At 34.4% G+C, this 71,482-nt stretch overlaps 1 protein-coding gene, 1 long non-coding RNA gene and 1 pseudogene across 2 annotated transcripts; 1 reads left to right on the top strand and 2 right to left on the bottom strand.

Annotated features, from left to right (window-relative positions):
- Nucleotides 1-355, bottom strand: part of LOC113735725 (uncharacterized) — a 9,629-nt pseudogene extending 9,274 nt beyond the window's left edge.
- Nucleotides 356-27,339: 26,984 nt separating this feature from the next.
- LOC140038080 (uncharacterized) lies at nucleotides 27,340-29,624 on the top strand. The gene is made up of 3 exons (XR_011841891.1): nucleotides 27,340-27,665; nucleotides 28,780-28,842; nucleotides 29,477-29,624. It is a non-coding gene; the product is annotated as an uncharacterized lncRNA (long non-coding RNA).
- Nucleotides 29,625-56,062: 26,438 nt separating this feature from the next.
- LOC140037868 (uncharacterized) lies at nucleotides 56,063-59,296 on the bottom strand. Its single transcript, XM_072083017.1, has one exon. It carries the CDS (start codon nucleotides 59,294-59,296, stop codon nucleotides 56,063-56,065), a length of 3,234 nt encoding a protein of 1,077 aa, XP_071939118.1.
- Between the last annotated feature and the right edge of the window lie 12,186 nt (nucleotides 59,297-71,482).

Raw genomic sequence — 71,482 nt, forward strand, 5'->3', positions numbered from 1 at the left:
TGCTGCAAATTCACTAACGAAGGACTTATCTGGCCTCCTAAACAAGTTTTACATAGATAGAGACATAATTTTGCATGTCCCCATACCAAAATCGATTGGAATCAAAAGTAGCATTATTACGCAGATCAAGTTTCACCACATGCCGAATGTTCCTGTTGCATCCAACTCCTTCCCATGAGCAACAATTTTCCCCTGTCCAGGATGCCAAATGATTTGATTTGTCAATTAGACCTTCCTTAAATTCGTGGAGAGTTTTTTGCTCGCTCTCAAAGCAGCTTACATTTGAATATGCTCTTACATGGAAATCGAAACCAATTGTGAACCATAGCACAATGAATGGAGTGAATTTGATCATGTTGTTACTAGCTAACAGACTCGATCGTCAGAGATGGTTTCTTCTTTTTTTTTGGGGGGTGTGGGGGGAGGGGGGATGCTTTCACTCAAGATTCATGAGAAGTTTTATGTGCATTGAGCAAAAATCAGAAAGACTCTTTACTTATAGGTTCAATGGTTCGTGGGAAACGTGGTTCAAAAGTTGCATGATTGCTGTCCTTTTATCACTGCAGCCGCCCTGAACTTTTTTTCCCACTTCCTGCAAACTGTATTCTCTCTTTTCTTGTTCTGTGCTGAAATTCCTCCAATTGCATGAAAATAAAGTATCTTTAAAATAGGAAAATTTTGCATCAGATTTTACTGTAACAATGATAACATAGTGCCTAAACTTTTTTCTAAACAAGTGATACAAACCTTAAGGTCATAGTTCCATTCAGTTAATATCCAAATTCCATTTTTCAATGTAATTAGACAAGCTCTACATACGACAATAAGGGAACAATCAGTTGAGAGTCAATTGTTGGAAAGGTTGATTGCCAGTTACCAATGACCTTCTCAATATATTTTCTAGTTCAACTTAGTAAAATATTATCAATTACCAATCAATCTAAAAATTTTAGAAATACATCTGAATAAACATCTCAAAATGTCTCTTAATTATTTTTTGGCTCAAAGAATATTTAACTTGCATTTTGCATAGATTGATGCTTGGGGTAATCAGAAAAGCTCAATCTTCATTTATGATATGATTGCATCAAATAAAGCATTGTAACTTATCTTTAGAAACTTAACGGAGTTTTTGACCTCGATTGAATCATTCTTTCAATCGTTTTTCCCGTTTCTTCTTCTGCTTCTTAATTTTGTCACTTTATGGCCAAACAAATATGCAAATCATCTAAGGCACTGACCAATGTAAATTACAAGTGAGTTCACTTTTGAAATAAAAGAAGCAAAAAATAATTATAATTGACATTAATAATTAAAATTAGGGATTAATCGGATGGTATGAGAGAAGGAAATATAAATGAGAGATCTTGAGTTCGAAACCTTTTACTTACATTAAAAAAAGTATAATCGAATCATTTTTTTTCTTGTTTTGTTGCAAAAAAATTCGTAAGCATGCATGTCCTGGTGCATAGTTGTCTCCTCAATTATTGTAGTAGGCATGGGAGAAAATGTGCTACACGATTGGCTGTTAAACGACAACATTTAATATTTCAAATAAAGGTGTGAACCCTGGAAGATAGACAATTTGGTCCGAACTCGTTGTTGGATGGTTCCTTTTAATTTTTCAAAAGAAAAATTTCATGACTCTTGAGTCAAGTCGTTGTCCTGTGATGCAACTGATGTTGGTTATTCTTTGAGATTGAGCCAATTTCACGAGGTGACAACTCATAGAAGCGATAACAACCAAGCAAGATTGGTAATTTGGTTCAAAATCCAAACCCATTGGGCAGTCCTTTTATTTTCCAGCAAGTGTTGAAGATTCTGAAAAGATTGGTGGATAGTGATTTATATTTCATTGCATCCATACGTTTGCAATTTTTAATTGATATTTGGCTACATTAACACTTTTCCTGCGAAGTGTGAATCGACTTGTAATAATTGATTTGCTTGAAAGGGATAGGAATAAATGCAGAAAACCTCCACGAATTATTACACTAATTACACTTTACAACCTAAAGTATTTTAATAAGCACTTTACACCCTTAGTGAACTTAAAAATAACATGAAAATTAATTTCATCTAAGTAATTGATGAATTGACCAATTTATCCTTCATCAAAAACTTAAGTGGCAATAACACTATTTTGGTGGGAAGGATTACTACTTTAAATAGACTAATTTTCACTTTATAACAAAAGTCTAATTGTTAACGTATAAAAAAAAAAATAGTACTGCTTCACATTGATTGAGTTAAAACTATCGGGGGCAAAATATGAAAATATTGAAGTGCATATATTGTGCATTAGATGTAAAGTTTGTGGATATTGGATTTAATATTACTAATTTGCTAGATATGAAATCTAGAATATAAATTAAAGCTACTTGACTGATTAAGTTCCATTACTAGTAGTGTCTATTATAGATATACAAATATTATTTACGTCAATATATCATAAAAGGTCTGGAGAAACAAATTGTAAAGTTCTATTTTTGTTAGTTTTTGTTGTCATGTATGTCAGGCACTAATGATCCGTAAATTGGGTTGGTATGTTTCCTATTCTAAGGCCTGTGATTTCGTCAGTGTAGAATGTAAATGGACCTATTAAGTGCAACCCTCAGATTTTAATATTTGTTTTGTCTGGGTTTGTAAATTACAATCATAAGGCTCAATTGACAAGTCTGCTAAAGTGGCCCTTGGATTTAGATTTCATGTTTGGGTCTATAATTGGCCTCAAAAAAATAAGTACTGTTTAATTATTATTGTTGACATGTATTCAGAAAAGTGATTAAATACATTTTTTTTGAACCCAAGGCTTCTAAATCTTGAGATCTCGACAGCTAAGACCAAGAACTCATTAGTAAAAGTGATTAGACACTCATATATTAATGTAGTCAATTATTTGGTGGTGTATCCCATTTTTTATCTTTTATATGATGGAACTCAAAATAAACAATGTAATTATAAAAAAAAACTATTCCATTGGTTCATCGTTCATAATATATATATATATATATAAGGATAACGTAAAGAAATGCTGGTATATCATTAATTATTATTAACAATATTGAAATGCCTATGCCATCTTGGAAACTATAGATTTGCGATATATAAACAATATGCAAATAAATACAAATACGTAGTCTAAATTCACAGTTCCTATGAAAATGCCAATGCACACTGCCTAAAAATGAACGAAATGTTTGCTTACTAAGAGACTAAATAGAAAAACACAAATCGAAGGAGAAAAAAATAAAAAAGGATGAACTATTATTTGATATTGATCTGACTGCTCCAAATCATCACTTTGTCTTAATTAAATGGTGATTATCCAAGTATCCATCCACTTTTTATTGATCCTGCTTTTTGTTGTTTTTATTTTTTGGACGTTTTGACTTGATGTCTTTTCCAGGCAACATGTCTTCTTTGGAATTTTTTTAAATCCTAATGTGCGGCCTGTTCATTTTTGTTTTTCATATCCAGGCTTTTTACTATACTAAATCTTGATATTAAATTTTTATTGTTTTAAACAGTATTTCTTTCCAATTGTTTGATCCTGTTAGACATTTCGTTGAAATCACCACCTCAAATTTTCATTTAGAACATCGCTGAATGTTACTTATCTGACTAGCCCTAGGACCCCCAAATGCCATTGAAGCTTGAAGAAATAGCATACTCATTGGAAAATTCAAACAGAGAGCAAGGGGAAAAAAAGTGGCCCTCCTGAATGCGAGTAGAAGAAAACCAGGAGAACAAAGAATAGCCATAGAGTTTCAAATCAATTTGCAACTTTATAAGTAAAAACCTTCCACTTTAGTGGTTGTGCATTTGGGACAAGTTTTTCTATTAGAATAAATTGCACTTAACCCTCTCAACTTCTATTTTGTCTTGTTTTGACCAATTTAAAACCCTATTAAACTCTTATATTTTGTGTTGTAGCATTTGGCGTATCCTTTTCAAGGCAAGAAATGAGGTTCCTGAAACCAATATAGTAAGTTTATCTACTAGAATTGAGACACCATTTTAACCCTCTAATAATGGGAAATGTTTTTAGAGGACGTTTATTTGCAATACTAGTTTTGTTGTATGGGATATATGTGGTTTTTTTTTGGGTAGATTAAACAAAGAACATTCTTATTTTGATATAAACAATATATTCATAGCTTATAATAATATAACAGAGTAAATTACCAAAGAAGCTTCTAAATTATTCCAATCGTTAATTTTTGACCACTCATCTATTATTTCAAGGTTAAATGAAATAATAAAATTATTTGCCCTTGAAGCACCCTTATTTTGTCTCCTATGTTGATCAATCCAAGGAGGGTGTGTTGGTCATATGCCCAATCTTCAATTAGATGTTAATGAGGTAAAACTATTTGCAAGAAAAAGGTCATAAAGGACACATTAATACCACTATTATGAAACAACTAAAAGTGTGGATGTCCATTTGTATTATCAAGAGAATCAATTCATAATTCATTGCTCCCAAGAAAATAAATTCATAATTCATTGCTACATTATGTAAAGGAATTACATTGGATGAACGGTTTCAATCCATAAGAGCTATTCATGTATTGGATGAACCGTTTCACATAACTATTTATATTCTTGTAGTAACGAGTGTTTAATAGAATTGATGTACCTTTAATTTTGTAGTACTTATATATAGAGGTACCTTGGCACCTTTTGAGTGTACCTTTCGATTAGTTGGAATAATAAGAAAATCATTCTCCATTTCTCTAATTTTTCTTTAATATTTCAATTGCTATTATAGTAGTTCATTTTATTAGTTTTATAACACGTTATCAGTACAAGTTTCTACTTTTGAGCAAAAAAGTGAAAACAGAGCCTCTATCTTGAGTAAAAGTGAAACACGAGATTCTGTCGGAATCCTGCCCGTGTTGTTTTTTGACAACTTCTGTCTACTTATTGTGGTAAAATTTAGAACCCACAAACTTATTTTAATTCCTTATGGCCAACCTTACAAAACAAGACTTCGTACCTCTTGATATTTTTGAAAAAAATTATTTATCATGGGTGTTGAATGTTGAAATTCATCTTGAAGCAATGGGTTTTGGTAATACTATTGTTGAAAAGAATGAATCTTCAAACCAAGATTGTGCCAAGACTATGATTTTCCTTCATCTTCATTTTCATAAAGGATTAAAAATAGAGTATCTTACTGTCAAAGATCCTCTTGTCCTTTGGAGAGATTTGAAAGAAAGATTCAACCACTTGAAGTTGGTCGTTCTTCCAAAAGCCCGATATGATTGGTTTCACTTACAGCTACAAGATTTTAAATTTGTCAACGAATATAATTCAGTCATGTTCAGAATTACTTCTTAATTATCATTATGTGGTGAAAAAGTCACCGATGAAGATATGTTAGAGAAAATATTTTCTACTTTTCATGTCTCTAACATACTCCTACAGCAGCAATATCGAGAGAAGGAATTTAAAAAATATTATGACCTTATTGCATATCTTCTTTTGGCTGAACAAAATAATGAATTATTGCTGAAAAATCATGAGTCCCGACCCACTGGTGCAAGTCCATTCCCTGAAGCGAATGCAATCCAATTTCAATATTCTGGTCGAGGTCGTGGATGTGATCGTAGAGGTGGTCGTCGACGTGACTGTGGCTGTGAACGCGATCGTAGTAGATTTGTGCATCGTGAAAATTATAACAATGGCAAACAACAAAATATTTCCCAAAAGAGGAATAATAACTACGATCAGAAAATTGGAGAAAAGAAAGTTTATGAAGAAAAATGCTACCGGTGTGGTATGGAAGGTCACTGGTCCCGTACCTGTCGATGGCTGATCATCTTGTTGACTTCTATCAAGAGTTATTGAAAAAGAAAGACAAAGGTGTTGAGATAAATTTCATTGATCAAAAGAATGATTATGATGATGGTGATGATACTGATACGACACTCCTCGATGTAGCTGATTTTTTTGAGCATCCTGAAGATGTCAACAAATACCCCATGATTATTTAGATATTTTATGATGTTTTATATCTTTCATGTAATTTTCTTTCTATTGAATATTTAATTTTATATATTTATTAATATTTATTTTTGTTTGAAATTTTCTTCTTGAAGAAGAAATGGATGTCAAATATTTGGGATTAAATAATTGTGATAATGATATTTGTCTCATTGATAGTGCTATTACGCATACTATATTGAAAACTAGAAAAAAAAATTTTATTTGAAAATGGGAGAGACAAATGTTAATACCATCAGTGATAGTGCAAAATTGATTGAAAGTTTCGAAAGAGCCACTCAATTTCTCTCTAAAAGAACTAAAATTATCGTAAATAATGCACTATTTTCTCCCAAGTTTCGAAGAAATTTATTGAGTTTTAAAGATATTCGCGAAAATGGATATCATATCGAAACAATGACTGAGATAAATGAAGAATTTTTATTAATTACAAGTATCATTTCTGCGCAGAAATGGGTAGTAGAAAAATTACCTTCTTTTTCTTCTGGCCAATATTATGCAAAAATTAGTGCAGTTGAAATTTATCACCTAGTAGACCAGAAGTCTACTCATCCTAATGATTTTATGGTATGGCATGATCGTCTCGGACATCTTGGATCTATAATGATGGGACGAATAATCGAGAATTCATATGGTCAATCATTGAAAAATCAAAAGATATTAAAAACAAATGAATTCTCTTGTGTTGTTTGTTTCCAAGAAAAATTAATTATTAAACCATCACCAACTAAAGTTGGGATTGAATTCCCTACATTTTCAGAACGAATTCATGTTGATATATGTGGACCTGTAGATCCACCATATGGACCATTTCGATATTTTATGGTGTTCATTGATGCATCAACTAGATGATTACATGTATGTTTATTATCTATTTGCAACCTGACGTTTGCAAGATTGCTTGCTCAAATAATTAAATTGCGAGCACAATTTCTAGATTATCCAATAAAGAAAATTCGTTTAGATAATATTGGTGAATATTCGTCACATGCTTTTGACGATTATTGTATATCAATTAGAATAACTGTTGAATATCTTATAACTTATATTCACACACAAAATGATCTAACCGAATCATTTATTAAATGGTTACAATTAATTGCTAGACCATTATTGATGAGGTCTAAACTTCCTTCATCTGCTTGGGGACATGTTGTATTATATGTAACAACACTTGTGAGAATTAGGCCGACAAGTTATCATACTTATTCTCCCCTACAATTAACTTTCGGTTATGAGTCCAATATTTCTCATTTACGAATATTTGGTTGTGCGATTTATGTTCCAATTATACCGCCCCAACGTCGTAAATTGGACCCCCAAAAAAGATTGGGGATATATGTAGGGTATGAATCACCTTCAATTATTAAGTAAATTGAACCATTGACAGGTGATTTATTTATTATGAGATTTGCATATTATCATTTTGATGAACCACATTTTTTGACATTAGGGGGAGATAAAAATCAACCGAAAAAGGAAATCACTTAAAAAAATCATTGAAATTTCTCGATTCTCGCACTAAAGAATGTAAACTAGAAGTTCAAAAGATTATACATGTACAAAAATTACAAATCAATTACCGGATGCATTTAATGACATCCAAAAGAGTTACTAAATCACATATTCCTGCTAAAAATACTCCGATTAAAATTAATGTCCCTGAAGGACAAATTACAAGTGCCAATGAATCTAAAGCGCGCCTGAAATGTGGGAGATCTCTTGGTCCCAAAAATAAAAATTCTCTAAAGAAAAGAGAAGTGGATAAATCAATAATTAGTGACAAAATTCAACCTCCTGAAGAGGTCGCTCCTAAAGAGCCAATTCTTGAAGAAAATAAAATTATAGAAAATTCAATAAATTTTGTTACTTCAGGAAAAAGTTGGAACAAAAAAAATTATTGATAATATTTTTACATATAATATAGCACTTGATATTATGATAGAGGACGAGAATCACGAGTCTAGATCGGTTAATGAATGTCGACGTAGAAATGATTGGCTAAAGTGGAAAGATACGATCCAATCTAAATTGGATTCACTGGCTAAAAGAAAAGTTTTTAGACCTGTAGTCCAAATACCTGAAGGTGTAAAATCAGTAGGATATAAATGGGTATTTGTGAGGAAAAAAAACGAGAAAAATAAAATTGTGAGGTATAAAACAAGACTTGTGGCCTAAGGATTTTTCACAAAGGCCTGGATTTGATTATGATGAAACGTATTTACTTGTAGTGGATGTTATCACATTTAGATGTCTTGTGATTTTTGCATTACATGAAAAATTAAATATGCGTCTAATGGACGTCGTTACTGCATATTTATTTGAAAATCTTGAAATGATATTTATATGAGAATTCCCGAAAAATTCAACATACCTGAAGATGCAAATCAAATGCTAAAGATATTTATTCTATTAAATTACAAAAGTCTTTGTATGAGTTCAAACAATTTGGACGTATTTGGTATAACCACTTCAATGAATATTTAACCAATGAAGTTTATACCAATAATCTAATATGTCCATGTGTCTTTATCAAGAAAAATGGGTGAAATTTTGTGACAATTGATGTATATATTGATGATCTAAATCTGATTGGAACTCTTGAAAAGATTCAAAATAGTGTTGAATATTTGAAGAAAGAATTTGAAATCAAAAATTTTGGAAAGACAAAATTTTGCCTTGGTTTACAAATTGAGCATTTGAAAGATGAAATTTTTGCCTCGAAATTGCTTACACTCGGAAGGTATTAAGCGATTTTATATGGATAAGACACATGCATTAAGTACTCCAATGGTCATCCTAATAAGGATCCTTTTAGACCACGAGAGGAACATGAAGAGACACTTGGTTCTGAAGTACAATATCTTAGTGCAATTGGTGCATTAATGTATATTGCTAATTATACAAGACCTGATCTATCATTTGCAGTGAATTTATTAGCAAGATTTAGTTCCTCGTCTACAAGACGACATTGGAATGGTATTAAACACATTTTCACTATCTCCAAAGAACAATTGATTTTGGTTTGTTTTATTCAAATAAATCCAAACCTGAATTGTTTGGTTATACTGATGTTGGATATTTATCTGATCCGCATAAAGTAAGATCTCAGACTGGTTATCTATTTACATATGGAGGTACAACCATTTCTTGGCGATCTACAAAGCAATCATTAGCCGCGACTTCATCGAATCATGCTGAAATAATAGCAATTCATGAGGCTAGTCGAAAATGTGTTTGGTTAAGATCAATGACCCACTATATTTGGAAGAGTTGTGGGTTATCTTCTGAAAAAGAAAATTCTCCAACTGTATTATATGAAAATAATGCAGCTTGTATAGTTCAATTAAAAGGAGGATATATGAAGGAGATAGGACGAAATATATTTCACCAAAATTCCTTTTTACTCATGATTTACAAAAGAATGGTGAAATTGATGTACAATAAATCCGATCAAATAAAAATTTAGCAGATTTATTTACCAAGGCATTGTTGACTGCAACATTTGAGAAATTGGTGAAGAATATTGGAATGCGAAAATTAAAAGATCTCAAATAATGTTTACATCAGAGAGAGAAATTAATACAGAGGAATAGTGTACTCTTTTTTCTTTACTAAGGTTTTTGTTCCGATGGATTTTTCCCTAGTAAAGTTTTAATGAGACATATTCTTTGTGTAATGGACATCCAAGAAGAGTGTTATGAAACAACTAAAAGTGTGGATGTCCATTTGTATTTTCAAGAGGATCAATTCATAATTCATTTCTCCCAAGAGAATTAATTCATAATTCATTGTTACATTATGTAAAGGAATTACATTGGATGAACGGTTTCAATCTATAAGAGCTATGCTTGTATTGGATAAACCGTTTCATATAGCTATTGATGTCTTTTTGTATGTTCTTGTATGTTCTTGTAGTAATGAATGTTTAATAGAATTGATGTCCTTTTAATTTTGTAGTACCTATAGATAGAGGTATCTTGACACCTCTTGGGTATACTTTTTGATTAGTTGGAATAATAAGAAAATCATTCTCCATTGCTTTACTTTTTTTTCTCTAATATTTCAATTGCTATTATAGTAGTTCATTTTATTAGTTTTATAACAACCACCTAATAAGTTTGAGTAGTTGACTGGGTATAATTTTCCCTCTAATGACAATAATAAAAGTAGTGCCAAATATACATAAGATCCAATGCTTGATACAGAGTATCAAATTCTCTATTTTGTTCCTTGCAAAATAAATTCTCTTTTTTGCCCCTTTACTTCCTAGCTGCAATCAAATTCTCTATTTTGGTCCTTACAAAATAACATTTTGGGGTAATTACATTTACCTCCATTCAGGTTTGACCAAACTATCAATCAATCCTTGAGATTTAGCCAAATTATATCTACATCTCTTGTCAGTAACCATATTGATATCCTACTGTTAAGGATTGCAAAAGAAAAATAATAAAAGATATAAATGAAAACAATATAAAAGATAAAGAAGGGAGAATATTCTTATCTATAAAAAAAGAATTATGACAAGGACAGGAAACTGGACGAAAAAATAGAAGAATGGAGCCAAAGAAGAAAATAATCGAAGTCTGCTTGACCAGGGATTGATTCCTGCAGTGGGTAGCCTATTTTTGAACCCCATTTGTTCATATTGAAAAGTTGGGTTTTATGTGGCTTTGAATTGTGATTTTATCTTGTAATGTTTCAGTTGTTTGGGCTGATTTCTTGCTATATCTATCTTCTTCTCATCCTAAGGATCAAATTCGGTATAAATTTCAAAAGATTGGTTGCTATTTGAGTGATACAAGGAGGAGCCACAACTGTTTTCAATTTGTATCAGTGTTCTCCAATAGTTTCTAGTTGCATCTGATGCCTAAACAGTGTTCTATGCAAGAAGATGAGTTTAGGAGTGTAATTTTGTAAATTTTCGCTACTTGATTGTAAAGGAGGTGGACATTGGTACCGTGGGTGACCGTCTTTAACCTACCGGCTGCCATGACTGGTGCCCTTAAAAGCTCGTGAAGAAGGCAGAAAATAAAAGGAAAATGGAATAGGAAATTAAATTTAAAAAAAAAAAGATGGGAAATGAAAGATGAAGTACTGGTTTTTAAGAGTGGGTATTTTGGGGCTTTCATGACATATTTTTGGTTGACAACATCAAGACTAGCAGTCAAAAGTTTGTTGACTAACGGTGAGGGGGTGTTATAATTTTTTGAGTTTGAATGTTCATTTTGTTATTTGGCAAAACCTCAGGGATTGATCAGTAGTTTGGCCAAACCTCAATGGAAGTAAATGTAATTAACCCTAACATTTTTTTTGTGATGTATTATAAAGCAAGTAAAATAATATTTATATCCAAACTATAATTTGGGAAGGCTCCTAAAGAGTTTGGATATGTTATTATTTGAAATATTATTTGAAATAATTACTGTAGTACTTTTTGTGATGCGATGTATGTGAGATAAAAAGATGGTTGGAAATATAAAAAGGTGGGTTGAAAAATGTGTTTATGATGCAAGCAAAATATAATTTGGGATAATTTCACTATCCAAACAAACTATTTAATATCCCTTTCTTAACTTATCCAAACAAACTATTTAATATCCCTTTCTTAACCACTTACTGCAGAGGTAACAGCTGACAGCTCCATTGGAGCATAATTTGGGAAGGCCCCTAATGAGTCGATGCTCTCTTGAAATATCAACTACTTGTTTACTTGGGCTGCAATAATATAATATGAGCAAATCTTAAAGTTGTTCATGGGTTTCATTTATCTATGGAAAATTGGTAAAATATCTCGAATACTTGATTGTCATATAGAAAATATGAGATAAGAGAAACAGATCGTAATATTGCAATATTTTGCACATACATATATCAATTTAGATGTTTGAGAACTTCTAGTCTATTAAATGGGATTCATATATTTTAATGGATGAATGTTTTTTTAACTAAATCTTATTTAGTTGATGAGTAGAGGTCAAAAGAAAAAAAAACCATAAAAGAGAAAAAGATATCAGAGTGAATTAGATCCTAAAATACATAAATCAAGTACCTGACAGTAATTACATAATTCCCGAATCTTTTGATGATTCTTCCAAGGAAAAAGAAAGTTTCTAATGATTTAATGTAAATTTTGTAGTCATAATTAGCAAGAAAATTGATTTCTATGAGCAAGCTATTCACTTAAATTCAAGGCCTATGGTTACTCAAAACTTTTAAATTTGTTTTGTTTCCAAGTGCAGGAAAATTATCTTGTGAAACCATGCTTAGTAGTTCAAAGAATGCATAAGAGTAATAATGCTATCACTGTTATATTCTATCATGAATGGGTACAGATTCGTAATAAAACAACGTTCAAGAATATTTTATTTTTTCAATAAACAATAAATCGATATATTTTAGTACGGACATCATTCACAAATCCAGCGTAGAACTTCATGAATTTCAGTTTTGAAGTACTTGCACATTTTGTGCACATAATGCGAACTGGAATATTGGTTCTTATGGAACATGAGGAATTAATCATAGGCTACACATACGTTTGACTGGTAGATTATTTTCTTCTAAAAGAATGATATAATTCAGATTATTGGGACAAGCAAAAGTATATGTGAAAGAAGTGGAAAAGATAGGAATTGATAACTAATCACCAATCTTATTATATTCTTTAAGTGACCAAATTGATCAAATCTAACATAGTTTGGACTTACAAGAATTTCTACATAGTTAGATATTGCCTAAAAATTTTTAAAAATACAAAACCTTTTGAAGTAATTTTTGATGAAAAGATACAGGAAGAGCGCACATTCATGGATGCAATTTTGCATTACGAATAGGTCTTATACTTCTAATATTTATTTGTTATAGCCAATGGAAAAAGTTAAAACTAAAATATCTCAAACATCCTTGTATAATTATAGCAAACGAAGAAGTGTCAATACTCAAAACTCAACAAGAGAATCCTATTACTAATAGAGGTGTGCAAAATCGAAAAATTTCGATTTACCGATCGAATTTGAATTGAATTCGGAATTTCGAATTCAGTAATTCGGAATGGAAATCAGAATATCTGATTTCGAATTGGTCGAATTCAGTAATGAGATTTTTCAAATCGGAAATTCCGATTTCGAATTCACAATTCGAAATCGAAATCGAAATTGGAATTCGAAATCGAAATCGAAATCGAAATTGGAATTCGAAATCGAAATCGAAATCGAAATTGGAATTCGAAATTCCTATTTCGATTTCAAATCTGTTTTTCATATATATATATATATAATATATAATAATAATTTTTATATTCATGAGTTCGATGAAATCGGAATTCCTATTTCGATTTCAATTTCGTTTTCACACATATATATAATATTTTTTTAATATATATGTAATATAATATTTATTTAATATAATAATCATTTTTATATTCATGAATTCGGCGAAATCGGAATTGGTGAATTCGAAATCGAAATCAAAATCAAAATTAAAATTGGTGAATTTGAATTTGGAATTGGTGAATTCGAAATCAAAATCGGTCGAAAATTCTGATACCAAAATTTTGAAAAATCCCGATTTCAAAGTTCCGAATTATCGATTTCGATTTCGATTCACACCCCTAATTACTGAAGCAATCTAATTCACCCAAACTTAGGTCCAACTGCTATTCTAATTGTTTGGACAATGGAGCTCATAAAAGCATGAATTGTGGCTACCTAATTGGCGAGAAGTCGATCAGAAAATGTGTTAGGGCGCACCATCAATTGGCAATGAATTATTCGATCCAATCATGCTAGAACTAGAAAAAGCTCTAGCTTTAGTTCCACCATCAACTCCATCACTTGAGATGATAAAACCCGATGGTAAAACATTTGTATCTGTGCTATCTTTACTACCTAATACAGAGGTAATAGCTGAAAGTGGCACTAGAGCATAAATTAGAGGGATAATTTCAGAAACCTCCCCTAAGATTTATAACAATTTCACTTAACTCCCCTCAAGTTTTGCAAATTACATTGACCTCCCTTGACATAATAATATGACTGTAATGACCTTCACCTAATAGATGATTCACAATATAATGCAATGACATATATACACATGAAAAAAAATTAGAAACCTTATCTTTTTGGCTCACAACCAAGGACCGTCCATTCTCTCTCCCTTAATCTCACTCTATTCTCATTTATCTACGAACTCATCTCTCTCTCCCTTTTCCCTCTTTCCTTCCATGATTTCCTCTCAATTCCCTCCAACAATGCCTACTACAACTGCCAACCATTCCACAATTGATCCCTCTAATTATATTGTGTGTGTGTATTTTTAATTCTTCTCGTCTTCCCTTTAAAATTAGTTTTGGTTTTCTCGTGGAAGTAGAGCTTCCCTATATTTAAGATCTTGTTTGGTAACCCAATTTGACATTTAAATTTAATAGGATTAGATCTTAACATGTTTAGATCCATTTGATAACAAAAAATAGGATATCTAAATTCATTAACTGGTGCTAAATTTTCTGGTAAAACATGCCCCAAAAAAATATGTGATAAGCTATTTATTTATCACTTAATATGAGATACACTCAAATGTATCTGATTTAGTACTTAACAATTTAGTAACATAATGGATTCAGATTTCAAATTTTTATACTTCAATTTTTAGATTTTAGTTTGATCAAACACACTTTAAGATATTAATATTTTTGGGGATTTGGCGGTAAACTAGATTATTTTGTTTAGATATGGTCTCCAGCATTGGATTTGAAGATTGAGGAATGATTGGTTGCAAATGGAATTTTAGTTTTTGGCAAAATGAATATATTGAAGATTTAAATAGTCATAACGATGCTTTATGATTTTAAACCTAATTAATTCCAACCAAACCCAAGAAACTCCCTTGAGGATTCCCTTGATGGCTACAATATGGCTCATGTACAAGAATTTGTGTGGAACCAAGCCTTGACATCCTAAGCTAACGATTATGAAAGCACGAGCAACTGATTGTAAGTTTAACTATTTCATGGGACCTATAGAATTTTACTGACAGAGTGAATGATTTCTTTAGTATCTGGTCTAGTTTAAATGTGGGTTGCAAGAAGCAATTTGTATGACGATGTTGATGGAATTACTTAGCTTGATAGTATTATTGGTTTGGTGCAAATGTCGACGAAGATGATTTATGAATATTTTTTGTTTTGTTATTGTACAAAAAGGGTAGTTTAGGATTTTTGAGAAAAATATATTATTTCATGAATAGTAAAAATAAGGAAGGCATGTCTAATATATAAAACTTGAGGGGAGCTCGCTGTCATTGTCAAAAACCTCAGAGGAGGTTTCTAAAATTACCCCTAAATTACATTTGCCCCTAACAAGTCGATGCTTCTTTCTTGAAATATTAGTATGTTGTTTTCTTTTGGATTAATGGGCAACAATCATAATATATGAGTCAATATTAAACGTTCATAGGTTTTAATATATGGAAAACTAATTAGATACTCAAAATACTTCTTGCCATATGATATAAGAAATCTGAAAAAAATGCTCATATTTTGCACATGCATATATCATTTTAGATATTAGTACACTTCCAATTTATTTTTAAGCCTATTATCATATTTACTACAAGTAGAAGTAAAAAGTCAAAATGTTTACCTTCATGCGGGAGATAGAGTTTTCAGGATGAGTGCCAACGAAGATAAGGCAATTTTATGAATAGGATTTCCTTTAGATAGAACGCCCCACTACAAATCATATTGAAAGAATACTATCAATAGTTTAATTTTTTTCACTAAAGACCAAAATTGCATAACTTGCATAACTTTTTATGTAGACAAAATGTTATGGTGCATTCATCGTGCAAGTTTATGTGGGAAATGCTTTTTTATTTAAACAGGGAACAATAAAAATCTTATAAGGTTACATTTGATCCAACCAAAGCAAAAAATTTCATCATTTCCAACTAAATTAAAAAAATATATATTGATAAATAAACGCTATAATTGATAAGAAAATTGATGAACAGAGAAAAAAACTTGAACTCTAGCTTTCTGATCTTTGAAGAAATCAAAGAGATTCTCAATGGAAGTTTGAAGCAGTAGGGATGTAGCAACACAAATAATCATAACCTTGGGCTGGCCAGAAATATCACCTCAATGAATCGAGACTTGAAACCCATTGCTATTTAATTCTCATAGCTATGGGAGGTCTAATTTCTCTAGCATGCTTAATATTTTATAGAACTTTTTGACCAATAAAGGTTCCTAATCATGTGCTCAATAATCATTGGGTCATTCTTTATAAGCAATATCTATTAGCAAAATTCAATTGTCATATTAAAGTAGAAATATGTTCTACAATCTAGGCAGTAAAATATATTTATAAGTGTGTATACAAAGGCCATGATAGAGAGCTTTATCATATTACTGACTCTGACTCAAATGAATCAATAGATGAAATCAAGAATTTCGTTCGTGCAAAATGGGTTTCTGCTCCAAATCCACATTACTGACTCTGCTCCAACTTGTAGAAGCAATGTGGCGGATGTTCGCTTTTGATCTCAACCAAATCCATCCTGCTGTAATGCTACTACAAGTTCACATGGAGAATAAACAACCTATGGCTTTTCCTGACAATAGGTCACTTCAAAGCGTAATTAACAGCCCAAGTGCGTCAAGAACCGTGTTAAAAGAATTCTTTGCTCGGAATGCATCTAATGAAATGCTAAGAGGCTTGATTGTTTATACACTGAATTTCGAATATTTGTCATGAAGGACTCAAACAAAAAGTTGTCATTATCGTCAAAATAAACATAAAATTGTAGAATATTAGTTGCCCATCCATCCGAAGGAGAATGGTATTATTTTCGATTACTTCTAATGCATGTTAAAAAGCCAACCTTGTTCAAGAGTTTAAGAACTATTAGTGGATATACTTGTTCAACTTTTAGAGAGGCTGCAAATATGCTAGGCTTACTACAATCAGACAATATAACAAATATAGCTCTCCAAGAGGCTATAGTTTATGAAATGCCATGTTCTTTGCAACATCTATTTTGCATCGATATTAGTACATAGAAGTTGCAATAGAAAGAGAAACTCTGCAACTTATTGATAACCATCGACATTGCATGGGGAAGAGTTTATTGTCTACTTAGATCAGGCAATGAATAGAAAGAATGTGACTTAATAGCAAAGGATATTCAAGCTGAAAAAAGCATTAGTATTACTCCCGATGATATTTCAAGCATTGAATCTCTGAATATTTACCAAAAGACTGCCTATGATGAAATATTATATGCTGTCAATAATAATCTTCCACAGGCGTTCTTCATTGATGGACCAGGAGGAACAAGAAAGATCTTTCTATACAGAGCTATACTTGCAAAAATTAGATCTCAAGGGAAAATTGCTCTTGCAGTGGCTTCCTGAAGTGTAACAATTTCGATCTTATCTAGTGGCCACACTGCTCACTCGCGATTTAAAATCCTACTGTGTGATGAAGAATCAACAACCTGTAGCATTGGAAAACAAAGTGCGACTACACAACTCATTTGTGAGGTCAAATTAATTATATGGGATGAGGCAACAATTGCAAAACGGAGATCAATAGAAGTTTTTAACGAAATGTTGAAAGATGGACTGAATTGTGACTCATTATTTGGTGGCAAGATTGTTGTCTTTGGAGGTGAGTTTAGTCAAACCCATTCTATTTTTATGAAAGGTGGAAAAGAAGACATACTTAATGCAAGCTTAGTGAATGCAGCTATCTGGCTTCACTTAAGAAAAGCTGAAATTATGTGAAAATATGAGAGCGTTTCATGATCCTAAGTTTCCAAAATTCTTGATCCGAGTGGGAGAAAGCACTAAGTAAACTAACAGGAATGAGGAGCATGTCTTGATCCGAGTGGGAGCATGTCTTGATCTTGAGTTTTCAAAGTTCTTGATCCGAGTAGGAGAAGGCAGTAAGTAAACTAACATGAACGAGGAAGTTCTTAAGATACTAGAGTTCATGAATTTATCTTTTCTAGATGATGATTCCTCCCTTGACACATTGGTCAATGCCATTTTTCCTAATATGCGAACTTTCTTAGAAGATGCAACTTTAGTGGTGAATCGGGCTATTCTTGTATCCATGACATTAATAACAAATTATTGGATAGATTTCCGGGACGTCAAAGAATATATCTCAATTACGATGAGGCTATTGATACACATCAATAGGCTTATAATGTTAACTTCCTGAATACACTCATTCGTAAAGGTCTGCCTCCGCACGAACTCAAGCTAAAATTGAATTGCCCAGTGATCCTCATCAGAAATATGAACCTGAATTGCTCGGTGGTGGACTTCTTTGTGTTGCTTAAAATAATTCACTATAGAATTTTTCATCCTCCTGACACTTCTTTTATGTATATTCTGATATGAACCTTGTAGTCAAGCAAACTCAACTATTACTTACTAGATTTTCTCCTTGATCATGCATATTTTCTTGCTACATCTTTGCTTTTTTTGTACTTCCTATGATTTCTTAAACATTAATTCATGTGACCTGCTCTCATACCTACATATTGTATAGATTTATGTTCATATGTAAAGCAACCACTACGAATTTAAAATTTCTAAATTTCCTTCTGGACCTTCATCAGTTTTAGCCATATAGTTGTAGGTCATGCAAAGATCTGTGCATTCCTCATAGACTAACATATTTATTGTTAATGAAATTGCCATTCCTCTGCTTTTGCCATATACGATTCTTTATATCCTATGCTTTCCAATAGTCATTTTTTATGTTGCTCAAACTTTACCTTATGAATATCTTTTCTCGTTTGGAATATCATCCATCTAATATTCTTTTGTGATCAATTATTTCAACTTTCCTAAGTACGTCTAAAACTAAACTTCTACTTTTATATATGTTTTAGAATTTAACAGCTCTCTTGTTCTAGGTAATACTCAAAACCAATAATTACTATAGTTCCTAATCTATTGCACCCCTAGCCGTAAATCGCATCATCTGAATTTTTCCATACAGTTCTTTACCCATTATTTACCTCATCTATCTGCTATAAATTATCTAATTTGATGCTAACCCTCTTACTTACCCCTAGTGAAAGACCTCAGTTTTATTCATTACTCTGCTCTCCTAAAACATTTATTTTATATACAAAACATAGTTATCTGGTTGCTACAATTAAATGATCTATTCATACCTAGTAAACATTACTCAGTCCAGTATTAACTATGAACAAGTTTTCTATCTGCTGCTTCCTTGCTCTACTTTCTGCAGTCGGAAATCTTTCTGATCCATTTATGACTCCTAATCCTCTATAATCTGCATAGCATACGCTGCTCCTGTGATATGATTAGTATAATGAATAGCTTCTGAAAGACAAAGCATCTCACCATCAGTTTGTGTAGACTACTATATATGATACATCCATCTATCCATATAACAACAGGTTTACACAAAGAAATTATCTCTCATACACTCTTATTGTTTGCTCTACTATTTATTTATATTTTTGAAATTTACTTCAGTTGGTCAATGGAACAAAGATGTGTCTTGATCCTTGACATCATAGACAGCAATCAAAACTAGTTTGCTAAGGTATTGGTTGTAGAAAAGACTCCAATGCGCTATGGATGACGAGATAGAACGCCCTATATTTGACTTATCCTTGCAGATACTATAGTAACGTATATTCCAAATAAAAAAGGGCAAATTACACTTTACCCCCCCTGTAATTTAGTATTTTTTAAATAACCCCTTATGGTTTCAAAAGCTATACATATTGCATTAAAATGTTAAAGTGTCGGAAATAATCATTCGTAATAGAGTCATCTAAAATGTCAAAAATAATTATGTAAAGTTGAAAATTATTTGTTAACCAAGAGGGGTTAAGTATATATTTTGAAAATCATAAGGAGATTATATGGTAAAGCATTAAACCATAAGAGGGTTATACGGTGAAACATAAAATCATACGGGGTTAATGTGTCATATATTTATAAGGGTAATTTGACATCTTTAAAGGTTCCGTTTCAAATGATTATTTTCTTCACTTTAACACTTTAATCCATAAAATGCACTTCCTTTTGATGACTTCTATCATTTCACTCCATTTCAAGAACTTGATACCTATATAAGAGACAGCTCTGCCAAAATAAGTAAGTTTAATTCTAAACTCATTCCACCTTCTACTATTCTTGAACTAACACATCATTAGTATTTCATCTAATTAATCAACTGAGCTTCATACCTTGCAGATCTACTCTGTATTCTCCTTCACGCATTCCCTCCACGCACCATCTCACGAGGCAACAAGTCATTAATGATCCAAGGGTTTTTTATGTTGAACGAAGAGTAAGAATTGTAGTCCTCACATTTGCCTAATTCTTATTTTTCACATAGGATAGATTCCTTATTGCAATCAATATGCAGAAAACATCCACTTAGATTCTCAATGTGGGACAAATTCATATTAGTCGAAGGAGCAATCTTAAAATCCATGATTACTCATCATCCAATCATCATCACCACAAGAGCAAAAGTAAATCATCACCATAGTAAGTAATCTTCGTCTACCTATAACTTTATGCTATACAAACTGCAGCGTACAACCTTTTTTTTACACTTATCCTGAAACACACAGTTTTCTATCTATGAAGCTATATCAATTGGTACTCAACCGACTTCTATCATCCTATTTAATCCTGAGTTACTGCATGCAAATGCACTTAGAGATTGGTAACTAAATGCTCTCTTCAAATCATTATGTGTATTAAACATCTTATGACTAACAAACTACTGCAGGCTAAAACAAAACACTGCATATGCTCAAGAAATCATCCAAGCAAAATTCTATGAAAAGCAGCACCAAATCATCAAGCCACTAGCCCCCTCACAGATTCAAGAAATCATTGCTATTTCCACTCCTAGCCAACAGGCATCTTCCAAAATTTCTTTTCTATAAACATTACAACAACACCTCTATTCATTTTTTTACTAACCGTATAAATTTTTCTTAGAATAAAACTTGTGGATCAAAGGACAAATAAGATAATAGAGACAAACTATCAATACTATTCTCTTTATTGCCCAAACCTAGCCTAATCAAGAATGATTGGAGCAGTACCAAACACTCGCTTCGACTATCATTACTTTTGCCTCACTCACCCAAAGCCACTACCTAGGCAAGCATAGAAAGAGTATTACCTTTTGCACATCGATATACAACTTCAATCACCTTTAGACTTGGATTGCTTACACCAACAATTGCAGCAGCAAAATGACAACAACCTTTTCCTATCTCATTGTTTTATTCTTTCTTACTCTTGTAGGTTACGATACCAGGTCCAACTATTTGATGCCACTAGAATTCTCTCAGCTTCAATAGAGTATAAATATGCTGAAGACCTCTTACAAATTGCCCTTAAGACCATTGTCTTAATGCATCTCCTAGTATGCACCAAATCCTCCCTACCTAAGAAAGTTCCTTTATATCAAAGTTTTGCAATGAACAGGCAATTAAACAAAATCCCTTATTACAAAATGAAGGACCTAATATTGAAGCAGTGAATAGAAAACTCTGAGCTCAGGAATTCTACATACACCTTCGCAACATAAGTAAGCCATTTGACGCTGCACAACAACCACAATATACTATTTTCGAATATCTGTCAGTCTCCACCGAGGCACTTACTCACCAGAGTTCATCTCAAACCTCAACTTCTTCTCAGCTCTCTTCAACGCATATCAGTCCAATCACAGGCAGTGGAACTAGGTCAAAACCTCCACTGTTCTCCCCATGCATACAGAAATAGCAAGAAGCTCAGGAAAGGCCAGACAAAGAAGATGCTCCAGCAAAAGATGAACCACAGGCCAAGCGAACCAAATTCTAAAAAAACCTACTAGCACACCTCTCCCATAAACATGTCCTTGCAATCCTTTTATAACTATAGATTGTAAATAATGAACGCTTTTGTGCAGAATGCGTTCCCAATTGCAGATAGCAGGTCAAAACAGATGCAAAACAAAAACAATCACTACCAAAATACTCACATGAGAGTAGATTTACTATAGTTTTGTATACAGTAATACTAAGTATTTAGATGCTTCCTACATAGTATCCTCCTAGTTATCTCCTATCCTATCACATAAAAACCACTTAGATTTCTCCCATAACAAAAACACATTACTATCATATTTTTTTCACTTATCTTACCTATAGCTTGCCTTTTTCTCGAAATCAAGAAATGTATGATATTTGGGTAATCCTAACCTATCACCATATACTACCAAATCAAGGTCTCTAATCTGGTCGATAGGATAGGATGATATCAAAAGTTTAAATATTTGATGACTCTGGTTCGGATGGCAAGAAATAAATGGAATTAATATTTAATGAATGATAAAAGTTAGGATTTAGACACTGGGTGATGGAGTTATTTGTAGACTATCATATGAAGTGATTTATAACTACATATCTTAGTTAGCTATATCAATCATCCCTCGCATACGCATCGATATAAACGACCACTCCATACTATTAAAAGAACAAAGAACCTAAAAGAAATAAAAATAAAATACAACTCAATAGCACCTTACATATTTACAACTTTCATCCTTCTATTAAAACAAGCAAGCCCATTACAAACAATAAAAACAAAAAGCTCACTCCAATAAAACAACGAAACAAAGACCACGTTACAATCTATTTCTCTAAATTATATCCAACTCTTCCTACACACATAAACTATATAAATCAAAGCTATCCATAAGAATAACTAAACAACCACAACTTCGTAGCCACCACCACAACGGCCAAGACTTTTTCCACCAACTAACCACCTCCACCTCTTGGCATTCCTTCACACCATCCCCATAATACATGAGTTCGTGGAAGATCAACATTATACACGATAATAGTCTGCTGCTACATGGCAAGTGATACTCCTAGGAAAAAAATTATTATATTTCTTAACAAATCATATTCTTATTTTTGAACATATATAATCATCAAACATATACCACTAAAGAAATGACTTACCATGAAAATGAGTAATTCGAGGCCTACAAACTAAAATAATGGGGTGCTGATGCGCAATTTGGATAAGATGCATACCATTTGGCTCAATAAAATCCTCCCACACTGCAAATCATCAGCATCATCCTAAAGCCAAGAAAAAATTATTTAATATATGAGAAATAAAATCCGCCAAAGAATAAAATAATCAATAAAAGAAATGCTATCACAAAACCTACTCTTCATTCAATATAAGAAATTCTTAAACACGTACATATCTTGTTTCAAGAATAAAAGGTTGCAACGGTAAAACCTCAATCACGGCAGCATGAAGCACTGCAAGGAATACATATATACACACACACATACATACATACATACATACACATACAAAATTGTCATAATCAAACAAAACATTGCTGCACCATCGCCCAAACGAATCAAACTAAATAACAAAATACCCAAGTTAGAATATGGACATTGTCATTGTCCGCTCAAATCTGCAAATGAAGTAAAATGATAGAGATGATGAACCGGCGGTACAAGAGGACCATTAACTAATTGAATAAAACTACGTTGTGTAATTACTAATTCAAAAAGAACCATTCCGATTCCTCCATCTACAAACGTCCCTGTTTTATATATAATAGGTAAAATATTTCATCCAAAGCATTCACATCATTTGATGAACAATAGCTTGAACTCAATTTTCCTACAAAATAATATCAAAAGAAAAATATAACAGACCTAGAAACGTAAAACACAAACACAAAATTATCCAAGGAAAAATATACAACTATCACTTACCAAATCATCAGCAAAAACAAACCGTTGATATCTTCGCCCCATATAATGACTATTTGAATCAACCTCTTCTCAACTACCACAACCCAAATAATGTACCCATGAGTTCTATCTCTAGCTGATTAATTGACATATAATTCAACTCCATATCTTCAAACAAAACATTATTCCACAAAATAATTAAACAAATATTCCTCAAAATGATCAAACAAATACAACCTAACAACTACATAGCAAGAAACCCCTAATACGAACACTAGTAAAGCACCATCCAATTCATACAAATGTCATAAATAGCCATAGAAATTCCCACCTACCATGCACTCTTCACCAGCCCAACCAAGGTTTTTATAAAATAAAAACTCCACCTCCATGCAGACTAATGAATCTAGCCTCATACCTATCACACAAATAGAAGCCAAATTGCCAAGTTTCAACTTAAATAAAAAATTTGGTAGTCATGCATATACAAAGCAAAAGATTCCTACTAGCATACATCTATGCAAATTCTCATCATTTTCTAGATAAATTCTACTACCCCACAAAGTATCTAATATCACTTGCTATTCGTACAACAGCATCAAAAATTTAAAAGCCCTGCATGCACAAATAAAACATTTAATACCCGCATAACTCTTAACAAAAACAATGTTTCTGCCCGAGCCACCTGATGCAAAGCATCAACTTAGTTGATACTTTAACTATATTTTGTAGTCATAATGTAATTCTTGGATGAATGCACCTAAGTAGCACGTAGCTAGTATGTAATAATTACTTTAAATATCTTTAGAAATTCTTTTAAGGGTGTTACTAGAAAATTACAAGTCTAAAACCTCATACTGATTTTATAACTATAATAGAATGACCAAACTACTCCTAGATATTATAGAACTTATTGTAATTAATTTGCAAAATAAGATAACTTTCAAAAGTAAAGAACATGCAAATAATTCAATATAGAGAAAAGAATAAGAAGTACCTTCTCCATCAGCCAAGGAATCAATAAGGTGCATTCTCTTTTGGATAATAAAACTTGCACGTTCATGACTGCATATTCAAATTATATATGTTTGTAACAAAAATTGTCGTAAAAGTGCACATGAGAAGGTCGCCGAACTTACAAGCTGGTCAAGAAATCCTCTATCTAATATCATCTTTAATTCGCAAGAACTACTCTAAATTAGGCTAGTTCTCAAGTTGTATTCAAAATCTAACTACTGTTAGCAATTTCTTGGTTTATACTATTTAATACTTGAAACGTATTGATTTGTTTCAGGATATCCATAAAATAGTATAATTTCATATTGTTAGGTGCTGATTTTATTATTTTTTATAACGACCCCACCTCCTCTTAGGGTGTACCTCAAGGTTTGGCGGACCGTCTGTCCAGCTCTTACCAGGTCTCACACATAAATCCCAATACAATACAAGAACATCGAGAACAAAAGCAATAGTAACTTTGAAACTTAGATATATACATTCGTAATCATCGAATTCCCATACGGATCCAAAATATAACAAGAGATTCAAGCTCAAGTTTACCCGCTAAAATTAGAAGAACACTAGAACAAAAGACAAGGGACCTAGACCAAAATGCTAGCCTTCTCTAACTCACACGCCCACGCTTTCGCCCCCTGTAAGGAAAACAAACTAATGGAGTGAGCTATCGCCCAATGAGGTTCCAAGACAACATGCAAACAAAGTAGCAAGTTGGTAGTTACATATATCTTAATCTCAAACTGAAAAAAGTAAATGTTCACAAGATAAGTCAGTAACATTTCAAGTAAACAAGTCAGATAAGGAATTAACACTTTCACGCATAAGGATACAGTTTGCTCTTGCGAGCTAGTTCGGCAACAACTTGACCAGGATCCGCGACACTTCGTCAACCATGGGAATATAGTAACAAGTCTAGTAGAATACCGCTTATCTCCAATCTCCGTCCACCGATCAATCCCTACTGGGCCCGAACTCTAAATATAACAGTAGAGGTAATACTCGAGTATACTAAAATCCAGTGGATTGAATCCAATGGAATAAATAATAAATAGTACCCATGGTTTGTCAATCTCCTCGACCATGCCCTTGTTGGCTCGATTCGACTAACTAGCCGATGAAGTTTGGGATCCCAAAGAGTTACTTTCAAATCATGCACATGAACATCAATTCATTTGCAAACAGTGCATAGTACTATAGTCCAGTTAGGGCAAGTGCGATAAGATACACACGCGACCAACCAAAACAAATCAAGAGCATAGCAATAACATTCATTCAATCACGATCTCGTGTCAAGTATTGCTTATTCACATCAAAAAAGCATTTCAATTAGGTAGCAATTTCTACCATGCAATTGGTATACTTACCAACTAATTAAGGTCTGTCAATGTCAAGCTCAGACTCTGCTTCTTAGCCACTTTCAAAATTTGCAATTAGACATCATATAACAAGAAGCCATTAAACTTCCAACATAGTGGTTCAAAATCACACCGTTTACTTGCGAAAATTAATGAAAAAACCATGTAGATGTATCTCAATACCATAGGCACAACATGGAGCAAAATTATGTTAAATGTAGGCATGAATTTTTTAAGAAAAGTGACAAAAATCTCGAGTTTAAAGCTGGACACTTCCAACTATAAAACATTTTGGAATAAACATCATTTGTCTCCTCTTAAATCGTTTTGTTTTGGCTCAAAACCAACAGACATGTGAAAATCAAGGTATTCCCAATTAACTCTAGTAAAGGAGGTCAAAATCATCCTAAACTTACACCTCAACTCTCACTCTCTCACTTGACCAACCAAGAAAGAATTTGCAGCAATATAACCCCAAATTCCTCAAGTTAACCTTTCAATTTTCAACCCTATTTTTATGGCAAAATCACTATCAATCAAGATAACATATCATAGGGTGTATGAAATATCTTTTTCGCAACCAAATCCACCAAAATTTCACATGTATAAAGTTCTAAACTAAGCTGTGAGGACCCGCAAAATTCTCCTTGTTTTATTTTATTTTATTCTATTTTATTTTTTCGCGTGTATTTTCCTTGCTTTCAATCAATTAATCATTTAATTTTCAAAGATTTTATAAGTGAGTATCGTTTTTAAATCATTTGTTTTAGTATAAGTACGTGCATGTTAAATTTGAGGTGCATTATGGATGTGAGATCCTGGATTCCAAATTGTCTCAAATAAATTAAATATGGATATTTATAGTATCTATTGTGTGAAAAATGTATTTTACCATGTGTTTTAATTTTCAAAGAGTATTTTACATACCAAAAGTGAAAAATTTAATTGAATCATTAAAATCCTACTTTCAAAACTAAACCATTAAGTTTAAATTAAATTCAACCAATTAATATTTTCGTGATTGTATGTGCATCCATGCATGTTTAGTACGGGGGTTTGAGTGATTAGTACCTTGGGTTGGTGGGCTTAAGTTAGTTTTAATTAAACTAAGTAAACTAATGGGTTAATTACATTGGATCAAGTAGAGTTTTAGTGTTGGGCCTTTAAGTTTTAATTTCATTAGAAGCCTAAGCCATAAACCCATTAATTACCCAAGCCCATGACCCATCTCTTGTTTTGCTTTACTATTAATAGACTTAGCTATTAAGTTAGGAGGACATAAGACAAAACAAACAAAGCCAACACCAAGAACAAGCTACCGTGAGCTTGGAGAAGAAGAAAGGCAGCATCGGGTGAGCTAGGAGAAGAGAGAAAAAAAAAAGAAAAAAAAAAGAAAGGGAACTTTGTTGGAGAGTTAGAGCTCAAGGATACATCTCCTCAAAGAATCGGCCAGCTAGGGGGTATGATTAAGGATTTGAGGTAAACCAATTTCCTAACTCTTGATTCTTGTGGTAAAACATATGATTGATGATTGGAAGTTGAATCTAACTAGCTAGGAACTGATTTGAACGGCTGGAAATTCGTTTGATTGGGTAGAATTGAAATGAACTTCAAGTGTTCCTTTTCTGTCAAGATTTCTGTCCGAAATTAGTCTGAAATTTCGAACATGTTGGGAGCTGATTTGGCCTTAGATCAAAGAAGGAAAGTTGTAGATAATGGTATTTTATAGGTGCCTACAAAATTTCAGCTCAATCGGAGCAACGTAGGATGTGAAAAGTCCAAAATACCCTTACTATTTTAAGTATTTCCCAAGCAGTCCGTGTGATCAGTTAAGTCCAGTTTATCACGTTTTTCGACTAGGATCCATTATGTTTTAGCTTTTTTCCAAAACATGAAAGTTGTAGTATTCTGAATTAGCTTTCAAATGCCTCTAAGAACACCTGATTCGGACTTGTGTACTCTGAGATATGTCCATTACAGTGTTCTGCGTTTAAACAGCCGACGAATTGGTTTCTGGTTTAGTAATTTGAGAATTTGACTAAGTTACATTAGGAACTGGACTAAGTGACCTTCATGAATGTTGTAGCTCTGTGTCTTAGCTTCGAAACGGCATAGGTTTTGTCTCAATCCGATAAGCGTAGCTTCGGATATGTTATTTCCGCATTCGTACGTCAAATATGTCTTGTGCTAAGTTGAATTTCTGCACTTGTGATTGTTGTAATTCTTATTCTTATGATATTGTGAGCCTATGGAACGGCTCTTGACTTGAATTTCTTATGTGTGATGTTGGGTTGTGGTTGAGGAAAAATAATGAAGCCAAAATGGCTGGAAAATTAGGTAAACACAAAGGGCGTGCTGCCCAAATTTTCGCTCGAGGGCTAGGTTTCTATTTGAACTTGTATACTTTTGTTTGGCCAATACCATGACCGGTTTTCCATTTTAAAACATGATTTTTCATCCTGGGGTTCAAACAACCCTCTTCTTACTTGAAAGCCATCTTTACACGTTTTACTCCTAATTAGTCGGGTTTCTTTGTTTCCATTGTAAATGTTTTGCTCGATAAACTGTAATATGTTCTCTTGTTCAACCTTAGGTTTCATTGGTGACTAAGGGTAATATCCGGAAGGATATTTTGCACGTTATTTTGCATATCTAGGTGAGTGTTCCTTATTTGACTTTATGGCTTGTTGTTATCATTTGCTAATGTGTTAATTGCTTTTAATGATTTCCAAAACGAGCTTTCTAGGCGAGTGTGTACTTTATCGCACTCGACCTAAATAACTATGCAATTTTCAAGGATTTAATGGTTGAAATGTTACTTGCGCATGAATGTAAGCCTTTTGGGCTGAACTGGCCATTGCCCTTGTTACCGGTCGTCTCGAGCCAGAAGCGGACTCGGTCGGACGATTAGGGACTTGGGTGAACGTTTGGTATACTCGAGTATTACCCTATAGGTTGGTGGAGACTGGCCAACGACCAGGACGTGGGTGAATGAATGAATGAACGAACGAACGAACGAACGAGGGTTTATTGATAAACGAAAAATGCATTTTCAAATGATTGGAGGAATAAGGGGAAATGTCAGGAGAACGAATGAACGAATGAACGAATTGCTCCTTGTGAGCCGTATCCTTTTAATGAATGTTACTATTGCTTTCCATTGTAAATGTTTCTTGAATTATTGATACTCCATGTTTAATGTATTGAATTGATTGTTTGATTGTTTGATTATCTGTTTGGAACCTCACTGAGCTTTTAGCTCACCCCTTTAGTTTTGTTTTCCTTAACAGGGGACGGCGAGCAGGATGAGAGCATAGACTAGCCTAGTCTAGGTCTTTTGTTTCTTTTGTAATGGTTCTCGCCCTAGTGCTTGGCACGGGCTAGTTGTATGGTGAAGTGAGAACCTTTGTACATTTGATGGTTGTACTTCCTTTTGAGATAGCAATGTATATAAGTTCCACTTTAAGTTTGGATTGCTGCCCTATTTATTCTTGTGATTTGTTCTGGATTTGATTAAAGAACGACTGAGTCCCGGCGAGAGCTGGGCAGGCGGCCCGCCGAACCCTCTGGTACGCCTTAGGGGGAGGTGGGGTCGTTACATAAGCTACATATCTCTTACACCAAAGCTGGAAATTTCAATAAAACTTGATAAAAACATAGCTTCTATCACTACATGTATCAGATAAATTTCAGGATAAGAGAAGAAAGAGAAGTTTTCTAACAATTTACCTCAAAACCCTAGGTTAGAAAGTAAATCAAGGTCTTTCCTCCTCCAAGAACTTCACCAAAAGCTCCCTTCCGCATTTGCTTCAAAGATCTACGAAGTAGATTAGGATTTTTTTTTTGTTTTTTCACGAATCAAGTAAGAGATTAAGGCTAGAACTTGAGGTTTTTTTCTCTCCCTTTTCTCTCTCTATTTTCGGCCACAAGAAGGAAAAATGAAGGAGTTTTGGTTGTGAAATGGAAGATAAATACAAGACTTATCTTGGTCAAAGAAGGCTTGGATCATCGACATTTGGCAAAGCTTGGTTCAAGCCTATCTCTTTGTCTCTCTTGATTTGTCTCTAATCTCCAAGATTTTTAATGCTTCTCCAGTTAAGTCCTAACACTTCTTGTTACATAATCTCCTTTGCACAAAACTCTTTCTTGTCCATCAAATTTATTGTACACACCTCACTAGTTAGTTACACTAGTATAATGCACTACGAAACTTAACATATACCAAATTATATAATGAAAAGGATAAAATCATGACTCAACCATTAAACTAAGTAAGAAATTAAGGCAAGTAAATTGAAATAAAGAAAATATAAATTAGCTTAATAAAAATACAAGAAAATATAAAATAACTTTTGAATCCTCATATTTTTAGCACATACAGAGCACATCAAGATATAGCACACAATATGCACAAATTAGATCTTATCCAAAAAATAATAATCAAATGGCTAAATTATCATGTAAAGTGACACTGTTTATACTTGTTGCAATCAATCTCAAGTCTCAATTGAAGCTATGAAATAATTGATGAAACCATGAAATGGGCATTGGAACTTACATTTTCTTTTCCATTGGGCATGTCTTGAATAAGGCAACCGAAAGGAAACATCCATGTTCGTGAAGAAGAAGCATCTTTAGCACCTTAAAGCAATCATGTGTAACTTTCCACGCATCTACAGTAACATATCCATTAAAATTAATCAATTTTGTAATCCAATAGCTACTAAGTAATCAAAATTCCATTAAATAGAATTGCAGAAGAATTGTACCACATATAAAGAACCATCCCCTTTCCAATTATCAAGCACTTCAATTGTCTTTGGTGACAATTGTGGAAAAATCCATTCATTGTTTTGGAAACATGAATAAGATATTAAAACACAAATAGGATAAATATTATTAAATCTAATGCAATTAAATCATGGATAGTATCTCATATGTGATGGATTGAGGGGAAAAAGAAAAAAAAATAAAAGGAGCAAGAGATATTAGAGTGATCTGGATCCTGAAATATATCAATCAAGTGCCTGCCAGTAGTTGGCACAAGTCCTGAATCTCTTGATGGTTTTTTATCCAAGAACTACAGCTATTGATATGGGACATTTTGAGATATAGCTTGTATTTCACAATGAATAAGATATCTCTCATTAGTTGGAGACTTGACCCATAAGGGCTCATTTTCTTGAAAAAGCTCTAATAATTCTTCCATGGCATTAATAACAGTTTCAACCATGATAGATTTTTCCATCGCTTGTATTCCAGGGAACTTGTGAGATAACAATGGGTTCATTGAAGACCCCGGAATATTTTCAGCTAAATATGATAGGGGCTTAAAATGTGGTAAAAAATAAGATTCAGGTATTCTGGATCTTCTAGAGAAAATGGATACTACACTGGATGCCCTCTCAAATTGCAAGTGTAGCAAAACAAATTAATCAGTAGTAGTTAGGAATTGTAAAAAGAAAATTAGATTTGTATGAGTTATAGAGATTAAAACATGAAAATAGATGAGTGTAACTCTTTTTTCAACTTGTAGTCTTTCTAGATTTCTTTGCTTTGCTTCTTCTCCAAATGATAATCCCTAACATTTTGGGCATGCAAGAATCCTTAATGCTTCTCTCATAGTAAGATTCTCACAAAGGAATATATCATTATCAACTCTAAAGGCATTTTTGTCAGCTCATTCATTATGACTCTAAAAATGTAAATCCCAAAAAAAGGAAAAAAGTTCATATTATCGTAGATGATTTTCGATGTCCCTAAATTTTTATTTGAAATCATATTTAGTTCCTATAGTGTGACTACATGTGCAACTCATGTGACAACCGTCAAAGGCATCGCTTTCAAAAATAACATTGTCCCGGAGAAATAAAATGTAAACCAGTTCCCACAATTTTTATTTCCCAACACATTCCAGCACTCTTTACTCTCTATGTCGAAAATTGTCAAGTCCAACTCACAAAAGTCAATATATATATATCATTAGTTTTCTAAATTTCTTTTGAATGTGAAATGGGAAAGGAACTTGAATAAAGAATCCAAATATTTGAGCATGAAATATTCATTAAAATGTCAAAAAGCTTTTTGGAAGCTATCGGATGTTTAACCAAAACATGGATATAGATTATCCATTAATTCACTTATGAAAGGAAAGTATAGAACTTGAAGCAACATATTTAAGCACAAGGACATTCCAATTTCCAATGAATCTCATGTATTCATCTCATTTTCTAGAAAGAAGCCATGGTATTTTCCCCCTAAGTTAGTTGCCTGTGAAATTGACAAATTAAAAGAGCAGTTGATGGACCTATCCTCCATACACTTTCAAAATTGGGTGAGAGCAAAGATTCAATAGCACAAAACAAAAAAAAAAGAGAAAATAATTCTTTTTTTCCATATGAAACTAGACTTTGGCTCTTCATAGGCTTGATCTTAGAGAATAAGATACTACTTATGAGTTGCATTATGCATTGACCCAGTGACGACCCCACCTCTCACTAAGGCGAACCAAAAAGGTTCGGCAGAACGTCTGCCTAACTCTCGTTAGGACTCATGCACTCATTCAACCTTAATAAAGGATCACAAATTAGCCATCGACTTAATTAAGAAGTATTTCAAATATAGAAACTCGAAACTCCCAAGTATACCATTTATGATTACAATCACAAAACCCAAGTATACAAAGTTTACGCTTTAATGGGCTCCAATAACATACAAAAGTATACTAGCTTCCACCAAAAGTCGCTAGTTTAAAACTTTCAACTTCCACCTCCAAAGCTCGTTAAGGAAAAACAAACTTAAAGGGATGAGCTAACGCTCAGTGAGGCCAAGAAAACAAGCAAGCACTAGGACCAATTAATCGAATGGCATGTTTGAAAGCATCTTTAACATGAACTTTCATTTAAATGTACAAGTAGGAAATAAACACACAAGGAAGGATACAGAAGCTCTCAGGAGCTATTTCCACGTTTTGACCACTTCAAGCCATTTGGGGTTGACTCTCCGTCAACTCAAGTAGTAACATGACCGTAGTGCTCCACTTACTTCCTCCATCCAACATAACACCCTCTCGAATCCGGAACCAAATATGCATGAGGTGGCAATACTAATCGAGTATGCCAAACAACATCTCAAAAGATCAAACTATAAAATTTTCCATGGTTCACCAAACTTCTCGACCAAGCCTTTGCTGGGTCAAGTTACGAGGTTAGCCAATGGGTTGGGGTGTCCCTAGAAGTATAAGTGGTCGATGAGACATCGCTCCAATCAACTTAGAATTGTGTATGACTGAGTCGGTATTAGAGGCACCTCCCACCAAATAGGGTGTGGTACATGCTTCCGCTCAAAGAACAGATTATAACACTGAATCGGTATGAGATGCACCTCCCACCCGAATAGGGTGTGGTACATGTTTCCGTTCAGTGCTCACGAGTTAAACATGTTCATGCACAAATTCAAGTCATATATATTCATTTAACAAGTATCATGTAATCAGGAGAGAGAGAGGACGAGGGCGGTAAAGTACACCCTCGCCTCGGCAAGTTCATTATCATATAACACTTGTACAAACAGCAATTTAATCATAGTAACATTGAACATGCACTTGACACTCACCAAAAGCCAAGGCAAAACAAGAGCAAAGCGAGAAGTCAGATGAGCTCTTCAGTGTCCTTGTGACCACCTGAGATATGCACAATCACGATTACCTAGGTACTTGACCAAGGTTATAAAAAAAATATTTTCTTGCTACCCATTCTCAAGGTCACAAGTTGAGTCAAGTTAAAGGAGCTTTTCTCGCTAAATAATTAAAATAATACTCAAAGAGAACTTAAAGGTTGTTTTTCGATTCAAATCATGATAAGAAATCTCAATTCCCAAAAGAAAGTACTATATTTACTTTCGGTACGAAAATCGAGAAAAAGGGGTAGACGGTTTCCATCTCTCAAAACTTTTAATCTCATGTACAAAAGTTAGAATATAAAGAACGTTCACATTTTCCAAACTAATAGAGTCAAAACTCATCCAAAACTCTACTCATTTTCATAGTAAATGTCAAAGATAAAGGTTCCAAGTTTCGAGTATAAAACTAGTGAAATTTTTCAAAAATTACTGTACTTAAAAAGTTCCCTTTTCAAAGTTGAAACTCATGGAAATCGAGGGTATAAGACTACGGATTGAGGTCCATTTCTCAAGTATGAAATGATGTGCAATTAACCAAGAAAGTTGAACAACCAAGAAAACGCATCAAGAGAGGTTTAATCTTTTGGAAACCGAGATTCAAAATGAAGGTTTAAACTTCAAAGAGACCCTGTATCCGATCATGAAACTAAACTTAAAACGGACCAACAATCTCAAAGAAAGGTTGAAAGTGCTTAAAAGAGTCCTTTGTTTAAAACCAGAAAATTTTCAGCTTGGTGTGACACTATTTGGAAAAATCATATCTTGAGTTTCGGAAGTCTAAAAATTAGAAACATCATACCGTTATAAACTAGACTTGGTGCACTAAAACTCTCTAGAAGACACTTTTCTCTAACTCCAATTCAAAATCATTCAAATTTTAGCTCAAAATTACTGTTCCAGACAGGGCAGAGCAAAACAGACTTGCGATTTCAGTAAATTTTGAAATTTTGAAAAAATTCGTAGAAATGGAATCACCCCTTGAAATTTATACCACACATAGGATTCCAAATCTAGTTTCAAATTCAACAAACAGAATTCAATTCGGATCCTTCAACACCAACATACAACAGTTTTAAGAAAACTGATTTTTGGAACCTGTTTACGAAATTTTCAGTTTTGAAGTACTTGATAGAGTTTCAAAATCTGGTCATAACTTGAGCTACACAACTCAAAATTTAGCGTGGTTTGTGGAGTTGAAAACTAGATTCAAAATTCTAAAATTCACTAGAAGAAACTGTCTTAAAATTCGCTTTGCAAGATAGGTGAAATTGAGCTACAGCTTGTTTCTCGGGTGAATGGAGTGAGGAAAATCAGCCATCTTTACCAGTTCACTACGACTCATAGGAAATGAATCAGGAACTATATTTTATACCGTTGGAAAGCCCTCGGAGTTTAGTTTCAGATGCCAGAAACGGCACTTGAGTTCAACTCCCAGACAAAAAGTTATGACTCAAAATGTGAACACTGGTCAGGGCTCCTAGTCAGAAAATTTCCTAGACTTGCAACATCCTTTCCCCTACTTTAACTCATCCAATCGAAAAGCTTTTTGGGTGATATTTAATACACATAAATACCATCATATAACAAACATTATAGCACCAACATAACATCAAAATTTGAAATTAACATGAGAGATTCAACCAGCCAAAAATTCGAACAGCAAGCATCCTCCATTCTTCAAATTTTCTTTTCAACTTCCTAACTAAAACTAAGCTATAACTTCTCAAAACAAGCAAGTAAACACACAATAATCCTCAAGACCCCTACCTATGAAGCCACCTCAAGTCCTCTATCTAGTGTCAAGCTTCTTATGAACCCATCAACAACCCAAAGACTAAATAGATTAACTAACTAATTACTCTAAGTTGAGAGGGAAAGGATGAGAACTTAGAGGGTTATCTTGCTTCCAAGAATGAAGACCAACCACTAGTGTAAAAGCTCTCTAATCACCAAAGTTCCTTCCTCGTTCAAGCCACCCTTCAAACTTGTATGGTGAACCAAGAAAAGAACCAAGTTTGGAGTGTTTTCTTGGAGCAAAATGGAAGACAAGGAGCTGAAATTTTTGGTAAGAAATAGGGGAGGGAAGTCGAATCAACACTTTTGATGTTATTTGACGTACAATAATTTCTATATGCTTATTATGAATCTGTACCCCCTGGGATCGATAAACCTTTTGGAGAGGAGGGGAGAAAGAAAGAGTTTTAGGTGGTAGTTGTGTGATTTGATGGAGTGAAAAGGAAAAATGACATAAACGTGTCTTGATACCCCAAAAGTCAACAATTGAATAGTGAGCAATTAGTGCTTCTAATTGAGTTTAATTTAACTTACTCACTTCTAATCTCTCAATTAACTTTTCTTAGTCTACTATCGATCATCCTTAATTCTCCAAGATTATTGCACTCTCGAATCGAAATTTATCTCGAAAAACGTGTAATCGCTATTTCTCACTAATTGAACCGCAAAAAAATTAAATTTGCTAACGAAATGTTTTAAAATATAAAATGAGACATTGTTCCAAGCTAATGAATTTAAAATGAATGAAATAAATTAATCGGAGTAAACAAATAAATAAATGATTGAATAAGCTAGTAAAATAAAATAAAAGTAAGTAAAATAAAAAAAATTCGGGTCCTCACATCCTTCCCCCCTTAAAAGAATTTCGTTCTCGAAATTTATACATCGATCTACGAATAACTGTGGATACTTTTTTTTTTTTGGATCTTCTCTTTTATTTCTCAAGTTGTTTTCTCGATTCCATGATTTCTCCATAAAACCTTCACTAAAAAAATTTGCTTGTGCCTTAACTCCTTCGTTTTTCGATCTAAGACCTTTACTGGCCTTTCCTCATATGACAAATTCTTATCAATGTCTACTTCTTTCAATAATAACTCACACTTATTGAATTTAGCAAAAGATTGGTGCTCTTTTCGGATTTTCAAAACTATCCTCAAGTGCCGGTCATAATCTTATCACAAGTCTAAAGGTGTGGGACAAAATTTAAATATACATATAAGGCATAAAATCAATTAAAAACAAAGTAAATTTTCTTATATTATAAAAGATCATAATAGTTACATCAAATTAGAATAGGTTTATCAAACCATTTCAAAAGAAAAGGGGAACAACAAGATCATAGCAAAACTTGCTAAGTCGCAAATGTACAAAACAACAAAAGAACTTTATCCCTTATACAAAAGATTACAACCTCTAAAAGTGTCAGTTTAGACTAGGGTATAACCATAACCTCTATCTCCTAAGTGGAGTCAGATCCATCCCCTCTCGTAGAACTCCCACTACTTGGATCGCTCTCACAGCTATTAACATTAATCACTCCCTCTAGCACTCGACTGCTTTGCAACGGATCTAGCAGGTTGCTGAGTATTTCCTCCTTTCTTAAAAGCACTAGGATAAGTTGAAACCTGATGTTTGGCACTACCGCAGATCAGACATTTTCCTTGCTTTCTCTAACATTTGGCCTCAGTGTGGTTAAACCTACCACAGTATTCACAAGTTACGTGAGAACTCACGGTCTAACCAATTTGAGAATTTCTTTTTTGCTGATCTCACCCACTCTGATTTTCTTTTGACGGGGCTTCCTTTGATGGAGTTTCTTTGAATTTTTCGGGCATTCTCACTCCTTCAGCCCCTCTTCCCACTTTAAGGAGTTGGGTTGACTTCTCGAACTGTCCAGAGGTATCGCTTGGGTTATCCCTCTTTCTAGTATGAAAAACTTTAGATTGAGATTTATCATTTTCTACCCTCTATGCCTTATCCAAGGCATCCGTAAAAGTGGTGATCTGGGCGGTTGCTAGAGATTCTTGAATTTCTACATTTAACCCTAAAATCTCTTTATCATTTTGTGCTTCGTGATCACTAACTCAGGGGCAAATTTGAAAAGTTTGATACACCGTTCCTCATATTCGGGCATATTTAGTAACCCTTGTTTCAATTTAATAAAGTCGTCCTTCCTTTTTTTTTTTTTGTATCATTGGCGGGAGAAATTTGACATTAAACTCCCTCTCAAAGTTGGCCCAAGTCCAGGGGGTTTGTTCTCTTTCCCACTTGGCCCTTGCAACATTCCATCACGAGCGCGCTGCTCTCTCAAACTGAAAAACAGCAAATTTCACTTGCCTTTCATCGACATAATCTAAAGCAGTAAAAATCTCTACCATCCTCTCAAACCAATTTTCCGCTATCTCGAGATCAGACCCTCCATGAAATTTAGGTGGAGCAAACTTCGAAAAGCGTTCTAAAGCTCTATCCTCACTCCTTTATTGGTTCTTAGGTTGGTTGATTGGTTCAGGATCTTGGCGCTCAACTAAACGCTCCAGGACATCTGTTATGCGGTTAAGGGCCGTAACCACTTTGTCATTCCCTTCATTCCTAGGGTTTCAATTCGGGCCAGTTGCAAATCCCTCACCTCTCTCGGGAGTACGGGGTTGCTGAAGCTCACGCCCATGCCTCATTCCACGTTCTTGCCGATCCATATAGTAAAATTCTAAACGCATAAATAAAGAGGAAAAAATAAGCATAGAAATTTTAAAACATAAACAAGTTGCAAGAATATGTTAAAATCAAAACATAGATTTTTATATAGGTTAGAAGTCATGTCACATGTCAAGAGTGCATACAACGAATCAATAATATCAAATACAAGACATAGGCGTCCAAGTGCCTCAAAATACAGGAATATATGCAATAAAATACAAAGGGCCTCACGACGAGATTCACCCCTTCTAAGTTCTAAACAAAAGTCAAAAGGTCGGAAGATCACTAATATCAGTGAACCGAGTTAGTCGATCCTACAACCTCAGAAGGGTCCTCCTCAGGATCCTCTTCCATCGGATCCATCTCCACCTCAACAACAGGAGCAACATCTCCAGGTCCACCTTCCCTCATGACCTCCTCTATGTGCTCGATCATGGTCACACACTCAGTCATAATGACATTCACTCGATCTCTCGCCTCCTCGACCATTCGGATAAGGTGCCCCTCGGCCTCCTGAAATCGAGCATGGGAGGCGTCAGCCCTCTGATGTTCCTCAAGTACCCTAGCATCTAACTCCTAGATCCAGGTAGTCTGGACCTCCATAGTGGCCTCCATCTCTTCTCTCTCAGCTAATGCTATCCTGAGGTCACGAATCAATTGCCTCTGCTCCTTGACTATCCCTAACGCTAAGGGGTTAGGTTAGGAGAATCTCCCTCGGCATGGGCACGTCCTACCCCGCTGAATAGGTAAGTACCGCAGGAGGGGCCCGCCTCTAACCCTCTGATACGGAATCACGGGGAGATATCCCTCAACCCTATAATCATCGCTGCTGCTGTCCATATTCTACAAATAACCAACAAAACCAAATGTCAAGCCCTTATAGTCATTAATACCAACTAAAAATTTAATTTAAAGTTTATTATAGATTTCTATGACCAAAAGTTCACGACTAAGAACTCTCTACCACTGTTTCATATATTTCGAACCTAGCGCTCTGATACCTACTATGACGACCCCACCTCTCCCTATGGCGAGTCAAAAGGGTTCAGCGGAACACCTGACCAACTCTCGTCAGGACTCACACACTCATTCAAACTTAATAAAGGATCACAAATTAACCATCAACTTAATTAAGAAGTACTTCAAATATATAAACTCGAAACTTCCAAGCATACCATTTATGATTACAACCATAAAATTCAAGTGTACAAAGTTTACACTTTAATGGGCTCCAATAACATACAAAAGTATACTAGCTTCCAACAAAAGTCACTTGTCTAGAACTTCCAACTTCCACCTCCAAAGCCTGTTAAGGAAGAACAAAGTTAAAGGGAAGAGCTAACGCTCAGTGAGACCAAGAAAACAAGCAAGCAAGCAAGTACGTAGGACCAATTAATCGAATAGCATGTTTGAAAGTATCTTTAACATGAACTTTCATTTAAATGCACAAGTAAGAAATAAACACACAAGGAATGATACAGGAGCTCTCAGGAGCTATTTCCACGTCTTGATCGCTTCAAGCCATCTGGGGTTTACTCTCCATCAACTCAAATAGTAACATGACCGTAGTACTCCACTTATTTCCTCCATCCAACATAACACCCTCTCGGATCAGGAACCAAACACGCATGAGGTGGCAATACTAATCGAGTATGCTAAGCAAGATTTCAAAAGATAAAGCTATAAAATTTTCCATGATTCACCAAGCTTCTCGACCAAGACCTTGCTGGCTCGAATTACAAGGTTAGCCAATGGGTTGGAATGTCCCCATAAGTATAAGTGGTCGATAAGACATCGCCCCAATCGATTTAGAATTGTGTATGGCTCTGAGTCGGTATCAGAGGCACTTCTCATCCGAATAGAGTGTGGTACATGCTTTCGCTCAGTGCTCACGAGTTAAACATATTCATGTACAAATGCAAGTCATATATATTAATTTAACAAGTATCATGTAATCAGGAGAGCGAGACGACGAGGGTAGCAAAGTACACTCTCGCCTTGACAAGTTCATGTATCATATAGCACTTGTACAAACAGCAATTTAATCATAGTAACATTGAACATGCACTTGACACTCACCAAAAATCAAGACAAAACAAGAGCAAAGCGAGAAGTCAGATAAGCTCTTCGGCGTCCTTGTGACCACCTGAGACATGCACAATCATGATTAGCTAGGTACTCAACCAAGGTTATAAAGAAAAAATATTTTTTTGTTACCCACTCTCAAGGTCACAAGTTGAGTCAAGTTAAAGGAGTTTTTCTCGCTAAATCATTGAAATAATACTCAAAGAGAACTTAAAGGCTGTTTTTCGATTCAAGTCGTGATAAGAAATCTCAATTTCCAAAAGAAAGTACTATATTTACTTTCGATACGAAAATCGAGAAAATGGGGTAGATGGTTTCCATCTCTCAACACTTTTAATCTCATGTCCAAAAGTTAGAATATAAAGAACGTTCACATTTTCCAAACTAATGGAGTCAAAACTCATCCAAAACTCCACTCATTTTCATAGTAAATGTCAAAGCTAAAGGTTCCAAGTTTCGAGTATAAAACTAGTGAAATTTTTCAAAAATTACTGTACTTAAAAAGTTCCCTTTTCAAAGTTCAAACTCATGGAAATCGAGGGTATAAGACTACGGATTGAGGTCCATTTCTCAAGTATGAAATGAGGTGCAATTAATCAAGAAAGTTGAACAACCAAGAAAACGCATCAAGAGAGGTTTAATCTTTTGGAAATCGAGATTCAAAATGAAGGTTTAAACTTCTAAGAGACCCTGTATCCAACCATGAAACTAAACTTAAAACGGACCAACAATCTCAAAGAAAGGTTGAAAGTGCTTAAAAGAGTCCTTTGTTTAAAACCAGAAAATTTTCAGCTTGGTGTGACACTATTTGGAAAAATAATATCTCGAGTTCTGGAAGTCCAAAAATTAGAAACTTTATACCATTATAAACTTGACTTGGTGCACTAAAACTCTTTAGAAGACACTTTTCTCTAACTCCAATTCAAAATTATTCAAATTTTAGCTCAAAATTACTGTTCCAGACAGGGCAGAACAAAACAGACTTGTGATTTCAGTAAATTTTGGAAATTTGAAAAAATTCGTAGAAATGGAATCATCCTTGAAATTTATACCACACATAGGATTCCAAATCCAGTTTCAAATTCAACAAACAGAATTCAATTCGGATCCTTCAACACCAACATACAACAGTTTTAAGAAAACTGATTTTTGGAACCTGTTTACGAAATTTTCAGTTCTGAAGTACTTGATAGAGTTTCAAAATCTGGTCATAACTAGAGCTACACAACTCAAAATTTAGCGTGGTTTGTGGAGTTGAAAACTAGATTCAAAATTCTAAAATTCACTAGAAGAAACTATCTAAAAATTCGTTTTGCAAGATAGGTGAAATTGAGCTACAGTTTGTTTCTCGGATGAAAGTGATGAGGAAAATTAGCCATGTTTGCCGGTTCACTACGGCTCATAGAAAACAAATCAGGTTCTATATTTTATACCGTTGGAAAGCCCTCGGAGTCTAGTTCACAAATGGCACTTGAGTTCAACTCCCAGAAAAAAAGTTATGACTCAAAATGTGAACACTGGTCGGGGCTCCTAGTCAGAAAATTTCCTAGATTTGCAACCTCCTTTCCCCTACTTTAACTCATCCAATCGAAAAGTTTTTTGGGTGATATTTAGCACACATAAATACCATCATATAACAAACATTATAGCACCAACATAACATCAAAATTCGAAATTAACATGAGAGATTCAACAAGCCAAAAATTCGGACAGCAAGCATTCTCCATTCTTCAAATTTTATTTTGAACTTCCTAATTAAAACAAAGCTATAACTTCTCAAAACAAGCAAGTAAACACACAATAATTCTCAAGACCTCTACCTATGAAGCCACCTCAAGTCCTCTACCTAGTGTCAAGTTTCTTGTGAACCCATCAACAACCCAAAGACTAACTAGATTAACTAACTAATTACTCTAAGTTGAGAGGGAAAGGATAAGAATTTAGAGGGTTACCTTGCTTCCAAGAGTGAAGACCAATCACTAGTGTAAAAGGTTTCTAATCACCAAAGTTCCTTCCTCGTTCAAGCCACCCTTCAAGCTTGTATGGTGAACCAAGAAAAGAACCAAGTTTGGAGTGTTTTCTTGAAGCAAAATGGAAGACAAAGTGTTGAAATTTTTGGTAAGGAATAGGGGAGGGGGAGTCGGCCAAGAGGAGGGGAGAAAGAAAGGGTTTTGGATGGTAATTGGTGATTTGATGGAGTGAAAAGGAAGAATGACATAAACGTGTCTTGATACCCCAAAAGTCAACAATTGAATAGTGAGCAATTAGTGCTCCTAATTGCTTTTAATTTAACTTACTCACTTCTAATCTCTCAATTAATTTTTATTAGTCTACTATCGATCATCCTTAATTCTCCAAGATTATTGCACTATCGGATCGAATTTTACCTCAAAAAACGTGTAATCGCTATTTCTCACTAATTGAACCGCAGAAAAATTAAATTTGCTTACGAAACGTTTTAAAATATAAAATAAGACATTGTTCCAAGCTAATGAATTTAAAATGAATGAAATAAATTAATCAGAGTAAACGAATAAATAAATGATTAAATAAACTAATAAAATAAAATAAAAGTAAGTAAAATAAAAAAAATTCGGATCCTCACATCCTTTCCCCCTTAAAAGAATTTCGTTCTCGAAATTCATACATCGATCTATAAATAACTCTGGATACTTTTTTTTTGGATCTTCTCTTTTATTTCACAAGTTGCTTTCTCGATTCCATGATTTTTCCCTAAAACCTTCACTAAAGAAATTTGCTTGTGCCTTAACTCCTTCATTTTTCGATCTAAGACCTTTACTGGCCTTTTCTCATATGTCAAATTCTTATCAATCTCTACTTCTTTCAATAATAACTCACACTTATTGAATTTAGCAAAAGGTTGATGCTCTTTCCCGATTTTCAAAACTATCCTCAAGTGCCGTTCATAATCTTATCACAGGTCTAAAGGTGTGGGACAAAATTTAAATATACATATAAGGCATAAAATCAATTAAAAACAAAGTAAATTTTCTTATGCTATAAAAGATCATAATAGTTACATCAAATTAGGATGGGTTTATCAAACCATTTCAAAAGAAATGGGGAACAACAAGATCATAGCAAAACTTGCTAAGTCGCAAATGTACGAAATAATAAAAGGACTTTATCCCTTACACAAAAGATTACAACCTCTAAAAGTGTCAGTCTAGACTAGGGTATAACCATAACCCCTATCTCCTAAGTGGAGTCAGATCCATCCCCTCTCGTAGAACTCCCATTATTTGGATCCCTCTCGCAGCCATTAACATTAACCACTCCCTCTGGCACTCGACTGCTTTGCAACGGATCTAGCAGGCTGCTGAACATTTCCTCCTTTCTTAAAAGCACTGGGATAACTTGAAACCTAATGTTTGGCACTACCGCAGACCAGACATTTTCCTTGCTTTCTCCAACACTCAGCCTCAGTGCGGTTAAACTTACCACAGTATTCACAAGTTATGTGAGGAGTCATGGCCTAACCAGTTTGAGAATTCCTTTTTTGCTGATCTCGCCCACTCAGATTTTCTTTTGGCGGGGCTTCTCTTGATAGAATTTCTTCGAATTTTTTGGGCATTCTCACTCCTCCAGCCTCTCTTCCCACTTTAAGGAGTTGGGTTGATTTCTCGAACTGTCCAGAGGTATCGTTTGGGTTACCCCTCTTTCTAGTATGAAAACTTTGGATTGAGATTTAACATTTTCTACCCTCTATGCCTTATTCAAGGCATCCGTAAAAGTGGTGATCTAGACGGCTGCTAGAGATTCATGAATTTCTACATTTAACCCTTGAATAAATCTCTTTATCCTTTTGCGCTCCGTGATCACTAGTTCAAGGGCAAATTTGAAAAGTTTGGTGAACCATTCCTCATATTTGAGTACACTTAGTAACCCTTGTTTCAATTTAATAAAGTCGTCCTTCCTCTTTTCTTGTATCATTGGCGGGAGGAACTTGACATTAAACTCCCTCTCAAAGTTGGTCCAAATGGGTTTGTTCTCTTTCCCACTTCGCCCTCACAGCATTCCACCACGAGCGGACTGCTCTCTCAAACTGAAAAACAGCAAATTTCACTTGCATTTCCTCGGCATAATCTAAAGCAGCAAAAATCTCTACCATCCTCTCAAACCAATTTTTCGCTATCTCGGGATCAAACCCTTCATGAAACTTAGGTAGAGCGAACTTCAAAAAGCGCTCTAGAGCTCTATTCTCACCCCTTTCTTGGTTCCTAAGTCGGTTGATTGGTTCAGGTCCTTGGCGTCAACTAAACGCTCCAGGACATCCGTTATGCGGTTAAGGGCCGTAATCACTTGGTCATTCCCTTCATTCCTAGGGTTTCAATTTGGGCCAGTCGCAGATCCCTCACCTCTCTCGGGAGTACGGGGTTGCCGAAGCTTACGCCCATGCCTCCTTCCACGTTCTCGTCGATCCATATAGCAAAATTCTAAAAGCATAAATAAAGAGAAAAAAATAAGCATAGAAATTTTAAAACATAAACAAGTTGCAAGAATACGTTAAAATCAAAACATAGATTTTTATATAGGTTAGAAGTCATGTCACATGTCAAGAGTGCATACAACGAATCAATAATATCAAATACAGGACATAGGCGTCCAAGTGCCTCAAAATACAGGAATATATGCAATAAAATACAAAAGGCCTCACAACGAGATTCATCCCTTCTAAGTTCTAAACAAAAGTCAAAAGGTCGGAAGATCACTAATATCAGTGAACCGAGTTAGTCGATCCTACAACCTCAGAAGGATCCTCCTCGGGATCCTCTTCCATCGGCTCCATCTCCATCTCAACAACTGGAGCAACATCCCTAGGTCCACATTCCCTCATGACCTCCTCTTTGTGCTCGATCATGGTCACACACTCAGTCATAATGCCATCCACTCGATCTCTCGCCTCCTCGACCATCCGGATAAGGCGCCCCTCGGCCTCCTGAAATCGAGCATGGGAGGCGTCAGCCCTCTGACGCTCCTCAGGTACCCTAGCCTTTAACTCCTGGATCCAGGTAGTCTGGACCTCCATAGTGGCCTCCATCTCTTCTCTCTCAGCTAATGCTATCCTGAGGTCACGAATCAACAGCTTTCGCTCCTCGACTACCCCTAACACCAAGGGGTTAGGGTAGGAGAATCTTCCTCGGCATGGGCACATCCTACTGCGCTGAATAGGTAAGTACCGCAGGAGGGGCTCACCTCCAACCCTCTGATACGGAATCACGGTGAGAGATCCCTCAACCCTATCATCATCACTGTTGCTGTCCATATTCTACAAATAACTAACAAAACCAAATGTCAAGCCCTTATAGTCACTAATACCAACTAAAAATTTAACTTAAAGTTTATTATAGATTTCTGTGACCAAAAGTTCATGACTAAGAACTCTCTAACACTGTTCCATATATTTCGAATCTAGCGCTCTGATACCAACTATGACGACCCCACCTCTCCCTATGGCGAACCAAAAGGGTTCAGCGGAATGCCTGCCCAACTCTCGTCAGGACTCACACACTCATTCAAGCTTAATAAAGGATTACAAATTAACCATCGACTTAATTAAGAAGTATTTCAAATATATAAGCTCGAAACTTCCAAGTATACCATTTATGATTACAACCATAAAATCCAAGTATAAAAAGTTTACACTTTAATGGGCTCCAATAACATACAAAAGTATACTAGCTTCCATCAAAAGTCGCTAGTCTAGAACTTCCAACTTCTACCTTTAAAGCCTGTTAAGGAAGAACAAACTTAAAGGGAAGAGCTAACGCTCAGTGAGACCAAAAAAACATGCAAGCAAGCAAGCACGTATGACCAATTAATCGAATAGCATGTTTAAAAGTATCTTTAACATGAACTTTCATTTAAATGCACAAGTAAGAAATAAACACACAAGGAATGATACAGGAGCTCTCAGGAGCTATTTCCACGTCTTGATCGCTTCAAGCCATCTGGGGTTTACTCTCCATCAACTCAAATAGTAACATGACCGTAGTACTCCACTTATTTCCTCCATCCAGCATAACACCCTCTCGGATCAGGAACCAAACATGCATGAGGTGGCAATACTAATCGAGTATGCTAAACAAGATCTCAAAAGATAAAGCTATAAAATTTTTCATGGTTCAAAAAGCTTCTCAACCAAGACCTTGCTGACTCGAGTTACGATGTTAGCCAATGGGTTGGAATGTCCCCATAAGTATAAGTGGTCGATAAGACATCGCTCCAATCGATTTAGAATTGTATATGGCTCTGAGTCGGTATCAGAGGTACCTCCCACCTGAATAAGGTATGGTACATGCTTTCGCTCAGTGCTCACGAGTTAAACATGTTCATGTACAAATGTAAGTCATATATATTCATTTAACAAGTATCATGTAATCAGGAGAGAGAGAGAACGAGAGCGGTAAAGTACACTCTCGCCTCGACAAGTTCATGTATCATATAGCACTTTTACAAACAGCAATTTAATCATAGTAACATTGAACATGCACTTGACACTCAGCAAAAGTTAAGGCAAAACAAGAGCAAAGCGAGAAGTCAGATGAGCTCTTCGGCGTCCTTGACACCACTTGAGACATGCACAATCATGATTAGCTAGGTACTCAACCAAGGTTATAAAGAAAAAATATTTTCTTGCTACCCACTTTCAAGGTCACAAGTCGAGTCAAGTTAAAAGAGTTTTTCTCGCTAAATCGTTGAAATAATACTCAAAGAGAACTTAAAGGTTGTTTTTCTATTCAAGTCGTGATAAAAAATCTCAATTCCCAAAAGAAGTACTATATTTACTTTTGGTATGAAAATCGAGAAAAAGGGGTAGATGATTTCTATCTCTCAAAACTTTTAATCTCATGTCCAAAAGTTAGAATATAAAGAACGTTCACATTTTCCAAACTAATGGAGTCAAAACTCATCCAAAACTCCACTCATTTTCATAGTAAATGTCAAAGCTAAAGGTTCCAAGTTTTGAGTATAAAACTAGTGAAATTTTCCAAAAATTACTTTAGTTAAAAAGTTCCCTTTTCAAAGTTCAAACTCATGGAAATCGAGGGTAAAAGACAAGGGATTGAGGTCTATTTCTCAAGTTTGAAATGATATGCAATTAACCAAGTAAGTTGAACAACCAAGAAAACGCATCAAGAGAGGTTTAATCCTTTGGAAACCGAGAGTCAAAATGAAGGTTTAAACTTCAAAGAGACCTTGTATCCAACCATGCAACTAAACTTCAAATGGACCAACAATCTCAAAGAAAGGTTGAAAGTGCTTAAAAGAGTCCTTTGTTTAAAACCAGAAAATTTCCAGCTTGGTGCGACACTATTTGGAAAAATCATATCTTGAGTTTCGTAAGTCCAAAAATTAGAAACTTTATACCATTAGAAATTAGACTTGGTGCACTAAAACTCTCTAGAAGACACTTTTCTCTAACTCCAATTCAAAATCATTCAAATTTTAGCTCAAAATTACTGTTCTAGACAGGGCAGAGCAAAATAGACTTGCGATTTCAATAAATTTTGGAAATTTAAAAAAATTCGTAGGAATGGAATCATCCGTTGAAATTTATACCACACATAGGATTCTAAATTTAGTTTCAAATGCAACAAACAGAATTCAATTCGGATCTTTCAACAGCAAGATACAATAGTTTTTAGAAAATTGATTTTTGGAACCTGTTTACGAAATTTTCAGTTCTGAAGTACTTGATAGAGTTTCAAAATCTGGTCATAACTAGAGCTAGGTGAAATTGAGCTACAAACTGCAGCTAGGCTTGTTTCTCAGATGAAAGCAGTGAGGAAAATCAGTCATCTTTGCCAGTTCACTACAGCTCATAGGAAATGAATTAGGATGTGCATTTTATACCGTTGAAAAGCCCTCAGAGTCTAGTTTCAGATGCCACAAACGGTACATGAGTTCAACTGCCAGACAAAAAGTTATGACTCAAAACATGAACACTGGTCGGGGCTCCTGGTAAGAAAATTTTCTAGATTTGCAACCTCCTTTCCCCTACTTTAACTCATCCAATCGAAAAGCTTTTTGGGTGATATTTAACACACATAAACACCATCATATAACAAACATTATAGTACCAAAATAACATCAAAATTCTAAATTAACATGAGCGATTCAACCAGCCAACAATTCGGACAGCAAACATCCTCTATTCTTCAAGTTTTCTTTTCAACTTCCTAACTAAAACTAAGCCATAACTTCTCAAAACAAGCATCAAACAAGCAAGTAAATACCCAATAATCCTCAAGGTCTCTACCTATGAAGCCACCTCAAGTCTTCTACCTAGTGTCAAGGTTCTTGTGAACCCATCAATAACCCAAAGACTAACTAGATTAACTAACTAATTACTATAAGTTGAGAGGGAAAAGATGAGAACTTAGAGGGTTACCTTGCTTCCAAGAATGAAGACCAATCACTAGTGTAAAAGCTCTCTAATCACCAAAGTTCCTTCCTCCTTCAAGCCACCCTTCAAACTTGTATGATGAACCTAGAAAAGAACCAAGTTTGGAGTGTTTTCTTGGAGCAAAATGGAAGACAAGGAGCTGAAATTTTTGGTAAGGAATGGGGGAGGGGGAGTCGGCCAAGAGGAGGGGAGGAAGAAAGGGTTTTGGGTGGTAGTTGGTGATTTGATGGAGTGAAAAGGAAGAATGACATAAACGCGTCTTGATACCCCATAAGTCAACAATTGAATAGTGAGCAATTAGTGCTTCTAATTGAGTTTAATTCAACTCACTCACCTCTAATCTCTCAATTAACTTTTCTTAGTCTACTATCGATCATCCTTAATTCTCCAAGATTATTGCACTCTCGGATCAAATTTTGCCTCGAAAAACATGTAATCGCTATTTCTCACTAAACGAGCCGCAGAAAAATTGAATTTGCTAACGAAACGATTTAAAATATAAAATGAGACATTGTTCCAAGCTAATGAATTTAAAATTAATGAAATAAATTAATCGGTGTAAATGAATAAATAAATCAGTAAAATAAAATAAAAGTAAGTAAATTAAAAAAAATTCGGGTCCTTACAGACCCTTTATGAGATGATGAAAGATATTGGAAATGCATGATTTTTTTTATTGATGATAATACCCTTGAACGGTTACCACATGAGTTGCACATGAAGAATGATACCAAACAAAAAGGAAAAAATGAGCAATTTAAAAGAACTAAAACTATGAAAAATAAAGAAATGTTATAAAACTAATAAAATAAAATATTACAATAGGAATTGAAGAAGTATTAGAGAAAGAAATAGAGAAAGGGAGAATGATATCCTTATATTTCAACAAAATACAAAAGTACTCTCAAAGGGTGTCAATGTACCTCTATATATAGGTACTGCAAGATCAAAGGTACATAAATCTAATTAAACACCCACTATTGCAATAATATGAAGAAACCTATGAAACAGTTTCTCCACTACATGAATAGATTTATGGATTGTAACGTCTATACATAATGTAGCCATAAAATCAAGAATTAATCCTTTTGGGAATACAAAGGGACATCCATACTTTTAATTGTTTCATAACACTCCCCCTTGGATGTCCATTACACAAAGAATATGCCTCGTTAAAGCCTTACCAGGGAAAAATCCATCGGGACAAAAACCCTAGTGAAGGAAAAAGAGTACACTATTCTTGTGTATTAATTTCTCCCCCTAATGCAAACATTATTTGAGATTTTTTAATCGTTGTATTCCAATATTCTTCGCCAATCGCACTAAGATATGGTAATTCAGGACCAAGCATCTCTTCATCTTCCTTTTGCGATCTAAAAGGATCCTTTTTAGGATCTAATGATCTGACGACCATTGGAGTACTTAATATATGTGCCTTATCAATATAAAATTACTTTTATACCTTTCGGGTATAAGCAGTTTGATGGACCAAAATTTCACTTTTCAAATGCTCAATTTGTAAATCAAGGTAGAATTTTGTTTTTCCAAAATTCTTGATCTCAAAATCCTTCTTCAAATATTTAATATTATTTTGAATCTCTTCAGGAGTTCCAATCAAATTTAGATCATCAACATATACAGCAATTATCACAAAATTTGATCCACTTTTCTTGATAAAACACATGGACATATTGGATCATTGGTATAACCTTCTTTAGTTAGACATTCATTGAGGCGGTTATACCATATACGTGTAGATTGTTTGAGTCCATACAAAGACCTTTGTAATTTAATAGAATAAATATCTTTAGAATTTGATTTGCATGCTTCATGCATGTTGAATCCTTCAGGGATTCTCATATAAATATCATTTTCAAGATTTTCATATAAATATGCAGTAACGACGTCCATTAGACGCATATCTAATTTTTCATGTACTGCAAAACTCACAAGATATCTAAATGTGATAGCATCCACTACAGGTGAATACGTTTCATCATAATCAAATTCAGGCCTTTGTGAAAATCTTTAAGCTACTAGTTTTACACCTTTAGGTGTTTGGACTACAAGTCCAGAAATTTTTCTTTTAACCAATAAATCCAATTCAGATTGGATCGTATCTTTCCACTTTGAACAATCATTTCTATACCGACATTCATCAACCAATATAGATTCATGATCCTCATCAACTTCTATAATATCAAGTGCTACATTCATTAGGCTCTAATTAAATTTTCTATGATTTAATTCTCTTCAGGAGTTGGCTCTTCAGGAGCGACCTCTTCAAGAGATTGAATTTTGTCATGACATTTATTTAATTTCCAGAGATATTTGAAAGCAATTTATACCTAATTTAGGTAGGCCAGCCTTAAATTTATTTGTAGCACTTGTACATGTCCTTCAGGGACATCAATTTTAAGCAGAGTATTTCCTGCAGGAATAGTTGATTTAATGACTCTTTTGGAGTTGATAAATATAATTTTTTACAAATGAAGAATTTCTTGAACTTTTAGTTCACATTATTTTGTATGAGGATCGAGGAAATCCAATTTTTCAGGTGATTTCCTTTCGGTTGATTTTTTCCTCCCCCTAATGTCGGGAATCGTAGTTCATCAAAATAAATAAATCATTCAATAGATCACCCATCAATATTTTACAATATTTAATTGTAAAAGGTGATTCATACCTAACATAAATATTAAATTTCTTTTAGAGCCATATATAATATAAAGGGGATATGTATAAATATTTGTCGGCTCTCAAATATTTTCACGTTTGCCAAATCATATATTTATTGGGATCAGTAAACTTCTGGTTTACTGCAGGTGATTATTATAAATCAAATGAGAATGAAGACAACTATATCCATAACCATTTCTCTCTCGAATGGTTATTATAATATAATTAACCTTTATCTCATTTGATTTCTAAACATGATCTCTATTATTGTCTCATTTAATATCTCAATTTGATATCCGTTTCGATGGATATTCAAATTCAATAAATTTTTCGAGACGTGGTAAAAAGTAGTGTTTCATTTATCATAACTTTTCTCCTACAGGGAGAAATATATCAGTGGCTCTTCTGGAGCTTTCAATTACTTAAGCACTACCACTTATTGTGTTTGTCTCACTCATTGGAATATAGTTTATATAGTAGCACTTATTAATGAGACACGTATCATTGTCACCATAGTTCTTATGGGATAAATATCATCACCATAATCTTTTGATCCCAAATATTTAACATCCATTTCTTCTTCAGGAAGAAAAACTAATTAAATCAATCATCATACACCTTCAGGGTGTTTAAAGAAATTAGCCATGTGAAGATGCGATTATAATTTTGATTCGTCAAATGTATTTCGGGACATTTATCTTTAGGACCTTTGTTTTCTTATCCTTATCATTATTATCCCACTTCAAGTGGTAACTTTTTTTCTTGTCAGGATAAAATATATATTTACCAAAATCATAATCATGGCAACAACCATAACTAATAAATTGAAATTTAATCGCATTCACTTCTGGGAATGGACTAGAATTAGCATGCAATAAGTACAAAATACTTCACAAAATTTCTCTTAATATTGCTACTACAGGAGCATATTCGAGAAATCAATTGTGGAGACTATCATTTTCAATATATCTTATGAGTAAAATTTTCTCGACACAATTTCAATTGAGAAGTAATTCTGAAAATTGCATAATTATGTTCTTGTAGCCACAGGTAAATTTATTTTCTCGACACAATTTCAATTGAGAAGTAATTCTGAAAATTGCATAATTATGTTCTTGTAGTCACAGGTAAATTTATCATACCAGGCTTTTGAAATAATGACCATCTTCTAGTGGTCAAATATTTTCGTTAAAGAACGACCATCTTCAGGTGGTCGAATCTTTTTCTTTAAGTATTTCAAAGGACAAATGAATCCTCAAATATAATTGATTTTCTATAATAGCATCTCCAAAATTCAATGCATCAGAATATAAGTATTTATAACGAATAATTATAAAGATAAATAAGTAGAATTAAAAGGAGAAATATTACCTCAAAGATGTCAAACAATATATGTTTTTGTTTAGTAGTTGCTCAACAGTAGGTACTTATGACTACATTATGTATAGAAGTTACAATCCATAAATCTATTCATATAGTAGAAGAACCGTTTCATAGGTTTCTTCATATTCGTGTAATAGTGGGTGTTTAATAGGATTGATGCACCTTTAATCTTGTAGTACCTATATATAGAGGTACATTGATACTCTTTGGGATGACTTTTGTATCTTGTTGGAATAATAAGAAGATCATTCCTCATTCATCTACTCATTTCTCTAACATTTCAATTCCTATTATAGTAGTTTATTTTATTAGTTTTACAACACATTATCAGCACGAGTCTCTATTTTTGAGCAAAAGGTGAAAACGGAGCTTGTACCTTGAGTAAAAGTGAAATAAGAGATTCTACCCGTATTTTTTTGGCAACTTCTGTCTACTTATTGAGGTAAATTTTTGCACATAAATTTATTTCAATTTCTTATACCTAATATTTGAATGATCACAAAATATAAATGCTTATTGCTGAACAACCACTAAACACAAACATATACTGTTTGACACCTTTGAGATAATATTTCTCCTTTTAATTCTACTTATTTACCTTTAGAATTATTCATTATAGATACTTATATTCTGATGCAACGAATTTTGGAGATGCTATTATAGAAAATCAATTATATTTGAGGATCTACTTGTCCTTTAAAATATTTAAAGAAAAAGATTCGATTACCTGAAAATGGTCGTTTTTTAACAAAAAGATTTGGCCACCAGAAGATGGTCATTATTTCAAAATTTGATATGATAAATTTACTTATGGCTGTAAGTACACGATTCTACTATGTTTAGAAGTATTTCTTAGTTGAAAATAATATTCTCTACATATTTCTGAAATATGCTCTTGTAGTAGCAATATTGAGAGAAAATTTGAGAAGTATTTTGTACTTATTGCATGCTAATTCTAGTCCATTCCCAGAAGTGAATGCGACTAAATTTCAATTTATTAGTTATGATTGTTTCCATGACTATGATTTTGGTAAATATATATTTTACCATGATAAGAGAAAAAAGTTACCACTTGAAGTGGGATAATAATGATAAGGACAAGAAAGTAAAGATCCTAAAGATAAATGTCCCGAAGTACATTTGACGAATCAAAATTATAATAGCATCTTCACATGGCCAATTTCTTTAAACACCCTGAAGGTGTATGATGATTGATTTAATTAGCTTTTCTTCCTGAAGAAGAAATGGATGTTAAATATTTGGGATCAAAGAATTATGGTGATGATATTTGTCCCGTAAGAATTATGATAACAATGATATGTGTCTCATTAACAAGTGCTACTATATACACTATATTCCAATGAGAGAGACAAACACAATAAGTGGTAGTGCTTAAGTGATTGAAAGTTTCAGAAGAGCCACTGATATATTTCTCCATGTAGGAGAAAAGTTTATGATAAATAAAGTACTACTTTTTACCATGTCTCGAAAAATTTATTGAATTTGAATATCCGTTGAAATGGATATCAAATTGAGGCACTAAATGAGATAATAATATAATTATGTTTAGAAACAAATGAGATAAAGGTTAATTATATTATAATAACCATTCGAGAGAGAAATGGTTATCGATATAGTTGTTTTCATTCTCATTTGATTTATAATCATTACCTGCAGTAAACCAGAAGTTTACTGATCCCAATAGATATATGATTTGACAAAAGTGAGAATATTTGAGAGTCGACAAGTATTTATACATACCCCCTTTATATTATATATGGCTCCAAAAGAAATTTAAAATTTATGTCGGGTATAAATCACTTTTTACGATTAAATATCGTAAAATATTTGATGAGTGATCTATTAAATGATTTATTTATTCTGATGAGTTACGATTCCCGACATTAGGGGGAGGAAGAAATCAACCGAAAGAAAATCGCCTAAAAAATTGGATTTCCTCGATCCTCATACAAAATAACGTGAACTGGAAGTTCAAGAAATTATTCATTTGCAGAACATTGCAAACCAGTTGTCAGATATATTATCGACTCCAGAAGAGTTATTAAATCAACTATTCTTGCAGGAAATACCTTGGTTAAAATTGATGTCCCTGAAGGACATGCACAAGTGCTACAAATAAATTTAAGGCCGGCCTACCTAAATAAGGTATAAATTTATTTCAAATATCTCCGGAGATTAAATAAATGTCATGACAAAATTTAATCTCTTGAAGAGATCGCTCCTGAAGAGCCAACTCCTAAAGAGAATGAAATCATAGAAAATTTAATTTGAGGCTAATGAAATGTAGCACTTGATATTATAGAAGTTGATAAGGATCATGAATCTAGATCGGTATAGAAATAATTGTTCAAAATGGAAAGATACGATCCAATCTAAATTGGATTTATTGATTAAAAGAAAAGTTTTTGGACCTGTAGTCCAAACACCTGAAGGTGTAAAGCAAGTAGCCCAAGAATTTTCACAAATATTTGGATACCAATGATCCAATATGTCCATGTGTTTTTATCAAGAAAAATGGATCAAAATTTGTGATAATTGTTGTATATGTTGATGATCTAAATTTAATTGGAACTCCTGAAGAGATTCAAAATATTATTGAATATTTGAAGATAGAATTTGAGATCAAAAATTTTGAAAAGACAAAATTCTGTCTTGGTTTACAAATTGAGCATTTGAAAAGTGGAATTTTTGTCCACTAAACTGCTTATACCCGACAGATATTAAAGCTATTTTATATGAATAAGGCACATATATTAAATATTTCAATGGTTGTTAGATCATTAAATCCTAATAAGGATCCTTTTAGACCGCGAGAGGAACATGAAGAGATACTTGGTTCTGAAGTACCATATCTCAGTGCAATTGAAGAATATTGGAATGCGACGATTAAAAGATCTCAAATAATGTTTGCATCAGGGGGAGAAATTAATACACAAGAATAGTGTACTCTTTTTCCTTTACTAGGATTTTTGTCCCGATGAATTTTTTCCTGGTAAGGTTTTAACGAGGCATATTCTTTGTGTAATGGACATCCAAGGGGGAGTGTTATTTTTTTTTTTCAACAAACGTTAAATGTCATTTTATAGATTAAACTTGATACTACAAGAACTTAATTACAAAAGGTGGCCTCAGCCCTCCAATCTTTGTTGGCTGCTTCTATTAGCCACATTGAGAAGTTGTTTTCCCAGTCAATGTCATTAACTAGCTTTGTTGCAAATTGTGCTAGCCTATGACTTCCTACATTAGCTGATCTAGGTACCCAAAAGACTGTGCAAAAATCAAAACCTTTGATTAGGTCCTCAATGTCTTCCAAGATGGTTGCTATAAGACCATCCTGTACATTGTTGCTTGTGATCATGTCGACTGCTGTTTTACAATCTGACATCACTTCTATCTTTCCCCATCCTGCTCGTCTTGCCATCTGGAGTGCCATTCTAATGGTTAAGGCTTCTTCCATTAGTGCCTCTCCTATTTTCATCTCCATTACTCCTCTTGCCCTCAATATATCTCCTGTCCAGTGCCTTGCTATTATCCCCTTTCCTGTTCTGATCAGCTTTGCACTTATAGCCGCGTCCGTGTGAATTCTTATGATACCTTCTTTTGGTGGCTCCCTAACCCTTCTCTGCTGATCTGACCCTATTCCTCCCTCCATATCCTTCCTTTCTCTTCCTATCACCTCCTCATATTCAATCCACTCTTGTTGTGCCTTCCCAATTATTTTCCTTGCTTCTCCTTTTTCATTTTCAAATTGGGCCTTGTTCCGTGACTTCCATATTTGCCACAGTATGTTTGCTGTTAAGCAGATTCTTTCCTTTCCTTTTTCCATTTTCTCAGTTTGTGAGACTGCCTCCCACCATCTCCACAGGTTATTTTGAAGGTCTTGCAACCCATCCCATCTCACTGGTGCTACCTTCCACACTTTTTGAGCTATCGGGCATTTGAAAAACATATGCTCCATAGTTTCTACATCCTCCCCACACCCACTACATATCCTGTCACCTTTGCCTGTTCTGTTATAGATTGTCTCCTTGGTAGCTAAGCTGTTTTGCAAACTCCTCCAGATGAAAAGCTTTAGCTTATGTTTCAAGTTCAGTTTCCAGAGGCTTTTCCAAAAGCTATGCTTTCTGATTTTCCAACTTGTTTCTTCTCCTATCCTGTCTCTTCTCATTTCATTACTCCTTTCTTGCACAACATTTGCGTATCCTGTTTTCACTGTGTACTGCCCAGATTTGGAGAAGCTCCAGAATAGCCTGTCTTTTCTTCTAAAACAGCTGAGTGGCATACTGGTGATCTTCATACTATCCTCTGGATTGAGGATTTGCTTTATAATTTCTGCATTCCATCTTCCATCTTTTATTAGCTGGTTCACTGTCTGAATCTGGCAGTTTGGAGCACGACTTGTTGTTACTGTACCTGTTCTTGTTCCCATTATCCACCTGTCCTTCCAAATGTTCACTTGACTTCCATTTCCTATCCGTTTCCACATGCCTCTCTGGATCAATCTCCCTGCGCTATGAACACTTTTCCATGACCATGATGCTGATTGTGGAGGGTTGTTATCCAGCGCATTTGGGTCTTTTAAATATTTTGCTCTGAGCACTTTACTCATTAGCAGATTTGGGGAAGTTAGAATTCTCCAAAGCTGCTTGGCAAGTAAGGCTTCATTAAAAGCTTCCAGGTCTCTAAAACCCAATCCCCCCTTTCCTTTAACTTCTGATAATTTTTTCCAACTTAACCAATGCATTTTCCTGTCTTGTTGTCCACTTCCCCACCAGAAATTCGCTATGCACTTGCATATTTCCTTGCACAATCCTTTCGGCAGCTTGAAGCAAGCCATGGCATAATTTGGCATAGCTTGAATCACAGACTTTATCAGGACTTCTTTTCCAGCTGAACTCAACATTTTGTTTTTCCACCCTTTTAATTTTTTCATGATTGAGCTCTTGATGTACCCGAAAACTTGGTTCTTTGATCTTCCTATTGCCATAGGCAGACCCAAGTATCTACCACTACTTGCTTCCCTCATGTCCCCTAGCTCTTGACACACATCTACTCTGGCCTGTCTAGTAGTGTTCCTGCTGAAGTACACAGCTGATTTGTCACAATTGATCACTTGCCCCGACGCCTTTGAGTAAGCCTGTAAGATTTCCTTTATTTGCTTTGCCTCTTGAACTGTTGCTTTGCAGCAAATTACCGAATCATCCGCAAAAAATAGATGCGATATTTGGGGGCTATTTTTGCATACTTTGATTCCTGTGATGTTTCCTTGGTTCATCTCCCTGTTGATCATGTAAGAAAGTCCCTTTGCACAAATTAGAAAGAGATACGGAGAAAGGGGGTCCCCTTGTCTCAGCCCCCTACTGGCTGTGATATATCCCACCCTTTCTCCATTCAGGTTAAAAGAATAGGACACAGAGGATACAAAAGCCATAATCCATCGAACAAAAATAGGACAGAAGCCCATGCGCATCATCATTCTCCCTACAAATTTCCACTCCACCCTATCGTAAGCCTTAGACATATCTAACTTTAGAGCCATATAGCCTACTCTCCCTTTTTTTTTGTTTTTGAGAAAATGCATGACTTCTTGAGCAATAAGGACATTATCCATAATCTGCCTACCAGGAACAAAAGCGGATTGAGACTCACTGATACACTTGTTTAGCACAATCTTTAGCCTATTAGCCAGCACTTTGGAAATGATTTTATACAAGGTATTACACAAGCTGATAGGCCTATACTGAGTCAAATTTAAGGGGTTATCAACCTTTGGAATCAGGGTGATAAGAGTTTCATTAGCAGCCCTCAGCATATTTCCCGTATGGAAAAAACTAGTTACTGCATTAACCACATCTATGCAAACAATATTCCAATAATTTTGAAAGAACAACGGAGACATACCATCAGTACCAGGAGATTTATTAGGATGCATAGAAAAGAGTGCTTTTTTGATTTCCTCTTCCTTCACTGGTTGTATCAGTTGCTCATTCATCTGTCTTGAGATAGCATTTGGAACACCTTGAGTTACATCTTGCTCCTGTTCAGAATTTGCTGTTGTGAGCAGCTGTTGGTAATAGCTGCAAATTTCGTTTGTCACTTCTTGTTCAGTTTCACACCATTCCCCATTGCTCCTCTGTAAAGCTGTGATTTTGTTCCTTTTCCTTGTGGCCAACACACTTGCATGGAAATAAGCAGTGTTTTTATCCCCTTCCTGCAGCCACCTGCATCTTGCTTTCTGACTCCAGTAAAGTTCCTCCTCTTTGTACGCTTTGCTGAGTTGAAGTTTCATATCCACTAGCTGCCCTCGTATCCCATCTCCATCTGACTCTTTTAATTCCTGCATTTTCTTTTTAATCTATTCCATTTTCATCCCAGAGTTCATCCTCAACTTTCTGTTCCATATCAACAGTGCCATTCGACATTCTTTAATTTTCCTCATCACTTTAAACATTCTTGATCCCTTCTGTTCCTTTCCCCATGCAGCCTCTATGATACCTTTGCTTCCCCCATTTCTTGCCCACCTTTGGTCAAAATAAAACCTTCTTTTTGTTTTTCTCTGATTGGGAATAGTGTCCAGGATCAGAAAGCTGTGATCTGAGGCTTCGGTTTCTTGGTGAATGCAAACTGCCTTTGCAAAAAGTTGGAACCAGTTCACAGTACCTAAACATCTATCCAGTCTCTCCCTCACCTCTCCCTCCCCTTCCCAATGATTACACCATGTCCATGGTTTTCCTTCAAAAGCTATATCCACCAATTCATTTTCCTTGATAAACCTATTAAACTCTCTGTAACTACCCTCGGCTCTCACTCTCCCCAAGGGGGAGTGTTATGAAATAATTAAAAATATGAATGTCCCTTTGTATTCTCAAGAGAATTAATTCTTGATTTATGACTACATTATGTATAGAAGTTACAATCCATAAATCGATTCATGTAGTAGAAGAACCGTTTCATAGGTTTCTTCATATTCTTGTAATAGTGGATGTTTAATAGGATTGATGCACCTTTAATGTTGTAGTACCTATACATAGAGATATATTGATACTCTTTGGGATGACTTTTGTATCTTGTTGGAATAATAAGATATCATTCTCCCTTTCTCTATTCCTTTCTCTAATATTTCTTCAATTCCTATTGTAATATTTTATTTTATTAGTTTTACAATACGTTATCAGCACGAGTCTCTATTTTTGAGCAAAAGTAAAACACAAGATTTTGTCGAAATTCTGATCGCATTTCTTCAAGTAAATTCTGAGGTAAATTTCTAACTCACAAACTTGTTTCAATTTCTTATGGCTAATAGTTGAATTATCACAAAATTTCTCTTAATATTGCTACTACATGAGCATATTCGAGAAATCAATTGTGGAGAATATCATTTTCAGTATATCTTATGAGTAAAATTTTCTCAACACAATTTTAATTGAGAAGTAATTCAGAAAATTACTTCATCATTTTAAATCAATCATCATACACGTTCAGGGTGTTTAAAGAAATTAGCCATGTGAAGATGCGATTATAATTTTGATTTGTCAAATGTACTTCGGGACATTTATCTTTAGGACCTTTATTTTCTTATCCTTATCATTATTATCCCACTTCAAGTGGTAACTTTTTTTCTTGTCATAGTAAAATATATATTTATCAAAATCATAATCATGGCAACAACCATAACTAATAAATTGAAATTTAATCACATTCACTTCTGGGAATGGACTAGAATTAGCATGCAATAAGTACAAAATACTTCACAAAATTTCTCTTAATATTGCTACTACAGGAGCATATTCGAGAAATCAATTGTGGAGAATATCATTTTCAATATATCTTATGAGTAAAATTTTCTCGACACAATTTTAATTGAGAAGTAATTCTGAAAATTGTATAATTATGTTCTTGTAGCCATAGGTAAATTTATTTTCTCGACACAATTTCAATTGAGAAGTAATTCTGAAAATTGCATAATTATATTCTTGTAGTCACAGGTAAATTTATCATACCATGCTTTTGAAATAATGACCATCTTCTAGTGGTCAAATATTTTCGTTAAGAACGACCATCTTCAGGTGGTCGAATCTTTTTCTTTAAGTATTTCAAAGGACAAATGAATCCTCAAATATAATTGATTTTCTATAATAGCATCTCCAAAATTCAATGCATCAGAATATAAGTATTTATAACGAATAATTATAAAGATAAATAAGTAGAATTAAAAGGAGAAATATTACCTCAAAGATGTCAAACAATATATGTTTTTGTTTAGTAGTTGCTCAACAGTAGGTACTTGTATTTTGCGATAATTCAAATATTAGCCATAAGAAATTGAAATAAGTTTATGACTTAGAAATTTACCTCATAATTTACTTGAAGAAATGCGAGCAGAATTTCGGCAAAATCTTGTGTTTCACTTTTGTTCAAGGTAGAGCCTCCGTTTTCACCTTTTGCTCAAAAATAAAGACTCGTGCTGATAACGTATTATAAAACTAATAAAATAAAATATTACAATAGAAATTGAAGAAGTATTAGAGAAAGGAATAGAGAAAGGGAGAATGATATCCTTATATTTCAACTAATCCAAAAGTACTCTCAAAGGGTATCAATGTACCTCTATATATAGGTACTACATGATCAAAGGTACATAAATCCAATTAAACACCCACTATTGCAATAATATGAAGAAACTTATGAAACGGTTTCTCCACTACATGAATAGATTTATGGATTGTAACGTCTATACATAATGTAGCCATAAAATCAAGAATTAATTCTCTTGAGAATACAAAGGGACATCCATACTTTTAATTGTTTCATAACAAGAAATTATATATCTTCGTTTGGGTTCTTTTATTTTGAAACCAGAACTAGATTTGCCGAGGTTCAAGTCCTAGGTCTCTACCTAATTATCTTTGTTGATTTTTATCTAGATGAGGACATTTTTTAAGAAACCTTCTGTAGTAAAACCCGCCACAATATCTTGCAAAGACGTAGGATTAGAAGAATAATATACATTTCATTTTCTTTTCTTTTTGCAAAACTAAATGAACTGTATCTGTTCAAGATGCATGCAAAGAAGAACTTACATGGGTTATCATAAAATTAAATTTAATAAAGATCTATCATGCTTGTCAGAAAATATAGAGACATAAAATAAACAGAAAAGAGTAAGTACACGAAGATTTGGAAAAAATCTAGCATGTAAAATGTGAACTCAAACTTTTGAAAGTTTCATTGAAATGTATGAGATTGTATATAATGCTATTTTCCTTTCAGCTGTAAATAATGCTATTATTTTTACACAAACTAAAAATAGAACTAATGATTATCTTCCAAAAAGGATTTACAACTAAATTGGATTTACAAATAAAATTCTTTCAATAGAAGAAAAGAGAAAAAATAGTTATGTTTTGCATCATAAATCAAAATAATTAACACAAACTCTTTTGTTGATGATTTGCTAAAATCAAGCAATTTTAATCTTTCAAAGAAGGTTAAATATGTGCTTTTATTGAAGTAGCTTTACGCAATGCATTCACTGACATGATCATCAAGATAAACCATGGGATGTTTATGTGCAGAAACACTACAAGGGTAAGTAAGGAAATTTATATTCTTACGTTTCAAGCTGTTGAATTCATTCACCAGCGTGTCGATGATATTGTTTTCTACCCTTTTCTGAGTTGAAAAATCATCATGTTCATCAGCTGATCCATAGTGCAAGATCCATTTCTTCCTTCAGAGTCAATATATATATGTATATGTATATATGTATGTGCGTATGTATGTGTATATTTATGTGTGTGTGTGAAGATTCTGTAGCAAACAATACTGATTGGGAACAACATGATCTAGCATAATTAACAAACTTTTTAATGCTTATATCGATATAGTAAAAGCATCATATTTACTACTAACCTTGACTAACATAACCTATGAAATTTTCAAAAAATAAATATCATATACTAAAGAAAGAGGCATAGAAAAATTTCCTTTTATCATGTCTCACCAAGTACGGGCTACTCTCTCAAATTGGAAAGCAGCAAAATTCACTCGTCTATCCTCAATGTAGTCTAGAGCGGCGAATATGTTGGTCATCCTCTCTAGCCAGTTCTCCGCTACTTCAGGGTTGGGTTCACCAAGGAATTTAGGCAGATTAATTTCAAGAACCTCTCTAAGGCTCTATCCTCTCCTCTATCCTGTCCCCCAGGTTGGTTAAACGGTTCAGAACCTTGTCTATCAGCTAAGTGCTCTAGGATATCAGTCATTCTATTAATGGCAGTAGCCACTTGATTACCCTCAATATTTTCCTGGCCTTGGGTCGGTCCAGTTGCAGATCCTTGGTCATCCCCTTGAGGTTGGACCTGTCTAGTCCCTCGCCCATGGTCTCGACCACTTCTTAGTCCTTCCATAACCTAGGCGTGTCTAGTGCAAAAATAAATCAATTATGCGATACAAAGTAGAAAGTAGAAACCAATCAAGAAAACATTGGAAATAGCAGTAATTTACATTCATTAGCATGTCAAGTTCATACAATTAGCAAGTCATAGGGGAAATCACAAAAATATAGCACACAAGTGCCATGAGAGTACTTTTAGTCACAGAAGACTAAAGTAAAAGCAAGTGCGTCAAAAGTAGGCCACACAGTCATGTGAAACACAATGGCCTCAGTACTTAGCATCACCCCAGCTAATCCAAACTGTACCAGTCAAAAGGGTCAAAAGAGTCAAAAGGTCAAGCACTAAAGACCTAGTCCTCAGTAGAACTACCAGGGGAAATCTCCTCCTCTGGGTCCTCCTCCTCCTGATTAGGACTCTGGACTACATCCATCGCCTCTTCCACCAATCTAGTAGCATCAGTCAAGATGTCGGAAGCCCGACCACAGATCTCCTCTCTCAACCTAGTGAGTCGAGCCCTAGTACTCTGGAGCTCCTCACGAACAACTGCAGTTGTAGCTACCTCACCCTCTAGGACCTCCTCGAGCTCCACAATCCTCTCTCCCTAAGCGCTCACCATATGTCTAATCTCGTCCACCTCTGCCTGTAAGTCCCGGTTAAGATCCACTAACTGACGACGCTCGTCGTCCAAAGCAAGTACGAGGTGGTTCGGGTAGACAAAGGTCAACCTACACGAATATCGAGAATATCTGTCAGATGGAGAATAGTATACTCGAGCTCCCCCACCTAACGCTCGGTAGTAGATAGGCTTAGGAGGCACTACATGACCATTAGTATGGCCATTCCCATTAGCTGCCGGAGTCCCATTTCCATTATCCATCCCTGCAAAACAATCACACTTTTCGAGTTAGGAACGTAATCACTAGCTCGCTCGGATGTCACTTATGCATGCCTAACCTAGTCACTAGTTTGCCCCAAGTACCAGTTAAGCTATAACTTAGCTTTCCGGTCTCAAGTCTTAAGGGTAGAGTATATATTATGTCTCCCATATAGATCTCTAACCTAGTGCTCTGATACCAACTATGATGCCCCCACTTCTCCCTAAGGCGAACCAAAGGGCATCCTCGGGACGCCTACCCAACTCTCGCCAGGACTTAAGTAATTTCTGTTCAAACTTATAGCGGTGCTAGATGTCAACAACCAGATAATAGAAATACAAATAGTGCGGAAGCGTTCAAACTTAACAATATTTAACAACTACCCAATCCTTACATCGAGTTTCCAGAATACAGCCCAAAATATACAATAACCAAAAGTCTAGTCAAAAGTATTGGAACCCTATTACAAGAGTACACAAAAGGGAATTTCCTCCGAATCTCATTCCAAGCCCAAATCCTGTTAAGGAAAACAAATCTACAGGGTGAGTAAAACGCTCATGAGGCCAAGAACACACATGCAAGCACATTGTTCAAATAACAATCCAAATTTACAAGTCGAACAATAATATTTCAATAGTTAACAATTCACTTGGAAAAATAAACAGAAACAATTCAAGGATACTAGAGTTCTCAGGAGCTATATTCCACTTGCACGATCAAGAACCTTCACGAATTGACACTCCGTCAATCGGGTGGGTTTAGTCCGTAGAACTTCACTTAACCTGTCCCCTTTCACCTTACATACCCCTGTTTCGGGCCCGCCTGTCGTTTATTTGAGGTGATATTGCTCGAGTATGCGAAGCAAGATCTCTTAATAGATCAAGCTTTTGTTTTCTCATGGTTCGCCAAGAAGCCCGACCAAACCCATGCCGGCTCGAGTCCAAGGTTGGCCAATGAGATTTGGGCATCCCCCAAGCATGTTTGGATGTCGAGGAGATTCACTCCAGCGACGTATGCAGTCATAGCATACTATTTCAAGTCATTCAAGCATGTGACATATTCAAGCAATTGCGATATTCAAGCATTTCAAGTACGAGTTGTTTATTTCAAACGAGAACGAGTGCAATAAAGTACACTCTCATCTCAATTTTCAAAATTTCAAGTATCAATCGCAAGTAACATGTATCGAGTTCACAGGAGTTCAAGTAATCCTGCACTTGACACTCACCAAATAAACAAGAAGGAATGGCACTCGAAATTCAAGCGTCCACCGTGGGATCCTCTTGAATTTTCTCTTGTGCGCCTGAGCAATTAATAAGGATTTATCACTCATAAACCCCCAATTATTGAAAAGATTGCACTTAGTGCACAATTTAAGAAAGATCATGAAAATGAACCCCAACCACTCGTAAATCGAGGTTCAAAGATGGATTTTAAAGTACAAAAGCAATCGATTTTTCGTCTTGGAAATCCAGTATAATACGTTCAAATAATATCGAAAGAATATGAAGAATTCGAAAAACTCCATTTCTTTAAGATTCGAAAATTTTCAGTTTTGATACAAGATCTTTGAAAAATCGTATCTCACTCTTTACAAGTCCAAAATTGAAAAACTTGGTACCGTTGGAAACCTCTTAGAAAGTGCTAAAAGTTCTTAGAAAATACTTTTCCATGATTCCAAATGGAAGGTATTCAAAATGTGGCCCAAAGTCACTGTTTTGGACACCAAGGCAGTTTTCGAGGTTGGTCTTCTGCAAAGTTTGTAAATTCGGTAATATTCACACAATGCAAACCAGCCTTTGAAATTTGGAACTCCATTAGAGTTGCATACAAGGTTTAGAACACAACAAGTGGGTCAACAATCGGAGTTTTGAGCACCAAAATATGATAGCTCAAAGTTGGTGAAAAACCGAAACTGTTAAGCCAATTTTCCAGATTTAAGTTCCAAACTTTGGGACTTTAGTTAGGTATCGAAACGGACTCGGAACGGCACCAAATTTGGTATGAATATACTACCATATAAGGGCCACTCCTTTGTCAAATTTCATAGAAAAATATGTACGAAAATCGGTTAACGAGACCATTGAAATCACAAGAAATTCTAAGGCTAAGCTGCCTTTGAACTTCCGTTTTGCCGTTTCCAAACATTTGGTCAAGGAACATCTCAAACATGGTCCATTCCAGTAGGTAATGTCTAAAATATGTCCAAAGTACATTTTTTGAGTTTCCCTAACCTTCCAAAATTATGAAAATATTCCCTAAAGACTGCTATTTATAGAGGAATTCCATGCAAAAGACAAAGTATTAAATCATGTTAAGATTCCTCTTGAGCCCATAAACAAGCTAGATTTGAGTAGTAAAGCTTCTTTTGTAGCTGTCTTGGGCTGTTTTCACTGGTATCTTGCAGGAAAATGGGTCAAAAAACTTTGTGAACAAAAAACAAGTTGCAGCCGAAATTGAGGAATATACAACCTTGGAATATGTGACTTCAAGCCACGTATTCAAGAGTCGCGTTTTCACTTCTGTGAATTTGGCACCACTTCAGCTGCTATTTTCTTGATGATAGAGGCTGAACTAACTCTTGTACAAAACATGAAAATTGTAGCCCTTTGTGTTAGCTTTCAATGTTTCAAGAATCATCCAATTTGGGGTTCTGTAGACTATTAAATGACTAAAATACCCTCAACTGGTCAGAACTCTGTTTTAGCTTTCGACAATAAAGTTGCACTTTTGTATTTTGACTTTTTGACAATGAAAATGACTGAACTAGACTTTGATATATTCATACCAAATGTAAATCTATCCCTTAGCTTCAAAATGGTATAAAAATCACCTCAATCCAATACTTATAACTCAAGATATCGCTGAAATATTAAAAGGTGTCAAAGCTAGAAAACTTGCATTTCATCCTTTGAGTATTTTGCACTTGATGTCTTCTTTTTATCACTTCAAATCATCAATAATCATCCAACTATCTTCTCAATTTACTCCAATTGATGATTGAATCATTAAACCTACAAAACTTGAAGTTTTCACCATTAAAATCCATAGAAATGTAATTTTTACCACTTAAACTATAAAATGCATATTTTCACTAGAATTTTAATTAATTAGCTATAAAAGTAGTTAAAACACGCCAAAACTAACTAATAAAACACACTTAAAATACATAAAATATGCACTTATCATTTAACAATTCACAACTTCAAAAATTGTGAGAATAGCCACGGATTTTCAAGAACGTGTTTTCAAGAACTCAATAAATTCAAGATTGGGAACTTGTTTCGATTTCGCAAGAACCCTAGAATTTATGTCAAGTAACTTCAAGATTTTTTCTAGAAAAGTGATAAGGAATTCAAGAATTCATGAAAACTCCAAGAAATCCACAACATGTTCAAAGAAACAAATACGATCAGCCACAAACCCTAGGATCCGTTACCATGGCAAGAATCAGATTTGATTCTTTTTTTTTTTTTTGAATCAAGAACATACAAGACACGAAGACACAGTGAACCAACAACGAGAAATTGTTAAAAATTAAACAAATTCAAAACAACAAAATCAAACAGCCAAGAAATGATGGAAAGACACAAAAACCCTAGTGATAGAAACCTAGCGATAGTAAAATTTCTGATTTTTGTTTAATTGAACTAGACACAAAACACAAGAAAGATAACACACAACCAGAAATTTTTTTTTCAGATGAACAATAATGATGAACAGTACGTGAACAGTGATAGTAAATAGTAACGATTTTTTTTTACACAAAAATTGAATTAAAATGCAAATGAGTGATACAAAATGCAAAGCAAGAAAGGAATATAACCTGGATACTGTCAACCAATTCTGATGCCAGCTGATACAAACCCAACCACAAGCCCGGATCTAGACAGTGTATCAAAGTTTGATGAATTGAGCAGAAACCGAAACCCTATAAACCTCTATGTTATGAACTAAAATGAGATCTTAACCCACAACAAGTGATAGATAAAACTAGGTTGTTTGGTAGAAGGTGCTACAAATAAGTGGGATTCTTGTTTGATAAGCCAAGCAAATATCTAGCACAAATTCTAAGATATTCAAAGGTTGCTTCAAGAAGCTTAGAGAAACTCTTTCAATTGTTGGAAAATTCTACTTCTTGATTGATTAAAAACATTGCAAGTTAACGATTTTTTTTACACAAAAATTGAATTAAAATGCAAATGAGTGATACAAAATGCAAAGCAAGAAAGGAATATAACCTGGATACTGTCAACCAATTCTGATGCCAGCTGATACAAACCCAACCACAAGCCCGGATCTAGACAGTGTATCAAAGTTTGATGAATTGAGCAGAAACCGAAACCCTATAAACCTCTATGTTATGAACTAAAATGAGATCTTAACCCACAACAAGTGATAGATAAAACTAGGTTGTTTGGTAGAAGGTGCTACAAATAAGTGGGATTCTTGTTTGATAAGCCAAGCAAATATCTAGCACAAATTCTAAGATATTCAAAGGTTGCTTCAAGAAGCTTAGAGAAACTCTTTCAATTGTTGGAAAATTCTACTTCTTGATTGATTAAAAACATTGCAAGTTAGGGTTATAAATAGCCTTATAAGACATGAAAAACCTAATTCAATTTGGAAATAATACAAGTTTCCTAATTCGACTAACAAGACACAATTTCCTAAAACCTAATTTGGCTCATACATGCTTATACTTGACTGATTATTTCACTAACTACTAATGACTAAATTATCAATAAAAATACTTTAAATAACACAACAACCAAGACTTAAACACCAACATAAGTCAATGTGAAGTCGGTTTAACTATAGTTGGCTTCATTCAACTCTTCTACCACTTGAATGAGATGAACAAGTTTCCAATCTGCATTCTCAAGTCCCTCAATATGTTTTGGGACAATTTCTTGACTTTGAATTATGGGAACCAAAAGTCTTCACGCATGTTAGGAGTGCCAGTGTCTAACTCTATTTTCAACTTGAAGCAAATTAATACTTGAATTAGGATTTTGATGGAACTTATCGGACACTCGACCCCTCCAATGCTTCGATAAACTCCAACTTGACCTTGAATCACATGTACCAAGCTCCAAGTGACTTTCTTAGCTTTCCTACTCATATCAGTGGCCCCCATGGAACGTGGAATAGAAGCACATTACATGACATGATCATATTCATAGAAAATTATTGTTATTCATATAACATATCCATCATGTCATTTCATTTCATAAAACATAACTCATAAACAAGTATATGTAATATCTGGCTTTCGAGTACTTAGTCTAGAGATTAAACCCTTCTAGGAGCGTGAACACACAACATAACATAAGTCAATTGACTAGGCACAATGGCTACCACGACTGCCAATCAATCAGGCATAACAGCTACCATGATAATGTAACATAATAGGACTATAATCCCCACCACCTATTTTATGGCCGTTTAGAGCTTTTCGTAACATAAATTCATTTCACACATCACATGCATTTTTCTTTCATTTCATGAAAATATGCTCCCCATTTCACATTTCATAGCATAACAAAATAGTTCAAATAGGCTTAAATGATCCGTTTTACACATAGCAAGGTATGATTTTGATGTGAGAAAATTCATATTTAATATTTTAGAAAAACATAGAGGGGTAAGCACCGCCACCTCTAACTATTTAATTGAAAAGATTCTAAATGTGCACTTGAACTTGTCTTCGACCTATAACTAGTGTTATATACATTGTGACAGCCCCACCTTCTCTTAGGGCATACCCTAGAAGTTAATGGACCACCCACCTGGCTCTCGCGAAGACTCATTCACTAACATTAATTTCAGAGATAACAATTCTCATTAATCATCCAAACACCCATTCTTAATACTTCTTAGTAAGACAAAAGCTTTATCCACTACAAATTATAAAGGTGAGTCATCCAAACGTTCATTCTTAAGTACATCACTCTAGTACATCACCAACTAGTGTGAAATATAAATCTATCCATTAAGAGATACAAAATGCAGGTCTTAACAGCAATATATAACATTAGACCTCCCAAAATAGTCTAACTCTACTTGATCATCCTTCAAACTTCAATCCCTGTAAGGAAAACAAAGCTAAAGGATTGAGCTAAAGTCAGTGAGGTTCCACACAAGCAACAATCAATTAAACACTTAAACAAGCAGCAAAATTAAACAATTAAGGAAACACTTCACTGAATGAATTAGAGAACACTTCACTGAACAATCACTTTTAAAAGGATACGGTGCTCGCATTAGAGCCACTTCAATGCACTACACACTCCACCGAACTCCTCCTTATAACCTCTAAAACAGTAAACACTTCCCTCACTTAGATGGCCATATCAATATCAGTAATCTGCTACTCCGTGGTAGTACTCGAGCATACCAATACACTTACCCAAAGCTACTGTCCTATCCGACCAAACCTTTTTGCTTGTTTGAATAGTTCGTTGAACAAAGGGTTTTGGGACCCAGTTCAGCCGGTGTGGTAAAGTACACACACACGGCTTACAGTCATGCACACTTACAATAGCATTTAGCCAATTATCAACCTTCAACCTCAATTAAGTTGAGTACCATAAAGTACACCCTTAACTGAGAAGGCGATGGACAATTGAGATACACTTTACAATGAATTACTTAACAATATTTTATAATAAGCACATTTATCACATAATTCCACTTAAGTAAACATAAACAGTTAAACACAAAAATTTGGAAACACTCACCAAGTTTCCAAATAAATCACTCTTGAACTTCGAGTTTGTTTCTTGGCTCACTGCTACTTCCTGACACAAGTTTATAATTCTAAAGTAAGTAGACAATTTGTAAAGGTTCACTTATCATTTATTATCCTATTATTTGAACTATTAAAATCAACTTTGACTTTAAGATACAATTCATATATTATCACTTATCATTTGTTACTTTATGATTTAAACTACTAAGTCAAGTTGAGCTTATAAAACAAGATATAACAAATCCAACACCTATCTCACATTTCACCTCGAAACTTATCAACTTTATCAATTTTAAACCAAAGAAATATACATATATTCCAAGTTTAAAGTCTTGTAAGATGTTTAGACTAAGATTAATTCATTTTCTATCCAATATTCAAGGATTAAGGGAAATGAACTCTTCATTTGTTCCATTTAAGCTAAACCAGATTCTAAGTTGTTTGTAGTTTGGGTTTTGTTCCACTACACTAGCCCCCCAAGTTTTTAGTTTTGTAAAATGTTCATG

The sequence above is a fragment of the Coffea arabica genome, chromosome 3c (genome assembly GCF_036785885.1).
Source record: "Coffea arabica cultivar ET-39 chromosome 3c, Coffea Arabica ET-39 HiFi, whole genome shotgun sequence".
Taxonomy (NCBI): Eukaryota; Viridiplantae; Streptophyta; class Magnoliopsida; order Gentianales; family Rubiaceae; genus Coffea; species Coffea arabica.

Excerpts from the sequence above, each read along its gene's own strand:
- LOC140037868 (XM_072083017.1), bottom strand. The coding sequence starts at position 59,296 with ATGCAGGAATTAAAAGAGTCAGATGGAGATGGGATACGAGGGCAGCTA.